The 72,089-nt window shown below is 33.9% G+C and overlaps 2 non-coding genes across 2 annotated transcripts; both read right to left on the bottom strand.

Moving 5' to 3' along the window:
* Positions 1-26,169: 26,169 nt before the first annotated feature.
* On the bottom strand, positions 26,170-26,276 carry LOC139860809 (small nucleolar RNA R71). The gene has a single exon (XR_011763425.1). It is a non-coding gene; the product is annotated as a small nucleolar RNA R71 (small nucleolar RNA).
* A 4,998-nt stretch (positions 26,277-31,274) lies between these two features.
* On the bottom strand, positions 31,275-31,381 carry LOC139860751 (small nucleolar RNA R71). Its single transcript, XR_011763374.1, has one exon. It is a non-coding gene; the product is annotated as a small nucleolar RNA R71 (small nucleolar RNA).
* Positions 31,382-72,089: the final 40,708 nt, after the last annotated feature.

Below are 72,089 nucleotides of genomic sequence, written 5' to 3'. Positions count from 1 at the left end.
AGGTTGAATCTTGAATTAGTTACACTTGCGGTTGAGATAAGGTATAAGATATGCATGTCCTTGGAAAGCTAGTGAAAAAAAAAGATCTTTTCTGTGACGATCGCTCCAAATCCATATGGACGAACACGTCATTCATCGATTTCATTACGAGGTATTTGACCTCTATATGATACGTTTTATAAACATTGCATTCTTTTGAAAAGGCACACCATAAATGAATATTTAAATCAAAGGTTTTCGACATCTGATGATTTCTACATATAGACAGTCACTGTAAATAATAGTTTACAATAGTACTTCTGTTGACAATGCAGTCAAAGTAAGATACATGGTGATGATTTGGTGAATGCAACGTTTCCTTGAAAAATATGCCATGTACGAATCCATGCACATAGCTTGTCTAACATATAAGCAAACAGTGGAAGACTTCTAGGAAACCTGAGAATAAACATGCTAACAAGTGTCAACACAAAGGTTGGTGAGTTCATAGTTTTAGTGGTTCGCATAATCTGTATATAAAAGTGGATCACAAGATTTTAGTTGTTTCATCCAGAAACGTTTATCAAAAGTTTGTCAATAGATTCTACGTAACAGAGCACCCTGGTAACTAAACTTTAACGTTATAATGATAAATACCCCATTCGTTTTAATACACGCAAACCAACGTGTCCTAAACTCAAATAACACACATTCGTTAAAAGGCTAGCGCTCTAGCTCGGACGGGGATATCAAGCACTATGGATCCATATACTGTTATTCGCGCCCACCAGTCCATATCCTATGTACTGGCAGCTACTAGTTATCAAAGCTAAGGGATTTTCGGTTTATACTCAGTGTAGAATTTAGTATGTACTTGTATCCATTGCGTTTAAAATAAAGTGCATGTATTCTCAGCCCAAAAATATAGATTGCAAAAGCAATTAAAAAGGGAGCATATGAAACTCACCTTAGTAGCACATAAAGTTGTTCATCGTAATGTGACCGAAACTTGAAATATCAAATAATCGTAGATCTCAACCTAGAGAACATATGTTGGTCAATAAATGTCTATCAAGCTAGGTCAGGTCATAGTGTATCACAATCCTAATGCTCGATATCGACATACAAAAGTTATCCAATGTTGTTTCAAAAAGTCAATTTTGACAATAGTTCAACAAACGAGACGTACCTTATATAAGGATTCATTTACTCGGTTGATAATATATAAAAGTTCACTTTATCAATCTTGTAAACAAGTTGTTTAAATCTTAATTCCAGATTCAAAAGCAATTTCAATTAACGTCAATCATAATTCGGTTGATCATATCTTTTAATCCGTTCATCGAAACTATTCGATATCTAAATGAAAAGTTATTGATTTTTCGCCAGCTTTCCAAAAACATGTATATCATATACCTTTTACCAGTAATATATGTATTTAATTTGTGATTCATTATAAACTGTTTAACGACGAAATTTAGCATACAAGCATATATAAATATATATACTCGAGCACTAGACATGGATACATAATTAATATATAAAAGATAAGATATGAGTGCTTACGTGTCAGTATTGAGATTCAATATTGTAGGAAAGTACGTAGACGTAACGGAGATAATAAACACTAGGTTTGATTCACAAATATACCACCGAACATTACCCATAACCTCCTTGGCAATAACCCATAATTTCCTTAGCTCTATCCCGCTTGAAAACCATTTTGAAAGTGACACGCTCATAACCTCGTCGTAGTATTTTATGTATAATACTAATTAATAATATTAATAATAATAAGATTAATAATAATATTAATCTTAATAATAATAATAATAATAATAATAATAATAATAATAATAATAATAATAAATAAAATAAATACCGAATAATATTAGAGAAATAAGTGTGAAAACTGAGCAATTTATAGAACCTTTTCTGAAAAAGTACCCCATGTGATCGCATGGGATTTGTGCTTCAAGGCGATGCGATCGCATGGCACCCTGGGACAGCTCACAAATTTTTAACTTATTGTTTGTCGACATAATTTTATATTATATATATAATATATTTAATTTATATAATTAATTATATATTATATTAAATTCACATGCATAGTTGACTTGTAATTTTTGTTCTGATAAGTCGTACATCATCACTCGACTTATGTCCCGGTTCCGGTTTTTCAAATGTCCTTTCGTACGCTGAGAAAACTTGCATTTTACGTTTCGTGTCACGTACCTTTGTCAAAATATAGCCTTAAATTATCCCTAAACTATACCACTCAAAGTATATCTTAAACTTTCGAGTATTTTGGTCATTTACTTTTATAAATCATCGTCTCACTATTTGTTAATATATATATATAATAACAAATCATTTTATGACCAAGTTAATATATATTTTCAACATTCATAAACACGTTTTAAATATACGTCGCAAGTTATTCATATAATTAATATTCCAACTTATCATATATATTCAAATAAATATTTAAACCAATAAGTTTAATGTACGGTATCAAACAATTAATACATTGTTACGTTTTCAAGTTATAGAATATATATATGTGTATCTATATACATATAATTGTTCGCGAATCGTCAAGAATAACCGAAAGGTATTTGAATATATGAAAGTAGTTCAAAAATTTTGAGATTCAGTTTTACAGACTTTGCTTATCGTGTCGGAAATGTTAATCATACAAAGATTAAGTTTAAATTTGGTCAGAAATTTCCGGGTCATCACAGTACCTACCCGTTAAAGAAATTTCGTCCCAAAATTTGAGCGAGGTCGTCATGACTAACAATAAAAATGTTTTCATGACGTATATGTGTTGATAAATAGAGTTTTATCACCGTTGAATAATATGGATAAAACAATCCGATTATTCGAAGCGTATGAGAGAAGTTATCGTAAAAGAGTGAAATGAAGAATAGAGATTCGTCTTAACTCTTGACATATTAACGATTGATTTCCGTAATTTAAGGAATAGAAAATCTTCATAATCTAAATAAGATTTGATTCTTCGGAAATTAAGGAGATTAAGATCTTCTTTAATTAAATGCGTAATCTGCCTCGATTGCTATGTCTGATATTTTACTATAAATTGACCTCTTCTTTTTCATTTATTTTCACCACTTCTATAAGCTTCTTCCTTATTTCATACTTCCTAATAGATTTTGAAAATTCTTAATCCAGTTCTGATTCTTGATATTTTCTTGGCTATCGTATCCTTCATTCTTCTTTTTCATCTGCCACCAGAGGAGGTTATTTTCTTCTACTATTACCTTGGGGTTATAGTGTTTTTCATTCACCCGTGTCTTTATATTGCTATACGCATTGATATACACGGTTTGTAATTTCGGGGTTTTATCGGGCTTTTTATTCTCCATTATATTTCGGAGCATCATGCTTTTATTTTTCCTTCCCGACTTCAAGTCAAGCGAATAATGGTCCAGAATTCGTAGGTATGGAGTTTTGGATGAACATAGTTAATGTTCTAAGAAGGGAATTGTAATGGCACGATCTTGATTTATCAAATTACCAGAATATCCGGAAAAGACCGAATCATCAAGAAATATATTTTCTTGATATATTTAGAGATTATATAGAATGAAAGAGTTATGTAACATGGTTCATGTTGAGGGTGGAATCTGTGAACCTTTATCACGTTCCATTAGCATGACTTACTGTAATATAATCACGTTGATCAAGTGTCATTATATTATACTAATTCATGCTTCAGTTCCCAACACTACTTCAAAACATTCATATTTTAAACTTGAAAGTTTTAGAATTTAGAAACTAAAATAGTTTCTTTTATGATGTAATACAGATAGCGCGAAGAGATGAATGATTTCAGATAAGAATAGTTATGAAGATATCTCCAGAAATATCGAGGATATTTATAATGAAAGATACGATGATATCTTAGAATTTCTAATATCAGAGGATGATGCGGAAAATCTGTCTGTGAAGGTTTAGAATGAGGAGTAAGGTGTTTGCTAACGATTTTAGGAGACACTGAATCATTTGGATCCTTTGAAGGTAGATTTCGTCCTTGTGATTTGTCCACAGCCTCCTTCATGGTCTGTTCAATCCGTTTTCCAGTTCCAAATCTTCTCTTTTTCTCATCTTTACCACCTTACCATTCTTTATCATCAAACTTTTGACTGTTAAGGTCGTTTTTAGTTTTTGCTGCTTCATCAGCATTGTTCTAATTTCAGAGAACTAGTTCATAGTTTAGGGTGTTTTTCAGAAACTTCACATTCGAAGTCTGTAAGTCTAGGAGATAGACATTATATGTTTATATATAACTGTTGGCGTATAATTGCTGCGAAATTCGAAATACTGATTGCTAATTCCCGGTAGTTGGTATGGAAATTATCGTTACAAGATGTGGATGAGTACATGATAGGGTTTCAATGAGTATAAGGATTTTTCGAAAGATCAAGGATAAATGAAGTTGTTGGTAAATTTACTGCTAATGTGGTGGAACATGAAAGGTTCTCCAGTAACAAAAACGTATATGTCAAGGTTATAATAAGGCTAATCTAAAAAGTCGAGGTTGACTGGTTGGAAGTATAGTAAAACTGAATACTTTGAAAAAAGATTGCAAGATTATTTTCGGTAAAAACAACGCTAAAGGATCTTGCACGGTTTTGAAGTCAAAGTATAGTTTTGAAAGATGTAGAGATCTAAGAATGACGTCACCGGTTCAGAGTTATGACTTGGATTCTGATCCGTCAATATCAGAATATGTAATTGAATTTGTATGAAATAATTGTTTATCACTGTGAAGATAATGATTATAGTTAATGATTTTTGAATCAAAGTTGAAGAATGTACAGTGTAACATATTAATTGCGAACTTAAATATTTCCCGGGTATTACCTACCCGTTAAAGATTTCACAATTAATACTTTGTACACAAGAATTTTTATTCTCGTCTTTATGAAAATATATGTAAGTATATTTTCTTCAGATGTAATACAGATTTAAAGAGTTAATATCATATTAAGCCCATTTGATTTTCGGCTTGACTTAGAAATGATTAATCTCTAAAACATTAGAGATTACATAATCTTCGCGGAGTATTTCACTAATGAAATCAATACTTCATTATTTATTGTTGTTGGTACCCCTTGGTATCTATGGTGAGTATGATGTTGATATCCGAGGTACAGATTGTGATGTTGAGGCGTGTGATGGGGATGTTGTTATTGGTGGTGGTAATGATACTGTTGGTGTTGATGATGGTGGTACTGGTTATGCTGCTGGTGCTGCTGCTGGTGTTTGTAATCCTTGCACCATATTCTCCAAAGCCACTACCCAAGGGCGAAGCTCGTTGACTTCTTCTATTATACTGGGATGATTGGTGGTTCGGACAAGCGGATGAATAAGATTTACAATATTGGATATTACGTAGTCGTTGCGAGCTGTTCTGGAAATGAGGGTGAAAATGGTGTTACGAACGGGTTCGCCGGTAAGTGCTTCAGGTTCTTCACCAAGAGGTGAATGTGGTGGATGGAAGGGATCGCCTTCTTCTTGTCTCCAATGATTAAGTAGATTACGAACCCATCCCCAATTCATCCAGAATAGATGATGGCTAATTGGTTGATCCATTCCGGTTACACTGTCTTCGGAATTCAGGTGAATATCCATATCGGAATAGCTGTCAGAGTTTAAGGAATTTGAACTAGATACGGGATCCATCTTGTATAATTAGGGAGATGATTTTTGATATGAATTAGATTATAGAATTTAGTTTGGTATTCTTCAATACATAATTTACATATGTATATATAATACCAAATTCCATAAATCACGGAGAAATTTTTGGAAGATGTCAGGAAAAGTTTACAGTAACAGATACGCTAAGATATGAATTTTGTCTATACACTAATCATGCAATCAATGCAGTAAAACGTGTCTAGACTTAAGAATGATAAGCATGTAATTTCTGACAAGAAATGATAAGCAAAACTTTTAACATGCAGACACGGTCGAAGTCCAGACTTACTAATGCATCTTAACAACTATCAGTTAGACACACTCATGCAAGACCTGGTTCGCTAGGACCAACGCTCTGATACCAACTGTGACGATCGCTCCAAATTCATATGGACGAACACGCCATTCATCGATTTCATTGCGAGGTATTTGACCTCTATATGATACGTTTTGTAAACATTGCATTCTTTTGAAAAGGCACACCATAAATGAATATTCAAATCAAAGGTTTTCGACATCTGATGATTTCTACATATAGACAATCACTGTAAATAATAGTTTACAATAGTACTTCTCCTGAAAATGCAGTCAAAGTAAGATACATGGTGATGATTTGGTGAATGCAACGTTTCCTTGAAAAATATTCCATGTACGACTCCATGCACATAGCTTGTCTAACATATAAGCAAACAGTGGAAGACTTCTAGGAAACCTGAGAATAAACATGCTAACAAGTGTCAACACAAAGGTTGGTGAGTTCATAGTTTTAGTGTTTCGCATAATCTGTATATAAAAGTGGATCACAAGATTTCAGTTGTTTCATCCAGAAACGTTTATCAAAAGTTTGTCAATAGATTCTACGTAACAGAGCACCCTGGTAACTAAACTTTTACGTTATAATGATAAATACCCCATTTGTTTTAATACACGTAAACCAACGTGTCCTAAACTCAAATAACACACGTCCGTTAAAAGGCTAGCGCTCTAGATCGGACGGGGATGTCAAGCCCTATGGATCCATATACTGTTATTCGCGCCCACCAGTCCATATCCTATGTACTGGCAGCTACTAGTTACCAAAGCTAAGGGATTTTCGGTTTTTACTCAGTGTAGAATTTAGTATGTACTTGTATCCATTGCGTTTAAAATAAAGTGCATGTATTCTCAGCCCAAAAATATAGATTGCAAAAGCAATTAAAAAGGGAGCATATGAAACTCACCTTAGCAGCACATAAAGTTGTTCATCGTAATGTGACCGAAACTCGAAATATCAAATAATCGTAGATCTCAACCTAGAGAACATATGTTGGTCAATAAATGTCTATCAAGCTAGGTCAGGTCATAGTGTATCACAATCCTAATGCTCGATATCGACATACAAAAGTTATCCAATGTTGTTTCAAAAAGTCAATTTTGACAATAGTTCAACAAACGAGACGTACCTTATATAAGGATTCATTTACTCGGTTGGTAATATTTAAAAGTTCACTTTATCAATCTCGTAAACAAGTTGTTTAAATCTTAATTGCAGATTCAAAAGCAATTTCAATTAACGTCAATCATAATTCGGTTGATCATATCTTTTAATCCGTTCATCGAAACTATTCGATATCTAAATGAAAAGTTATTGATTTTTCGCCAGCTTTCCAAAAACATGTATATCATATACCTTTTACCAGTAATATATGTATTTAATTAGTGATTCATTATAAACTGTTTAACGACGAAATTTAGTATACAAGCATATATAAATATATATACTCGAGCACTAGACATGGATACATAATTAATATATAAAAGATAAGATATGAGTGCTTACGTGTCAGTATTGAGATTCAATATTGTAGGAAAGTACGTAGACGTAACGGAGATGATAAACACTAGGTTTGATTCACAAATATACCCCCGAACATTACCCATAACCTCCTTGGCAATAACCCATAATTTCCTTAGCTCTATCCCGCTTGAAAACCATTTTGAAAGTGACACGCTCATAACCTCGTCGTAGTATTTTATGTATAATACTAATTAATAATATTAATAATAATAAGATTAATAATAATACTAATCTTAATAATAATAATAATAATAATAATAATAATAATAATAATAATAATAATAATAATAATAATAATAATAATAAATAAATAAATAAAATAAATACCGAATAATATTAGAGAAAGAAGTGTGAAAACTGAGCAATTTATAGAACCTTTTCTGAAAAAGTACCCCATGCGATCGCATGGGATTTGTGCTTCAAGGCCATGCGATCGCATGGCACCCTGGGACAGCTCATAAATTTTTAACTTCTTGTTTGTCGACATAATTTTATATTATATATATAATATATTTAATTTATATAATTAATTATATATTATATTAAATTCACATGCATAGTTGACTTGTAATTTTTGTTCTGATAAGTCGTACGTCATCACTCGACTTATGTCCCGGTTCCGGTTTTTCAAATGTCCTTTCGTAAGCTGAGAAAACTTGCATTTTAAGTTTCGTGTCACGTACCTTTGTCAAAATATAGCCTTAAATTATCCCTAAACTATACCACTCAAAGTATATCTTAAACTTTCGAGTATTTTGGTCATTTACTTTTATAAATCATCGTCTCGCTATTTGTTAATATATATATAATAACAAATCATTTTATGACCAAGTTAATATATATTTTCAACATTCATAAACACGTTTTAAATATACGTCGCAAGTTATTCATATAATTAATATTCCAACTTATCATATATATTCAAATAAATATTTAAACCAATAAGTTTAATGTACGGTATCAAACAATTAATACATTGTTACGTTTTCAAGTTATAGAATATATATATGTATCTATATACATATAATTGTTCGCGAATCGTTAAGAATAACCGAAAGGTATTTGAATATATGAAAGTAGTTCAAAAATTTTGCGATTCAGTTTTACAGACTTTGCTTATCGTGTCGGAAATGTTAATCATACAAAGATTAAGTTTAAATTTGGTCAGAAATTTCCGGGTCATCACATTTTCCTTTAGATATCGAATGGTTTCGATGAACGGATTAGAAGTTATAATCAATTGAATTTTCGATATTTTTATTAAAAATGATTATTATTATCGTCGTTATTATCGTCGTTCTAGTTTTTATCAAATTATTATTATTATTGTTATTATTATTATTATTATCAATAAACAGTATGGTCATTAAAAATTGTTATTTTTATTATTACTATCGTTAAAGTTATAATTAGTATTATTATTATTATTATCATTAAAATAGTTATTTGTAATATCATTATCATAATATTAGTTATTATTAGTATTATTATAATTAAACTAGTAGTAGTAACACTTAATTATTATAATTACTATTATTATCATTAAAATGAACGCGACATAAAAGACGATTTAAAAACTACTAACAAATCAATTAGGAAATAATGAGTATGGGTATCATGATGAAATTTAAAATATCATAAGATGTTGATTTAAATAAAATTATCGTTTTTCATTACTATTATTATCGTTAGTATTAAAACTATCATTTTAACAAAAACCATCATTTTAATAGAAATGTCATTTTTATTATGAAATGTCATTATTATTATCATTTTAAATAAAATTATTATTTTAAAGTTAATATTAAAAAGTATTGTAAATATTAAAGTTATCATAATTAGAATTATCACTTTATCATAATATCATTTTTAAATATAAATATTGTTATTATTATTAATAGAATAATAATGATTATTATTACTGTAACGACCCTGGTTTTTCCAACGTTATTTATTAATAATTATTATTATTAATACGCTTGATTAAAAGAATGTATGTTATTACATTTACATGTTGCTTTAATTGCCCGTACTTGAACTTTAAATGCCCGAAACGTCTTTGTGACACCCGGAACTTGCACGAATAATATTTTCAAGTATTATTTACATTCATGATTAATTTTATTAATCATTTTAATTAACTAAGGCTATTAGTTAGTTACTTGGGCTTTAATTGGTTTAACTTGTGATTTATTTGAACTTGGGCTTTGATTAGTAAATGGACTCTTGAACTTGGGCTTATAAGCCCACCCTACATTTATTAATGAACCTTTAGCCCACTCTTGCAACTTGTAAATACCATTTAACATGCAACTAGTTAGTTTAGGAAGACTTGGAATCTTGTTACACATCATCCCCATGCACTAACACCTTAATATCCAACTTTTGTCATCTTTACAAGCTAGTAACCAATGAACCAACCCATCCCCTCTTTTTTTCTGCTGAATGCCGAGATTTTGATGGCCATATAGTGGTGATTTGATTTTTTTTTTTACACTACATACTCACTTGCATCTCTCATTTCTAACTCACACTCTTACTTGCAACATTTCTTTTCTCTCTTTTCTCTAGTTCTTGTAAGTAATCTTGAAGACTTTTTCTCTTCTTCTTTTCTTCTTTTCTTTGTTGGTAAAAACTGATTTCATAAGCATTCATCATCATCAATCTTTGTTTGTTGTTTGATTCTTGTTACATGTTGTTGTTACTTACTTACTAACTTTCAAGAATCTAACTTCCTAGTTTTGATTCTTCATAATATCTTGTATTTATCAAGAACATCCAAGAACATAATCTATCTAGTTATGTTCTACATATTTTGTTTCAAAAGATTTAAAGTTTATAATCTTTATAATTGTTACTTGTGTTCTTGTTTGTTGTATGTTACTAGAATACCACCTTCATGGTTGGTTTAGGCTTATCATTCATTTTCTTTATTTCTTATTGTTAGTTGCTTACTACACATTTGAACAAGGACATGAAACCAACAAGAGCTTACACTTTGGTGCAAGTATCATGGATCCAACACTTGGTTGTGATCTTTCTTAGTGTTCATGAACTTGTTCCTAAACTTACATGTAACCTTGGTCATGATTACTAGTTAATCTTGATCTTATATTTCTTGGATCTAACTTGTTAGTTCAAGAACAACACTTTAAACTCTCTAACTTGTGTTGATTTGACTTAAGAACTATAGATCTAGACTTTGAGTCTTGAATCTTCAAGACCTAACTAAGAACTATGTTCTACAAGCTAAGATCTTGCTTACTTAAGTTCAATTCAAGTTTGTAACTTATTATTGTTTTAAAAGTTCATGTGTGTGTAGATCTAGGACTTGATGTAACTTTGGTTCATCAAATTCATGTCTTAGACTTGCACTAAGGTTATGATGGACAAATCTTGGTTAAGATGATGTATACACATCCATGAGTGGTGCACTTGAAGCTAGACGCATCAAGGATGAGAACCATGATGAGCATCCAACACCAAGATCACCGGAACCCTTGAAAACCCACTGCATTCTGTCCAAAAGTTTCTGACCTACTGCTTCTGGAACAGACCAGCAGACCTGGGCTGTTCTAACCTTGATTTTTAGATAGAACTTTTTGAGTAGATAACTTTTCATATAGGACTCGTCTTAATCCGAGTTACGGTTTAGGATTTATGGCCCTCCGATCGTTACCATGTCCTTTAACGTTGTGCAGAAATTTCTGACCTACTCGCACTTAGACCGTCGCCACGGTCAAACCAAGACGAGTTTGCTTCTGTAAATTTTACCACACTTAAGGGACTCATAGACGGAGCCATGACCACTGGTCTCACCTTAATTCAGTAAGGGTAGAGGCCGTGGTGACTGACCGAAGTCAGCCTTTGTTTTAAACGACTTTCATAAACGAGTCTTACTTGTTACCTTTTGTTTAATGATGATTGATGATGACCCTTATGACCTTAATTACGTACTTGTAAACCTTTTGAGACGACTTATTGACTTAGTGCTATTTGACTTAGGTTGAGGACGTTTGGACCGTTACTTGCACACCACTTTCCGACTACTACCTTACCATTACTACTAATCATTGTGAGTTATAGCATTCCCTTTTTACTTTAACTTATTTTGGGAACTGAGAATACATGCGGATTTTATGTTTTACATACTAGGCACGAGTACTTAAACTTTATATATGTGTGGGTTATATAACGGCAGAAACATTCCCTTTAGCTCGGTAACGTTTAATCATTGGTTTTTGAACCGTGAACGCGAATCTTAGATATGGATCCATAGGGTTTGACATCCCCACTCGGGCTAGTAGTGCTAGCATTTAACGAGTGTTTAATACTTCGAGGTTATACGCACTTGCCAAGTGCACTTTAAGGGGGTACATTAAACGTTAAGTTAGTTACCGGGTGCCCACGGTTAAGCATATACTTTTACATACTTTTGAAACGCTCGTTGTAGCACTGAAATCTCGTGGCCTACTTACATTACTGTTATACTTAAACTATAGCTCACCAACCTTTGTGTTGACCTTTTTAAGCATGTATTTTCTCAGGTGCTTGAAGTCGCTTCCGCTATCTTACTAGTCGTGCTGTAGAACCCGCTGCCTAGAGTTGTTATCGCATGACTACTTATGTTGCATTCAAACTTTTTACTTATGAACTTATGTTATGTAACGACCATTATGGTCACGTACACTTATTTAATGCTTCTACTCTGTGAAGCATACTTTGATTTGTAAAACAATTGACGTATGTTATGACGTCACTTTTATTAATGAATGCAAACTCTGTTTTGAAAACGCATATAGTACTTAACCTTGTAATGATCCTGTTGATGATGGTCCGTACATGATGATTTAGTACGGGGCGTCACATTTGGTATCAGAGCATTGGTTGTAGGGAATTAGGATGCATTAGTGAGTCTAAGACCGACCCGAGTAGGATTCACTAATAGGGCTAATCTACAACTTGTTAGTTTACTTGTTTCCGCTGAACTTACTGCATGCTGCTGCTTACTGTTACTGCTATATGCCGTATGCTACTACGTGATTTCACTACTGCATGCTATTACTTGCTTTCGATTGCATGCTAGTTTCGTACGATTACTGATATTGCCATGCTACTTATTGTTATACATGATTTAAACTGTTGGCCTATTATTTGCTTGCTTTATGACATACTGACATGGAAAATTTATTTTTCCTTGTTCAGATGTCGGACGTTCCACCTACTGACATCCCGAGCGGCTCAGGCCCCGTTGTTCCACCCACTGCTGCACCTGTTGCTGCTGCTGCTGCTGCCGACATTCCGGCCCCGACACCCACTGGCGACCCCGGCGCCTCTAGTTCTGGAGCTAGCTCTAGTGTGCCTATCCCGGCGTCTTCTTCCAGACCCCTGAGGCAACTGGCTCGCATTGGTGGCATGGAGATCCCCGCGGAGTTCGGGGAAGGACCCTTCCGTAATCACTGGCGCACACCTTGCCGACGCACTGCCGACGGCCGCTTAGCCGTGATTACGCCAGGCCGACACCGACAGATGTTGGCCGCTTTCGGATATGTTGAGCCACCCGCGCCACCACCGCATGATTCAGACGACGGTTCTTCCACCGATGCTTCTTCAGACGACACCTCATCTGACGACTCCAGTGATGAGGAGGATCCCGCTGATCGACCGATTCAGGCACCTTCTACCCCGCCGAAGAAGCGGTATCGCTTCGCTGGCATAATTCCTGGTCGTACTGTCACTGACGCTTATGGTCGGCGTCGTAGGATCACTGCTCGTAAACGGCTGGTGCCGTACCCCGCCGACCCACAGATATTACCGTCTCCACCCAGAGCCGGACCATCCACTTCAGCACCACCGGCTCCACCTGCACCGCCAGCACCACCTGCCCCACCATCTTCCTCTAATGAGGAAATGAGGCGGGAGATTGAGATTCTCCAGACTCGAGTTACTGAGCTCGAGGAGCAGTTGGCTCATGTTTTGGACATCTTGTACCCACCATCGCCGTAGGACTTTGTACTAGATTCTGTATTGTAATCACTTTTGTAATTTCATATTTCACTTATGTAATGCACGAACTTATTGTAATGTATGAACTTATTATCATTAATGAATGGAATCTGTGTTGCTTACTTCTTGCGCAAGTGTTCTATTTACGTTATCATCTCATGGTTTTGGGGTACCTATATCTGCTTGCGTTATTTAATCAACATGTGTTGTGCTGTTTTCATGTTGGTTGTTATATAATGTACTATTATTATTTGCATAATGGATTTTGACTTGAGTCAAAATGTTTGTATAGAACATCATGGCCAACGGGAGATCTATCCCCACCGCAGCACAAATTGAGGAAATGATTAACGAGCGAGTCGCTGCTGCACTAGCTGAAAGACAACCCCAAGTTCCACCACCACCGCCTGTCAATCCACCTGTCGTCCGAGATGGGTGTACTTACAAGGAATTCCCAAAACTGCAAGCCACACTACTTCAGTGGCACTGAGGGACCCGTCGGTCTCACCAGATGGTTCGAAAAGTTGGAATCGGTATTCAGGGTTAGCAATTGTTCTGAGGCTAACAAAACGAAATTTGCATCTTGCACACTTTCTGATGGCGCGCTCACATGGTGGAATACCATGGCCCAAGCGCAAGGAATTGATGAGGCGTATGCTACGCCTTGGGAAGAATTTAAATGTGCTATGATCGAGGAATACTGTCCGAGAACCGAGATTCAAAAGATGGAAATCGAATTTATGCAATTGAAAACTGTAGGGAACGACCTTAACAGCTACAACCGTAGGTTTTTGGAATTGGCTCTTATGTGTCCAACCATGGTCACCCCCGAATTTAAGCGTTTGGAGAAATACTTCTCGGGACTTCCTAAGTCCATCAAGGGTAATGTTACCTCATCCAAACCACCAAGTGTTCCCGAAGCAATGCGCATGGCGCATACTCTCTTGAATCAAATCATCCTGGACGAGCCGGAGAAGGCTAAGTTTGAAACTGTTAGTGGTGAAAAGAGGAAATGGGACAACAACCACAACAACAACAGGGGTAGGAACTATGATCAAAACCCGGCAAAACGACATGAAGGGTTCAGGCAAAACAACAACATGCACAACAACAACACCAACCCCAACAACAACAACCGCACCAATCCGAACTACAAAGGAACCCTACCACAATGCAATAGGTGCTACAAGCACCACACTGGGTATTGCAATGTTATCTGTGAGAAGTGCCAACGATCTGGACATGTTGGCAAGGATTGCAAGGTTACCACTTTGAATGTGAAGCCAAACTACAACAACAATGGGCCTAAGAAGTGTTATGAATGTGGAAAGACGGGCCATTTCAGAAACGAGTGTCCTAACAAGCGTAAGAATGGCGGACCACCACGTGCTAGAGCCTTCAACGTTAATGCAAGGGACGCTCGCGACAACCCCGACTTGGTGACAGGTATATTAACGATCAACAATCTTTTAGCTTCTGTCCTATTTGATACTGGTGCCGATAGAAGCTATGTGTGTAGACATTTTTGTGATAAGTTAGATTGGTCGTTAGTTCCTTTGAAGGAAAGTATGCTTGTCGAGGTCGCCAATGGAAAACTTGAAAAGGTCGACCATATTAGTCGTGGAGCTATTATCAACATAGCTGGTGCAGATTTCGAAATTGATTTGATACCTATCAAACTGGGAAGTTTTGACGCGATCGTCGGTATGGATTGGTTGAGCAAGATAAAGGCCGATGTTATCTGTGGAGATAAAGCACTTCGCATACCACAAGGAGATGGCGAACCACTGGTTATCTATGGAGAGAGATGTACCTCGAAGTTGAACCTCATTAGTTGCGTGAAAGCACAAAAGATTATGAAGAAGGGACGCTTTGCTGTCCTAGCACATGTGAAAGCGGTAGAAACTGAGGTGAAGAACGTGAACGATGTGCGTATTGTGAACGAGTTTTCCGATGTCTTTCCCGAAGAACTGCCTGGATTACCGCCACCGAGGGCAGTAGAGTTTCAGATTGACTTAGTGCCAGGAGCTGCACCTGTAGCTCGCGCACCTTATAGACTCGCACCCTCCGAGATGCAAGAATTACAGAGTCAACTACAAGAGCTATTAGATCGAGGGTTTATCCAACCAAGCTTCTCGCCTTGGGGCGCACCTGTGTTGTTTGTAAAGAAGAAGGATGGATCCTTCCGTATGTGTATCGACTACCGTGAACTCAACAAATTGACTATCAAGAATCGATATCCTCTTCCACGAATTGATGATCTTTTTGATCAACTACAAGGATCGAGCGTTTATTCAAAGATCGATTTGCGATCCGGATATCACCAGCTGAGGGTGAAGGAAAGTGACGTGATGAAAACTGCATTCAGGACCCGTTATGGTCATTATGAGTTCCTCGTGATGCCATTCGGTTTGACAAATGCACCTGCCGTGTTCATGGATCTCATGAATCGTGTCTGCAAGCCTTACTTGGATAAGTTTGTTATCGTCTTCATAGATGATATCCTCATCTACTCTAAGAGCGAAGAAGAACATGAGCAACACCTTCGGCTAGTGCTTGAACTCTTAAGACAAGAGCAACTTTATGCCAAATTCTCCAAGTGCGAATTTTGGTTGAAGGAAGTACAGTTTTTGGGTCATGTTGTGAGCGACCAGGGTATCAAAGTTGATCCCGCCAAGATTGAAGCCATCAGCAAGTGGGAGACCCCCACTACTCCAACGCATATTCGCCAATTTCTAGGTCTCGCCGGTTATTATCGAAGGTTTATCGAAGGATTTTCTCTGATTGCGCGTCCTTTGACCGCACTGACTCACAAGGGCAAGAAGTTCATTTGGGAACCCACACACGAATCAGCATTCCAAATTTTGAAGAAGAAGTTAACCTCCGCACCTATCCTATCACTTCTTGAAGGCAGTGACGACTTTGTTGTTTATTGCGATGCATCGAAGAGTGGTTTTGGTTGTGTACTGATGCAACGATCAAAGGTTATTGCCTATGCCTCCCGCCAATTGAAGATTCACGAGCGGAACTACACTACACATGATCTTGAACTTGGAGCCGTTGTCTTTGCACTCAAATTGTGGAGACATTATTTGTATGGAACTAAGAGCACTATCTTCACCGATCACAAGAGTCTCCAGCACATCTTCGATCAGAAGCAATTGAATATGAGACAGCATCGATGGATCGAGACGCTCAACGACTACGATTGTGAACTCCGTTATCACCCTGGCAAGGCCAATGTTGTAGCTGACGCTTTAAGCCGAAAGGAGAGGACGGCACCTCTCCGTGTTAGGGCTCTGAACATCACCATCCATTCGAACCTCAACAACCAGATCAGAGTAGCCCAAGTTGAGGCTCTCAAAGAGGAGAACATATCTCACGAGCATTTGAACATACTTGTCTCTCGATTCGAGGTTAGAGAGTCTGGACTCCGATGTTATGCCGGAAGAATTTGGGTACCTTACTATGGAGATCTACGAAGCCTGATACTTGATGAAGCACACAAATCGAGATATTCGATTCACCCCGGTGCAGGTAAGATGTACCACGACCTTAAAGAACAGTATTGGTGGCCGAATCTTAAGAAGGACGTTGCGACTTATGTTGGTAAGTGTTTGACTTGCTCGAAGGTTAAAGCCGAGCATCAGAGACCTTCTGGGTTACTTCAACAGCCGGAAATCCCACAATGGAAGTGGGAAAGGATCACAATGGATTTCATTACTAAGCTGCCGAAGACGGTGGGCGGATGCGATACTATTTGGGTTATTGTTGACCGCCTCACCAAATCTGCACACTTCCTAGCGATGAAGGAAACTGATACAATGGAAAGACTTGCTCAGCTGTACATCAAAGAGGTTGTATCTCGTCATGGTGTACCTTTATCAATCATCTCCGATCGCGATCCCCGTTTTGCTTCCAGATTTTGGCGTTCTTTGCAAGAAGCCATGGGAACTCGTCTTGACATGAGTACTGCTTATCATCCTCAGACTGACGGGCAAAGTGAACGAACGATTCAGACCTTGGAGGACATGCTGCGTGCATGTGTCATTGATTTTGGAAAGGCCTGGGAAAGGCATTTGCCACTCGCCGAATTCTCGTACAACAACAGTTATCACTCAAGCATTAATGCTGCACCTTTTGAAGCATTGTATGGTCGTAGGTGCCGATCTCCTATTTGTTGGGCCGAAGTAGGCGAAAAGCAAATCACCGGACCCGAGGTAGTTCACGAAACCACGGAGAAGATTGCTCAGATCCAAGCTAGACTTAAGACTGCCCGTGATCGCCAAAAGAGCTATGCCGATCTTAAACGGAAAGACTTTGAATTTAATGTTGGTGATCGTGTAATGTTGAAGGTTGCACCTTGGAAAGGTGTGATCCGTTTTGGAAAACGTGGAAAGTTAAACCCACGATACATTGGTCCTTTCGAGATCTTGGAACGTGTTGGACCAGTTGCATACCGTTTGGATCTACCAGCACAATTGAGCTCAGTTCATCCTACCTTCCATGTGTCAAACTTGAAGAAGTGTCTTGCTGCACCCGAACTCATCATACCATTGGAAGAACTTACTATTGATGACAAACTCCACTTTGTGGAGGAACCTGTTGAGATTATGGATCGTGAGATCAAAACTTTGAAACGCAACAAGATTCCGATTGTACGAGTACGATGGAATGCCAAACGAGGACCTGAGTTTACTTGGGAACGAGAGGATCAAATGATGCGGAAATATCCTCATCTTTTCCCGACTCCTCCATCTACTTCAGCTTAAATTTCGGGACGAAATTTTCTTTAACAGGTGGGTAATGTAACGATCCTGGTTTTTCCAACGTTATTTATTAATAATTATTATTATTAATACGCTTGATTAAAAGAATGTATGTTATTACATTTACATGTTGCTTTAATTGCCCGTACTTGAACTTTAAATGCCCGAAACGTCTTTGTGACACCCGGAACTTGCACGAATAATATTTTCAAGTATTATTTACATTCATGATTAATTTTATTAATCATTTTAATTAACTAAGGCTATTAGTTAGTTACTTGGGCTTTAATTGGTTTAACTTGTGATTTATTTGAACTTGGGCTTTGATTAGTAAATGGACTCTTGAACTTGGGCTTATAAGCCCACCCTACATTTATTAATGAACCTTTAGCCCACTCTTGCAACTTGTAAATACCATTTAACATGCAACTAGTTAGTTTAGGAAGACTTGGAATCTTGTTACACATCATCCCCATGCACTAACACCTTAATATCCAACTTTTGTCATCTTTACAAGCTAGTAACCAATGAACCAACCCATCCCCTCTTTTTTTCTGCTGAATGCCGAGATTTTGATGGCCATATAGTGGTGATTTGATTTTTTTTTTTACACTACATACTCACTTGCATCTCTCATTTCTAACTCACACTCTTACTTGCAACATTTCTTTTCTCTCTTTTCTCTAGTTCTTGTAAGTAATCTTGAAGACTTTTTCTCTTCTTCTTTTCTTCTTTTCTTTGTTGGTAAAAACTGATTTCATAAGCATTCATCATCATCAATCTTTGTTTGTTGTTTGATTCTTGTTACATGTTGTTGTTACTTACTTACTAACTTTCAAGAATCTAACTTCCTAGTTTTGATTCTTCATAATATCTTGTATTTATCAAGAACATCCAAGAACATAATCTATCTAGTTATGTTCTACATATTTTGTTTCAAAAGATTTAAAGTTTATAATCTTTATAATTGTTACTTGTGTTCTTGTTTGTTGTATGTTACTAGAATACCACCTTCATGGTTGGTTTAGGCTTATCATTCATTTTCTTTATTTCTTATTGTTAGTTGCTTACTACACATTTGAACAAGGACATGAAACCAACAAGAGCTTACACTTTGGTGCAAGTATCATGGATCCAACACTTGGTTGTGATCTTTCTTAGTGTTCATGAACTTGTTCCTAAACTTACATGTAACCTTGGTCATGATTACTAGTTAATCTTGATCTTATATTTCTTGGATCTAACTTGTTAGTTCAAGAACAACACTTTAAACTCTCTAACTTGTGTTGATTTGACTTAAGAACTATAGATCTAGACTTTGAGTCTTGAATCTTCAAGACCTAACTAAGAACTATGTTCTACAAGCTAAGATCTTGCTTACTTAAGTTCAATTCAAGTTTGTAACTTATTATTGTTTTAAAAGTTCATGTGTGTGTAGATCTAGGACTTGATGTAACTTTGGTTCATCAAATTCATGTCTTAGACTTGCACTAAGGTTATGATGGACAAATCTTGGTTAAGATGATGTATACACATCCATGAGTGGTGCACTTGAAGCTAGACGCATCAAGGATGAGAACCATGATGAGCATCCAACACCAAGATCACCGGAACCCTTGAAAACCCACTGCATTCTGTCCAAAAGTTTCTGACCTACTGCTTCTGGAACAGACCAGCAGACCTGGGCTGTTCTAACCTTGATTTTTAGATAGAACTTTTCGAGTAGATAACTTTTCATATAGGACTCGTCTTAATCCGAGTTACGGTTTAGGATTTATGGCCCTCCGATCGTTACCATGTCCTTTAACGTTGTGCAGAAATTTCTGACCTACTCGCACTTAGACCGTCGCCACGGTCAAACCAAGACGAGTTTGCTTCTGTAAATTTTACCACACTTAAGGGACTCATAGACGGATCCATGACCACTGTTCTCACCTTAATTCAGTAAGGGTAGAGGCCGTGGTGACTGACCGAAGTCAGCCTTTGTTTTAAACGACTTTCATAAACGAGTCTTACTTGTTACCTTTTGTTTAATGATGATTGATGATGACCCTTATGACCTTAATTACGTACTTGTAAACCTTTTGAGACGACTTATTGACTTAGTGCTATTTGACTTAGGTTGAGGACGTTTGGACCGTTACTTGCACACCACTTTCCGACTACTACCTTACCATTACTACTAATCATTGTGAGTTATAGCATTCCCTTTTTACTTTAACTTATTTTGGGAACTGAGAATACATGCAGATTTTATGTTTTACATACTAGGCACGAGTACTTAAACTTTATATATGTGTGGGTTATATAACGGCAGAAACATTCCCTTTAGCTCGGTAACGTTTAATCATTGGTTTTTGAACCGTGAACGCGAATCTTAGATATGGATCCATAGGGTTTGACATCCCCACTCGGGCTAGTAGCGCTAGCATTTAACGAGTGTTTAATACTTCGAGGTTATACGCACTTGCCAAGTGCACTTTAAGGGGGTACATTAAACGTTAAGTTAGTTACCGGGTGCCCACGGTTAAGCATATACTTTTACATACTTTTGAAACGCTCGTTGTAGCACTGAAATCTCGTGGCCTACTTACATTACTGTTATACTTAAACTATAGCTCACCAACCTTTGTGTTGACCTTTTTAAGCATGTATTTTCTCAGGTGCTTGAAGTCGCTTCCGCTATCTTACTAGTCGTGCTGTAGAACCCGCTGCCTAGAGTTGTTATCGCATGACTACTTATGTTGCATTCAAACTTTTTACTTATGAACTTATGTTATGTAACGACCATTATGGTCACGTACACTTATTTAATGCTTCTACTCTGTGAAGCATACTTTGATTTGTAAAACAATTGACGTATGTTATGACGTCACTTTTATTAATGAATGCAAACTCTGTTTTGAAAACGCATATAGTACTTAACCTTGTAATGATCCTGTTGATGATGGTCCGTACATGATGATTTAGTACGGGGCGTCACAATTACAAAATACTACAATTTCTTTTTACTTACTATTATTATTATCGATATTATTTTATCAAATAAATATGTAATACAAAGATGTTTTACTACGTGTAACATAATTACATTAATACTACCTATCATATTATTTTTATGACGTTAAATGAACTTTATAAATTTTATTACTTAAGATATATAAAAGTATATTTTATATAAAATTTTATTTATGAATAAATGAAATATATTATTTACTCTAATAGATCTTTTAAAAATATTTAGAAATATACAAAACGACGATATTTAAACTATATATTAATTATGTATAGATTTTGGAAATCTTTTTGAGTCAAATTGACTTTTGTTGACCTTTGCATATTAGTCTCGAGCATTAAGATTGTGATACACTATGACCTGACCTAAATTGTTAGACAATTTTTGACCAAGATATAAATATATATACTTACTTTAGGTTCGTGAATCCGAGGCCAACCTTGCACTTGTTCAATGACGTTATATGTATTTTTACTACGAAATACAGTATGGTGAGTTTCATTTGCCTTTTTACCCTTTATATTTTTGGGCTGAGAATACATGCGCAATTTTTATAAATGTTTTACGAAATAGACACAAGTAATCAAAACTACATTATATGGTTGAATGATCGAAGCCGAATATGCCCCTTTTTTGCTTGGTAACCTAAGAATTAGTAAACCGATCTACTAATTGACGCGAATCCTAAAGATAGATCTATTGGGCCTAACGAACCCCATCCAAAGTACCGGATGCTTTAGTACTTCGAATTCGTTTTTATCATGTTCGAAGGATTTTCCGGAATGATAGGGGATATTCTTATATGCATCTTGTTAATGTCGGTTACCAGGTGTTCAATCCATATGAATGATTTTTGTCTCTATGCATGGGATATATATTTATGAGAACTGGAAATGAAATTCTTGTGGTCTATTAAAATGATGAAAATGAATGATTATGATAAACTAATGAACTCACCAACTTTTTGGTTGACACTTTAAAGCATGTTTATTCTCAGGTGTTAAAGAAATCTTCCACTGTGCATTTGCTCATTTTAAAGATATTACTTGGAGTCTTTCATGGCATATTTCAAAGAACGTTGCATTCGAGTCATTGAGTTCATCAAAGATTATTGTTAAGTCAATTTATAGTTGGATAGTAGATATTATGAAATGGTATGCATGCCTGTCAATTTTCGATGTAAAGAAAGTTGTCTTTTAAAAACGAATGCAATGTTTGTAAAATGTATCATATAGAGGTCAAATACCTCGCGATGTAATCAACTATTGTGAATCGTTTATAATGTATATGAATGGGTCCTTTCAGTTGGTATCAGAGCGGTGGTCTTAGCGAACCAGGTCTGCATTAATGGGTCTAACTGATAAGTCGTTAGGATGCATTAGTGAGTCTGGACTTCGACCGTGTCTGCATGTCAAAAGTTTTGCTTATCATTTCTAGTCGGAAATCATCTGCTTATCATCCTTATGAAATTACCTACTTATCATTATTAGTCTAGACACGTCTTGCTTCATTAATTGCATGAGTAGTGTATAGACAAAATTCATATCTTAGCGTATCTGCTAAATCATATCTTATCGTATCTGTTACTTTAAACTTTGCCTGACATATCCCGCAAATTCCTCCGTAATCTACGAAATCTTTTGATCTATATATATAGATATCCTATGTAAATAGAATATTACCCGATAGCCGGAAAAATCATTTTATATCGAAAAAATCCTTTATCAAATCGTACGAAATGGAATTCGTCGTTAGTTCAAGTCACTCGGATTCCGAAATGGAATCTCACTCAAGCTCCGAAAGCAGTGTGACCGGAATGGATCAACCAATCAGTCATCACCTATTCTGGATGAATTGGGGATGGGTTCGTAGCCTCCTCAATCATTGGAGACAAGAAGAAGGTGATCCTTTCCATCCACCACATTGCCCTCTTGACGAAGAACCTGAAGCACTTGATATTGCTCCAAACGAACATATATTTAGTCACAATATCATTCCAAAATGTAATGTTTTTAATTGTAATTTTCTTATTTTTAGTTGTAATTGTTTAAATAAATAAGTGCGAAGACGAAAGACGAAGATCGCTAAAAAATGAAGATTTAAAGTCGAAAACGAAGATTTAAAAGGCAAAAAAGTCTAAAATGCTCAAACGTACAAGTTACACTCCAAGTGGTTTAAATTATCGAAGAAAAACGTCTAAAGATTGACAAGAACGCAAGTTGCGGAACGCAAATTACACGATATTAAATTGTACGAAAAGACGTTCGAGAAACCAGGACTGAGACATAAACCGGGCGTAAATGTACGAGACATCGGAGCCAAAATTATGAGTCAACTATGCACAAGAATATAATATAATATTTAAATAATTATATAAATTATTTATATATTATATATATTTTTATAATATGTCGACAAGTAAAAATCCAAAAAATTGTGAACTGGATCTGGCGGCCATGCGATCGCATGGGAAATAGGCATAAAACCCATGCGATCGCATGGGTTACTGTAGCAGGCCAAAATTCTATAAATACCAGGCCTGTGCTCGAGCTTCAAACACACTCTTTTATATTTTCAAATTCAGTTTTTAATTTTTATTTTATGTAATTTAGTTTTAGGAGTAGGAGTAGGTTAATTTAGTGGTTACATTTCTACAAGTTTGGGTAGCGTAACGTTTATTTTACGGGTTTTCAAGTCGAATTTCTATCCGTGTACCGCTACGATTTCAATACCACTTTTTACCATTTTAACTCGCTGTAAGTCTCCAATTTCCCAACTTTGTCATTATTATTTTTACTTATCATTATTATCGTTATTATTATTATCGTTGTTATTATTATTATTATTATTATTATTATTGTTATTGTAATATTTATTATTATCGTCGTTATTATCGTTATTTATTAATTATTATTGTTATCATTTATTATTATTATTATTGTTACCATGTCCGTTTTATGTAATTTATATTTTTACGCCGTTATAATGTCCAACTAAATACCCATAGTGGCGACTAAAATGTAGAACCTCTGGACAAATGGATTGAACCATTTATAATTTTATGATGTAACTTTGACTATTTTTAACATTGAGTTTAATCACCGACCCATTATTATATAATTTAATATTTTCACCCCTATCACATAATTTATTAAAATTGATAAACGAAAGTGCATTAAATTTACATAAATTATGCTTCAACACTTCGCTGATCTAGACGGACATATGGACAAATTATTGACAACAATTTAGAAGTGTGATCCGGTGGTTTGGGTAATATTATAGTTTGTATAATCGTGTAATTATAATAAGGTAAGACTGTTATAATTTTGGTTTCAACGAAAGTAAAAACTGGATTAAATCTCAATTTGAATTGTCGGGGTATAATTTAATTCGCTAGAACGAGATCGAAACGAAAGTTAGATTTGATTTTAGCTAGTTAAATCTTTATAAATCGGAAGAAATATAAGGATATATATTAAAACATCGTAAACGGACTTAAAAACAATCCATAATTCAGAGGGGACATATTTTAGTGACCACTACTTTACTTTATTTTACTTTCTATTTTTACTTTTACTGCATGTTAAATGTTATTTACTTTTTACTGTATTACTTTTTACCATATTTTAAATTCTGTTTAGTGTAAAACCTAATCCAAAAACCCCCTTTTAAATAGATTAACTTTTAGCGATTAAAAACTTTGAAAACTCAATTTCCCTGTGGAACGAACCGGATTTACCAACGAACTATTACTATACGGATAGGACAAAGTTGCCTATATGTGTGAAATCAATCCGAAATCATAAGAACACCATATAATCACAACCAATTCGTGTTATAAATTCAATCTAAATCCTAGAAATATAAAAGGACACGATCTTCAAGCACATCAACTTTTTGGCGCCGCTGCCGGGGAAAAAGTTGGTAGTTAAATAAATAGATAATTTTTCTGATTCGTAGTAATAGTTGGATTTGTATGTGGACTGGGTTATTGGAGCCAAACAGTACCCAATTATATTGGGACCAAACGAATCCTGCCCCCCTGCTGCATCTTTTGGCTATTCGAAACGTGGGCAAAATCAGAAGGAAAATCTGTTCGTTTAAAGGTTTTTATCATTGTTTTTATGTTATTCGATCCTTTCGTGAAAATTCATTTTCAAGAAAGTTCAATGTTTATACACTTAGTGAATAAATCCTTTAAGACTACATACAATTTAGTAATTGTATGACCCGTTCAGGAAATCCTAAACTCGTTGCACTTAATCCAGAACCTGAAAGAGGCTTGATCAAAAGATTAAAACAAGAAAAACAAAAAAAAATTAGGTAGTACTAGTCAACCGAAAACACCGAAAAATATCAAAAAACAAGTAGGAAACACTAGTGGTCAACCAGAAATCAAAACTGAACCTGAAACCATCGTCATTAAAGAAGAAATGGCTGAAGTAACACCTGATCTGAATGATCTACCGATGTGGAATACCAGACAAACTGTTCCCCCTCTCGTACTTGCACCTATAAGAAGACCTGAAATTGAGGCTGAAAACTAGGAAGTCAAAGGGCAGTTTATGCACATGGTTCGTGAAAACCAATTCGACGGAAGACTTAATAATAATCCGATAGAACATTTAGAAGCTTTTGAAGATTTATGTGAACTGTACAAAAACAAAGATGTTTCTTCAGATGCATTTAAGTTAAGAACTTTTCCGTACTCGTTAATCGGAGACGCAAAAGCATGGTTGAAAGCATCAAAACCTGATTCTATCACAACTTTTAACGAATTAAGAAAAAAATTCATTACCCGATTTTTTCCACCGGCAAAAGCCGAAAGACTTAGAACTGAAATCACCACTTTTAAACAAAAGTCGGATGAAACTCTTTATGATGCATGGGAAAGATTAAAAAGAATGTTACGAAATTGTCCGCAACACGGATTGCAAAAAGGGCAAATAGTTCAAACTTTTTATCGTGGTATTGATGAACATACTCGTGGTATATTAGATTCCTCCGCTGGAGGAGTATTTATGTACAAATCAACAAATCAAGCGTATGACATGTTAGAAGACATGTCAGTTCATACTTTTGAATGGACACCGTCTAGAGATCAAATACCTAGAAGGACGGTGGCAAGCCTTGAAGAAAATGAAGGCAACAACACAACCATAGCTTCACTGTCGAATCAATTCAAAAAGTTTGGAAGAGAAATAGAGAAACTAAATTCAACAGTTTTAGCATTACAAGTAGGATGTGAAATCTGTGGACAACCACATTTCACAAAAGATTGTGATATCAATGATCGGCCAATAAACTCAGTAGCACAAGTTAATTTTATGGCCAATCAAAGACAAGGAAATTTTCAAGGAGGAAATTCTAATTATCAACCTGCAAACCCAGGATATCAAAACCCGAAGAATTTTGCTTTTCAAAGAAATGGACCACCTGGCTTTTTCAATAGAAACCAACCTCCATTTCCACCTCAACAAAATTTTCAACAACAACCGTTACCTCAATTACCATATCAACAACAAAATCATAACACGCAACCAGTAGAGAAGAAATCTAACTTTGAAGAAGTTATGATGAATTTTGTCAAAAGTCAATCAGAAACGAATGAGCAAGTGAAGAGACAACTTCATCAATCCTAAACGGAAAACGAGCAAGTACAAAGGAATCATCAAGCGTTAATTCAAAACCTTGAAAGAGATATGGGAAGAATATCCCAATTACTAGCTGAAAGGCAATCGGGCACTTTACCATCAAACACGCAACCAAACCCTAAGGGTAAGGAAACTCAAAATTCAAGTAATATTTCACAAGTTAATTCAATCACTACGCGAACTGGGTTAACCATTAACCCAGAAATTCCAAAGCCTCTCACTTCTATTCATGTTTCACAAGAAAACGAACCTGTGGTGGAAGAAAATACGATGCCAACCACAAGTGCACCAAAGACTCAAAATCAACCACCATTGAAGGTATACAAACCTCCAATTCCATATCCGCAACGTTTGAAGAAAGATAAATTACAAGCACAATACAACAAGTTTGCTGACATGATTAAGCAAATTTGTATAAATGTACTGCTTGTAGATGTTCTTGCGGGTATGCTGAATTATGGAAGGTTTATCAAAGATCTTATAGCAGACAAAGGAAAATATGCAGAAGTTTCAACCACATTCCTTAATGAGGAATGCTTGGCAATTTTACAAAAGCAAAATTTGCCACTAAAACTTGGAGATCCTGGAAGTATCATCATTCCTTGTCTGATGGGAGATTCAGTAATGTACGATGCATTAGCTGATTTAGGAGCAAGCATTAATCTTATGCCTCACTCTTTGTACTTAAAATTGAACTTAGGTGATTTAAAACCAACCAGGACGTGTATACGATTAGCTGATAGAACTTACAACTATCCTATTGGCATTGCTGAAAACCTACCGGTTAAAGTAAATCACTTAATCTTTTCTGCTGATTTCGTTGTTCTTGAAATGGAAGAAAATAGTAAGGTTCCCCTAATTCTAGGGCGTTAATAATGCTAAAAATGAACATATATTTCATAGCATTATCCCTCAAGAAAGACAAGCTTTTAGTTGAAGTTGTCCTATTTACAAGTAATATTCGTTTAAATAATAAAAGGTGAAGACAAAAGACAGATTCGACGAATTGAAGACGCAAACGACCAAAAAGCTCAAAAGTACAAAATACAATCAAAGTGGTTCCAATTATTGATAAGAAATGTCTCGAAATTACAAGAGTACAAGATTCAAAACGCAAAGTACAAGATATTAAATTGTACGCAAGGACGTTCGAAAATCCGGAACCGGGATATGAGTCAACTCTCAACGCTCGACGCAACGGACCGAAAGTTACAAATTAATTATGTGTATAAATATAATATAATATATAATTAATTATATAAATTATATATTTATATTATATTTATATTATTAAAATCCGTCGGCAAAGCTAAGATCCAAATTGGAGTGAGTTGGAAATTCAAACTCCGCGACTCGCGGAGTTTGAAGGGTAAATTCACCGCGACTCGCGGAGCACTCAAAACCAAATCTGCCTATAAAAGGAAACGCATTTTGATCGTTTTAAATATCCATATATCATCTCTCTCTATATACGTAAATATATATATATAATTTATATTTTAATTTTAATTTTAATTTTAAATCCTAATAATAAGGGTATGTTAGCGAATGTTGTAAGAGTGTAAGTCGAAATTCTGTCCGTGTAACGCTACGCTATTTTTAATCATTGTAAGTTATGTTCAACCTTTTTACATTAATGTCTCGTAGCTAAATTATTATTATGCTTATTTAAGACGAAGTAATCATGATGTTGGGCTAAAAATATTAAAATTGGGTAATTGGGCTTTGTACCATAATTGGGGTTTGGACAAAAGAACGACACTTGTGGAAATTAGACTATGGGCTATTAATGGGCTTTATATTTGTTTAACTAAATGATAGTTTGTTAATTTTAATATAAAGATTTACAATTGGATGTACCTATAAATAACCATATACACTCGATCGGACACGATGGGCGGGATATTTATATGTACGAATAATCGTTCATTTAACCGGACACGGGAATGAATTAATAGTCACTAGAATTATTAAAACAGGGGTGAAATTATGTACAAGGACACTTGGCATAATTGATAACAAAGTATTAAAACCTTGGGTTACACGCAGTCGATAACCTGGTGTAATTATTAAACAAAGTATTAAAACCTTGTTACAGTTTAAGTCCCAGTTAGTTAGAATATTTAACTTCGGGTATAAGGATAATTTGACGAGGATACTCGCACTTTATATTTATGACTGATGGACTGTTATGGACAAAAACCAGACGGACATATTGAATAATCCAGGACAAAGGACAATTAACCCATGGGCATAAAACTAAAATCAACACGTCAAACATCATGATTACGGAAGTTTAAATAAGCATAATTATTTTATTTCATATTTAATTTCCTTTATTTTATATTTAATTGCACTTCTAATTATCGCACTTTTATTTATTGTTATTGTATTTAATTGCACTTTTAATTATCGTACTTTTTAATTATCTCAATTTTATTTTATCGCACTTTTATTTATCGCAATTTCATTATCGTTATTTACTTTACGCTTTAAATTAAGTTATATTTATTTTTAATATTTTACATTAGGTTTTAACTGCGACTAAGTTTTAAAATCGATAAACCGGTCATTAAACGGTAAAAACCCCCTTTATAATAATAATATTACTTATTTATATTTTTGTATTTTTATAAATTAAAACTAATATAGCGTTAAGCTTTGTTTAAAGATTCCCTGTGGAACGAACCGGACTTACTAAAAACTACACTACTGTACGATTAGGTATACTGCCTATAAGTGTTGTAGCAAGGTTTAGGTATATCCATTCTTTAAATAAATAAATATCTTGTGTAAAATTGTATCGTAATTTAATAGTATTTAGTTGTAAAAATAAATATCTTGTTTCTTTTTAATTATTTAATCGTAATATTTGTATTTTTATTGTTCGTAGTTAGTGTTAAATTTAGTTTTTGCCGTAGCTTATTTTTATTTCAAGATTTTTAGGCCTTGCCGTAAAATCTCTTAAGTGCTTATTCCTTAGACTAAGATTTAGGTACTTTAGACTTTTGCGACGCCGTTCGATGCGCTACTTTCTTATTTTTATTTTTCGACGCCTTTTACCTATGTATCAATTATCACTCCAATTAGTAATCTCAATTTGCAATTTTAATTTTAAGTTAGTAATAATAATAAGGTTGGGTTAGTCGAGTGTTTTAAAGTTTTATAGTCACTCTTTTTCTTTCTTATTTTTCGACGCCTTTTATTTTTCAACCCTTTTCTTTTTTCCACCTTTTTCGACGCGCTCTTTTTCTTTCTCATTTCTCGCCATTCTAGTTTTTAGGACTTAGAATTTTCTCTATTTCTTATCTAAATTTTTTTAAATTACGAAAATTTATTTTAAGTGGTTAAATTGATAGACATCAAAATTTTCTGGTTCGTAGTAATAGTTGGATTTGTACGTGGACCGGGTTATTGGAGCCAAACAGTACTCAATTATATTGAGACCAAACGAATCCTGCCCCTCTGCTGCATCTTTTGGCTATTCGAAACGTGGGCAAAATCATAAAAGTCTATTAATTGGATAACTTATATAATTTTTCTTTCCTTTTAAAAACTAATAGGATATTCAGTGAATGCACCGAGCAAGACGTTCATCACCTTTTGTACGTTCACCACCTGTAACAAGATCAAGACATCTAGCAAATATTGTCGCCGTTGATTTTTCTTTAGAATCGTCATCCAGTCGACCAAGTACTCCAGTTCAAATTTCCGATAATCCATTTTTTGAACCCGACCTCACAATTGAGAATCCGGAAAATATTCAGGGACGATTAATAGATCCTGAACCATTAATTTTTCCTCCGGAACCACCAATCATTCAAACAGAGATTGTTGAGGAATGAACCATTAAATCAGAATCCTCTAGTGATTCAGATTCAACAAATTCAATCATGGAAAATCTGGAACCTTTAAGTATGGAAGACCGAATGAGAGCTAAACGCACTGGTCAAGGTCACGCAATTACTCATCCAGACATTAATGCGCCAGATTATGAAATCAAAGGACAAATCCTACACATGGTGACTAATCAATGCCAATTTAGTGGTGCGCCGAAGGAAGATCCAAATGAACATCTTCGTACCTTTAATAGGATCTGCACACTATTTAAAATCCGAGAAGTTGAGGATGAACAGATATATCTCATGTTATTTCCCTGGACTTTAAAGGGAGAAGCCAAAGATTGGTTGGAATTGTTACCTGAAGGGGCGATCGATACATGGGACATTTTAGTTGAAAAATTTCTTAAACAATTCTTTCCGGCATCTAAAGCCATGAGACTTCAAGGAGAAATTGTTACGTTCACACAGAAGCCGAATGAAACTCTATATGAGGCATGGACCAGATTTGAAAAGTTATTGAGAGGATGTCCGCAACATGGTTTAGACACTTGTCAAATAGTACAAATATTCTACCAAGGATGCGACATCACTACAAGGAAAGACATCGATATAGCAGCTGGTGGTTCTATTATGAAGAAAACCGAAACTGATGCTTACAAAATTATTGATAACACTGCTTCCCACTCACATGAGTGGCACCAAGAAAAAGATATCGTTAGATCATCTAAAGCAGCTAGAGTCGATTCTAGCCATGACTTAGATTCCATTTCCGCAAAGATAGATGCTGTCGAGAGACGAATGGAAAAGATGACTAAGGATATACACTCAATACGAATTAGTTGTGAGCAGTGTGGAGGACCACATTTGACAAAAGATTGTCTCAGTATTGAGCTAACAATGGAATAAAGAGAGAATGTTTCATATCTAAACCAAAGGCCTGGAAATAATTATCAGAATAATTATCAACCGCCAAGACCGATTTACAATCAAAACTAGAATTATAACCGAAATGTTCCATACAACAACCAACAAGGTCCTAGTAATCAACAAGTATCCAATAATACTTACAACCAGCAAAGACCTAATTTTCAAAACAAACCACCACAAACCGATGATAAAAAGCCAAATTTAGAAGATATGATGACGAAGCTAGTTGAATCTCAAACACAGTTTTTCACATCTCAGAAACAAACCAATGAACAAAATGCTCAAACATTTAGAAATCAACAAGCTTCTATTCAAAATCTGGAACAAGAAGTAAGTAACCTGGCAAGGTTAATAAGTGAAAGAAAATCGGGAAGTTTACCTAGTGATACAAATGCTAACCCCCGGAATGAAACAGCTAAAGCCATTACCACAAGAAGTGGTACAACACTTAAACCACCTGAAATACCTGTAATTTCTGATGAAGCTATTCCTACTCCACAAGAACCACAACCTGAGCAAGATAAGGAAACAGAACCGGTAGTTGAAAAGGTTAATGAAGATAACACAGTTAAAGCTAAACCTTATGTTAAACCATACCAACCACCACTTCCTTACCTGAGTAAAATGAAAAAAGAGAGACTTGAAGCCGAGCAATCCAAATTCTTGGATATGTTTAAACAGATAAATGTAAATCTTCCTTTCATTGATGTGATTTTAGGAATGCCTAGATATGCTAAATTTCTGAAAGATCTAATCACAAATAGAAAGAAAATGGAAGAACTCTCGGCCGTTACTATGAATGCTAATTGTTCTGCAGTGCTGTTGAATAAGATACCAGAAAAATTATCTGATCCAGGAAGTTTCACAATTTCATATTTTCTGGGTAGTCTTAGTTCAATAGAAGCATTGGCAGACTTAGGTGCTAGTATAAATTTAATGCCATATTCACTATACACTAAACTAGACCTTGGAGAATTAAAACCAACAAGAATAAGCATACAACTAGCCGATCGATCAATAAAATATCCTAGAGAGATAATGGAGAACATGCTAGTTAAAGTTGGTACTTTAGTATTTCCAGTAGATTTTGTTGTTCTGGACATGGAAGAAGATTCTCAAGTTCCTCTCATATTAGGAAGACCATTCTTAAACACGGCTAAAGCAATGATAGACGTGTTCGGTAAGAAACTGACCCTAAGTATAGAGGACGAGAGTGTTACCTTTTCAGTTGATAGAGCTATGCAACAACCACAATCTGCAGATGATACATGTTATTATATTCAAACTATAGATTCACATGCAGAATTGTTAGAAGAATTTCCAGAATTACAAGGAACAGGAGAATGTTCTTTAGGAGAAGAAACTGAACCAATTGATGAAACTGAAATGTTAGCTACACTAATAGCTAATGGATATGAACCAACAACAGAAGAGATTCAAATGCTAAAAGAAGAAGACAGATATCGATATAAATCATCGATAGAAGAACCACCGACATTAGAGTTAAAGCCACTTCCAAACCATTTGGAATACGCTTATTTACATGGTGAATCTAAATTACCTGTAATAATATCGTCTTCTCTTACTGAAAAAATGAAAAATCTCAACTCATTTCTGTGTTGAAAGCTCATAAACCAGCTATTGCATGGAAAATTCATGATATTAAAGGAATAAGTCCTTCGTATTGCACACATAAAAGCCTTATGGAAGAAGGTCATAAAACGTATGTGCAACGCCAACGAAGACTAAATCCTAATATGCAAGATGTTGTTAAAAAAGAAATTATTAAACTGCTTGATGCAGGTTTAATTTATCCAATTTCTGATAGTCCATGGGTAAGCCCAGTTCAATGCGTGCCTAAGAAGGGTGGCATGACTGTCATTACAAATGAGAAAAATGAGCTTATTCCTACTAGGACTGTAACAGGATGGCGTGTTTGTATTGATTATAGAAAATTAACTGACGCCACCAGAAAAGATCACTTTCCCTTACCTTTCATTGATCAAATGTTGGAAAGATTAGCCGGAAATAGTTACTATTATTTTCTTGATGGTTTTTCCGGATATTTTCAGATTCCAATAGCACCCGAAGACCAAGAGAAAACCACATTCACGTGCCCTTATGGTACTTTTGCTTACAAACGCATGCCATTTGGACTTTGCAACGCCCCTGCAACCTTTCAAAGGTGCATGATGGCGATTTTTCACGACATGATAGAAGAATGCATGGAAGTTTTCATGGATGACTTTTCAGTCTTCGGTGATACTTTTAAAACATGTCTAGCTAATCTTGAACGAATGCTGATTAGATGCGAACAATCAAATCTAGTTCTTAATTGGGAGAAATGCCATTTCATGGTTAAAGAAGGCATCGTTCTTGGTCATAAAATTTCAAAGGAAGGAATTGAAGTGGATAGAGCTAAAGTAGATGTAATTGCTAAACTTCCACATCCCACCAATGTTAGAGGAGTTAGGAGTTTTCTAGGGCATGCCGATTTTTACCGACGTTTCATAAAAGATTTTTCTAAAATTGCCACTCCTATGAATAAACTCCTAGAAAAGGATGCTCCATTCATCTTTTCAGATGAATGTATCAAATCTTTTAATATTCTTAAAGAGGAACTCACTAATGCGCCGATCATGATAACACCAAATTGGAATCTACCATTTGAACTAATGTGCGATGAAAGTGATTTTGCAATGGGAGCCGTTTTAGGATAAAGGATTGAAAAACGATTTCAACCTATATATTATGCTAGTAAGACATTACAAGGAGCACAAACAAATTACACAACTACTGAAAAAGAACTCCTTGCTATTGTCTTTGCTTTTGATAAATTTAGTTCATATCTCGTTCTAGCAAAAACAGTGGTCTATACCGACCATTCTGTTCTTAGATACCTATTTTCGAAACAAGATGCTAAACCAAGATTAATCCGTTGGATCTTACTCTTACAAGAGTTCGATATTGAAATCCGAGATAAAAGAGGAGCAGAAAATCTCGACGCTGATCATCTTTCTCGTCTTGAAAATCCTGAATTAGAAGTTCTAAATGAATCGGCCATACACGACAACTTTCCTGATGAATATCTATTGAAGATAGATTATAATGAAATTCCATGGTTTGCAGACTATGAAAACTACTTAGTATGTGGATTCCTTGAAAAAGGATTATCGTACCAAAAACGAAAGAAATTCTTCAGTGATATAAAACACTATTTCTGGGAAGATCCACATTTGTTTAAAAGTTGTCCCGATGGAATAATACGCCGATGTGTATTCAGAGATGAAGCTAGTAAAATCTTAAACCATTGTCACACAGGACCAACAGGAGGGCATTAAGGGCCTCAACTAACAGCAAGAAAAGTTTATGATACTGGATTCTATTGGCCTACAATTTACAAAGACGCACACCTTCTTTGCAAATCCTGTGATGCATGTCAAAGGGCCGGAAAAATAAGTCAACGTGATGAAATGCCACAAAATATCATTCAAGTATGTGAAGTATTTGACGTTTGGGGTATTGAATTTATGGGTCCATTTCCAAAATCTCATAATAATCTCTACATTCTCGTTGCCATTGATAATGTATCTAAATGGGCGGAAGCACAAGCTCTCCCAACTAACGATGCACGAGTTGTAGTCAACTTTTTAAAACGTCTTTTTGCAAGGTTTGGAACACCGAAAGCTTTAATAAGTGATCGGGGTACTCATTTCTGTAATAATCAACTTGAGAAAGTTCTTAAAAGATATGGAGTAACTCATAAAATCTCCACCGCATATCATCCACAAACAAGTGGACAAGTTGAGAATACCAACCGAGCTTTAAAACGTATTTTAGAGAAAACCGTAGGATCAAATCCGAAGGAATGGTCCATTAAATTAGAGGATGCACTCTGGGCTTTTAGAACAGCCTACAAAACTCCAATTGGAACCACACCTTTTAAACTCGTTTACGGAAAAGCATGTCATCTTCCAGTAGAAATTGAACACAAAGCATTTTGGGCTTTGAAGACATGTAATCTTGATTTACATGAAGCTGGACGTCTACGATTAAGTCAATTAAACGAATTAGAAGAATTAAGACATGAAGCATTCGAAAATTCGTTAATCTATAAAGAAAGAACGAATAAATGGCATGATAAAAGAATCAGAAGTTCAAAAGAATTTAAAGAAGGAGACAGAGTTCTTCTTTTCAATTCACGATTCAAGCTATTTCCTGGAAAATTGAAATCAAGATGGTCTGGACCATTCATAGTCAAAAGAGTTTTCCCATACGGAACGATAGAATTAATAAATTCAAATGGGATTGAATTTAAGGTTAATGGTCACAGAGTTAAACATTACATAGATAGTCCAATGGAAGTTGACAACGAAGTTAATCACAATTTCGATACCACAGCTAACTAAGTGTGGGGAGAATCAAGTCTTTGAAGGATAATATGTATTTCTGTTAGAGTTAGATTTTCTGTTTTCGTGTAGTTCTCGAAAATGGAACCCGAATGGTCTTTCCCTAGCAGACCCTAAAGAACTAGTCTTCTCCCCCCATTCTGAATTTTTATTTTTTTTAGGTTTTTCGAAATGAAGACTTCCTGTGAATTAAACTATGGTCTAATGCTACACGCTTTGATCACTAAACGTAATAATGACACACTTCCAAGTGAATTGGTATCATTAATAAGAGGTAAATTGGACGGAGTAAGAAAAGAATCCAGATGCGAAGATAATAAGTTACAATTTGGTAAAGGAAAATCAAAATCCGCAGCGAAAAGAAGAGCACGGCACCTTGAAAGATGTCACAAATGCGGAAAATGGTCACACGAAGGCAAATGTTCAAATAATCAAACCTATTCAAACGCCGAATTTGTTATTTTATGCAGAGATGGACCGTTCATATGTTTAGAAGAAAAAACATTGAATGCTCGAGGTTACGCCTATGTAGCCATGGAAAATCAATTAGTCCGACTATCTTATGAGTGGGCTAGAGCATATCACTAAGAAATCTATTTCACAGGTAAGTTTGTACAGTTTTTATTTTTATTTTTATTTTTAACCTTTTGATAATAAACGCTAATTTGTTCGCTATAAAGTATTAAATTGGTATTCAATAAAATTAGGTCTTGCGATCGAAATTATTGATATCATACAAAAATTTATTACATCACTGCGAAATTTAACGTTTATTCTTAAGGTATAAATATCTTTAATCAATCAACTCAAAAAATTTCAAAAATTTGTCATGAGTTAAATTAGGTCATGGAACCGAAATTACTTTACCGAAAAGTGGGGCGTATATTTTTGATAATATTTGATTGATTAAAGTGGGATAAAAGCCAAAAAGATTTTTAATTTTATTTTTAAAAAAATTAATAAATTAATATTAAAATAATATTGTAAAACTTTTTAAATCAATATATTTAAAATTGTAAATATTTGGAAAATTAATATTTTTAATATAAGTTTGTATGTATAAAAACAAAAATATAATTTAAGTTTGGTGTGAATTTTTAAAATATGAATTTTTAATTTTATGCATTTTAAATTTAAGTTTGGTGTGAATTTAAAAATAAAAATTTACTTTATTTTGCTAAGTTAAAAATATGATTTTTAAAAAATTCATCGTAAGTTGAAGACTAGGTCGTTGAACCGAAATTGCTTTACCCGAGGGAGGGACGAGAACTTTTATTATCATTATTTTTAATCTTATTGAATTAAAGTATGCCAAAAACATTAAAAAAAACCCCAAAAAAATCTTTGCTTTTAAAACCGCGCATTAAATTGACAAATTTTAAAATTTTGTCGAGGGACGGACTAGGACATCGTTCCGAAACGACCTCGTCCTAAATAACAAGGGAAACGAAATTTTAAAATTAATTAAATAATTGTTTTAATTAGTATAAGATTTTTATAATAATATATATATATATATATATATATATATATATATATATATATATATATATATATATATATATATATATATATATATATATATATATATAAATACCGCGACTCGCGGAGTTTGAAGGGAAACACCACAGCGACTCGCGGAGCGTTTAAAATCCAGAAAAAATAAAAGGGATCGATCAGACAGTCCCCAACACACAAACATTCCAAAAACAGCGAAAAACACACACAAAAACACTCTCAAATTCGTAATTTTTGGCCGTTTTTCATCAAATCTTTCACAAAATCATGTTGAGAAGAATGCTATCAAGGAATTACTCAAGGAAAACGGTAAATTTCTACATCAAAACACCCTTTAATCCGAATATTTAGTGTTCTTGAGCAATTTTATACCCAATTCGATTTTGATGCTTTTTAGTGTAATTATGCTTAAATTGCTTATATATTATGCTTGTATAACCTAGATTGATGCTATTTAACATGATTAGAAGCCTTAAACTTCAAATTTTGAGTAATCTAGGGTTTGTGTTCTTGAGCAATTTGGGGCTTTTTGATATAAACAGGTTATGGCCGATTTTTGTCATTAATTATTGCTAAATTAAGTAATGTAACATGTTTAGGTAGTTAAAAGATCCAAACTTTGAGCCTAAACATGATTTTTGAGAATTAAAGTGGACTTTTTCAAGTCTAAAATTCATGAACTTGATTTTTGAGAGATAATGCCATTTGAAACTTGTTTAATTGCTAATAATGATTATTTTGACATGTTATTTGAGTTGAATGCTTATGAACTTGGCAAACATTTTCGTATATGCTTATTTGAAAAAGTGTAGATTTGATAAAAATATAAAAATGAGCATAAGTTTGATATAAATTGAACATGTCATTGTAATTATTTTGATTGATGATTTTGCTGACACTAATGCATATTTGGATGCACAAAAATTGTGTTTGATGTATTTTGCAGACTGAAAGGGGTGAATCTTCATCCCAAGCTCGCATTGCTCCTCCTGAGAATGCAGAACAACAGGATATTGATAACTATTACAAACAAGATATACCTCATCCAGTTATGACATTTTCAGATATGCACGTGGAAGATTTGCACCCGAACTTGTGATTAGACAGACGTTGGATAGATTATCCAAAATATCAAAGGAGCTTGCACACTCTTCATTCTAAAGCTGTTGAAGTACCTAGGGTAATAGAATAGGAACCGTTAGAAGTCGTAGAATTGGGCGAACGAATTAGAGAATTACTTACACAGAGGTATGGTAATTCTACTTTGAACGATTGGGTACGATTATTCAACATGCGTAGACCTGTATATAAAGTATGGTGTGAAGAATTATTGTGTAGTATAGAAATAAATGATCGGGTAGCTACTTTAACCGATCGAACTTTTATTAGATTTTTGTTAGGAGGTTCGATGCGCCACATGTCTCTACTAGACATGGCTCAGGCCTTACGTATATATACGCCTGAGGAGCTAGCATCTGCCGATTGTCAAGGGTTGATATTAAATGGTAGGAAGATTGATGAAAATTTTGATACGCATGGTGTATGGAGTCAAATGACTAGCCATCACCGATTTAAAGGGGGAAATTACTCTTATCTTGATATTGATAGAGCTAAGTTAAGAGTAATTCACAGGTTTCTAGCGAACTCGATTACACAGCGAGGTAAAAATAAGGAAAAGGTAAATGAGCAAGATTTATTTTACCACATGTGTATTCGAGACCCACAAAGCGCTGTAAGTATACCTTATTGTGTGGGTTATTATTTATCGGCTATGGTTAGGGGGATGAGACCGCACAGTATAATAGGAGGTGGTATATTTATTACATTAATTGCTGAGTATCTCGATGTGGATATAAGTCGGGGGGATTATTAATCGAAGAACCAGAACCCCACGATACAATTGGTTTAAATGTATATCATGGTGCTAAGGTTTTGAAGAGGCGAAATAATGCCGCAGTACAATATAATGGAAGACATCTGATAATGCTAAAAACGAACATATATTTCATAGCATTATTTCTCAAGAAAGACAAGCTTTTAGTTGCAATTGTTCTATTTAAAAGTGATATTCGTTTAAATAATAAAAGGTGAAGACAAAAGACAGATTCGACGAATTGAAGACGCAAACGACCAAAAAGCTCAAAAGTACAAAATACAATCAAAGAGGTTCCAATTATTGATAAGAAACGTCTCGAAATTACAAGAGTACAAGATTCAAAACGCAAAGTACAAAATATAAAATTGTACGCAAGGACGTTCGAAAATCCGGAACCGGGACATGAGTCAACTCTCAACGCTCGACGCAACGGACTAAAAATTACAAGTCAACTATGCCCATAAATATAATATAATATTTAAATAATTCTTATAATTATTTATATATTATATATAAATAATAAAAATTCGTCGGTAAGAAAGACTCCAAAGTTGGTGAGCTGTATTTTCAAACTCCGCGACTCGCGGAGTTTGAAGGCAAAAGTTACCGCGAGTCGCGGAGTACCCCTGAACTCAATTCCCTATAAAGCCAACCGAATTCTGATCATTTTCATCATCCATAATCTATCTCTCTCTCAATATATACGTAAATATATATATATATATATATATATATATATATATATATATATATATATATATATATATATATATATATATATATATATATATATATATATATATATAATTTATATTTTAATTTTAATTTTAATTTTAAATCCTAATAATAAGGGTATGTTAGCAAATGTTGTAAGGGTGTAAGTCGAAATTCTGTCCGTGTAACGCTACGCTATTTTTAATCATTGTAAGTTATGTTCAACCTTTTTAATTTAATGTCTCGTAGCTAAGTTATTATTATGCTTATTTAATCTGAAGTAATCATGATGTTGGGCTAATTACTAAAATTGGGTAATTGGACTTTGTACCATAATTGGGGTTTGGACAAAAGAACGACACTTGTGGAAATTAGACTATGGGCTATTAATGGGCTTTATATTTGTTTAACTAAATGATAGTTTGTTAATATTAATATAAAGATTTACAATTGGGCGTCCCTATAAATTACCATATACACTCGATCGGACACGATGGGCGGGGTATTTATATGTACGAATAATCGTTCATTTAACCGGACACGGGAATGGATTAATAGCCACTAGAATAATTAAAACATGGGTGAAATTATGTACAAGGACACTTGGTATAATTGATAACAAAATATTAAAACCTTGGATTACACTCAGTAGACATCCTGGTGTAATTATTAAACAAAGTATTAAAATCTTGTTACAGTTTAAGTCCCCAATTAGTTGGAATATTTAACTTCGGGTATAAGGATAATTTGACGAGGACACTCGCACTTTATATTTATGACTGATGGACTGTTATGGACAAAAACTAGACGGACATATTAAATAATCCAGGACAAAGGACAATTAACCCATGGGCATAAAACTAAAATTAACACGTCAAACATCATGATTACGGAAGTTTAAATAAGCATAATTCTTTTATTTCTTATTTAATTTCCTTTATTTTATATTTAATTGCACTTCTAATTATCGCATTTTTATCGTTATTGTATTTAATTGCATTTTTAATTATCGTACTTTTTAATTATCGCAAATTTATTTTATCGCACTTTTATTATTCGCAATTTCATTATCGTTATTTACTTTACGCTTTAAATTAAGTCTTGTATTTATTTATTATTTTACATTTGGTTTTAACTGCGACTAAAGTTTTAAAATCGACAAACCGGTCATTAAACGGTAAAAACCCCCCTTTATAATAATAATATTACCTATATATATATATTTGTATTTTTATAAAAGTAAACTAATATAGCGTTAAGCTTTGTTTAAAGATTATCCCTGTAGAACGAACCGGACTTATTAAAAACTACACTACTGTACGATTAGGTACACTGCCTATAAGTGTTGTAGCAAGGTTTAAGTATATCCATTCTCTAAATAAATAAATATCTTGTGTAAAATTGTATCGTATTTAATAGTATTTTCCTGCTAAAAATTAATAGTATTTTATACCCCTCCGCTACCACATCAAGTTATTTTTGGCGCCGCTGCCGGGGAACAATCTAGCTTAAAAGCCGGAAGCGCAACGCTAATTAAAAAAAAAGTATTTTTAGTTTACTTTTATTAAAATACGCTTTTGTAAAAATACGTTTTAAATATTCAAAAATATTAAAAGAAAAACAAAAATATAAATATTTTTAAGAGTTTGATAAATATTTAAGTTTTATAAAGTTTCTTTAGTTTGTAAAAATATAAGTTTTATTTAATTTATTTTATAAATATATTTTACCGAAAAAAAAAAATTTTATATATATAAATCTATTTCTAAGATATTTTTTAAAATTATAAAGTAGTTCTATTTTTTATTCTAGTTTTTAAAATATAAGTTTTTATTATATAAATATTTTTATTTAAACAAAAAAAAAAACGTCGAATTTCAAAACTGTACCAGAGTTGAATTTTGGAACCCCGCGACTCGCGGAGTTTGCAGCCTCGACTACCGCAACTCGCGGAGCTACCCTGACACCGACAGAAACCCTAATCTGCATTTAATTACGGGTAATTATTCATTATTATTATTATTAACCCTAATTAATTATTATTATTATAATTAGTTTTACTTTTTATTTAATTTATATTTTAGTTAAATTAGTTTAATTAAATTGTAAAATTAATAGTTTTAATAAATAAATAATATAAAAATAATATTTTTATAAAAATTGTATTTTTTACAACTTTTTGTATATTTTTATATTTTGTCCCTTTTTAATCGTTTTAGCGTAATATTTGTATTTTTAGCTCATATTTAGTTTTAAACTTAGTTTTTACCATAGTTATTTTTACTTATAGATTTTTAGGCTTTGCCGTAGAATTCCTTAAGTGCTTTTTCTTTAGACTAAGATTTAGGTACTTTAGAATTTTGCGACGCCTTTTTAAGTTTTAGTTTCTTTTTAAGTTATTTCCATTTGGGATTTAGTTTTCCCTGTAAGCTTTAATATTTTTTTTTAGACGACTTTTACCTATGTATCAATTATCATTCCAATTAGTAATCTCAATTTGCGATTATAATTTTAAGTTAGTTGTGGTAATAAGGTTAGGTTAGTCAAGTGTTTTTAAGTGTTATAAGTTTCTTTTATTTTTCCGTCACCTTGTATTTTTCAACCATTTTTCTTTTTCGATCTTTTTCGACAAACTCTTTTTCTTTCTTATTTCTCGCTATTCTAGTTTTAGGACATAGATTTTTATTTTACTTCTTATCTAAATTTCTTAAAATTACGAAAATTTATTTTAAGTGGTTAAATTGATAGACATCAAAATTTTCTGGTTCGTAGTAATAGTTGGATTTGTACGTGGACCGGGTTATTGGAGCCAAACAGTCCTCAATTATATTGAGACCAAACGAATCCTGCCCCTCTGCTGCATCTTTTGGCTATTCGAAACGTGGGCAAAATCAGAAAAGTCTATTGATTGGATAACTTATTATAATTTTTCTTTCCTTTTAAAAACTAATAGGATATTCAGTGAATGCACCGAGCAAGACGTTCACCACCTTTTGTACGTTCACCACCTGTAACTAGATCAAGACATTTAGCAAATATTACTGCCGTTGATTTTTCTTTAGAATCGTCATCCAGTCGACCAAGTACTCCAGTTCAAATTTCCGATAATCCATTTTTTGAACCCGACCTCACAATTGAGAATCCGGAGAATATTCAGGGACGATTCGTAGATCCTGAACCACTAAATTTTCCTCCAGAACCACCAATCATTCAAACAGAGATTGTTGAGGAACGAACCATTAAATCAGAATCCTCTAGTGATTCCGAATCAACAAATTCAATTATGTAGAATCTGGAACCTTTAAGTATGGAAGACCGAATGAGAGCTAAACGCACTGGCCAAGGTCACGCAATTACTCATCCAGACATTAATGTGCCAGATTATGAAATCAAAGGACAAATTCTACACATGGTGACTAAGCAATGCCAATTTAGTGGTGCGCCGAAGGAAGATCCAAATGAACATCTACGTACCTTTAATAGGATCTGCACACTATTTAAAATAAGAGAAGTGGAGGATGAACAGATATATCTCATGTTATTTCCCTGGACTTTAAAGTGAGAAGCCAAAGATTGGTTGGAATTGTTACCTGAAGGGGCGATTGATACATGGGACATTTTAGTTGAAAAATTTCTTAAACAATTCTTTCCTGCATCTAAAGCCGTAAGACTTCAAGGAGAAATTGTTACGTTCACACAGAAGCCGAATGAAACTCTATATGAGGCGTGGACAAGATTTGGAAAGTTGTTAAGAGGATGTCCGCAACATGGTTTAGACACCTGTCAAATAGTACAAATATTCTACCAAGGATGCGACATCACTACAAGGAAAGACATAGATATAGCAGCTGGTGGTTCTATTATGAAGAAAACCGAAACTGATGCTTACAAAATTATTGATAACACTGCTTCCCACTCACATGAGTGGCACCAAGAAAAGGATATCGTTAGATCATCTAAAGCAGCTAGAGCCGATTCTAGCCATGACTTAGATTCCATTTCTGCAAAGATAGATGCTGTCGAGAGACGAATGGAAAAGATGACTAAAGATATTCACTCAATACGAATTAGTTGTGAGCAGTGTGGAGGACCACATTTGACAAAAGATTGTCTCAGTATTGAATTAACAATGGAACAAAGAGAGAATATTTCATACATAAACCAAAGGCCTGGAAATAATTATCAGAATAATTATCAATCGCCAAGACCGATTTACAATCAAAACTCGAATTATAACCGAAATATTCCATACAACAACCAACAAGGTCCTAGCAATCAAAAAGTATCCAACAATACTTACAACCAGCAAAGACCTAATTTTCAAAACAAACCACCACAACAAACCGATGATAAAAAGCCGAATTTAGAAGATATGATGACGAAGCTAGTTGAAACTCAAACGCAGTTTTTCACATCTCAGAAATAAACTAATGAACAAAATGCTCAAGCATTTAGAAATCAACAAGCTTCTATTCAAAATCTGGAACAAGAAGTAAGTAACCTAGCAAGGTTAATAGTAGAAAGAAAACCGGGAATTCTACCTAGTGATACAAATGCTAACCCCCAGAATGAAACAGCTAAAGCCATTACCACAAGAAGTAGTACAACACTTAAACCACCTGAAATACTTGTAACTTCTAATGAAGCTATTACTACTCCACAAGAACCACAACCTGATCAAGATAAGGAAAAAGAACCGGTAGTTGAGAAGGTTAATGAAGATAACACAGTTAAGGCTAAACCTTATGTTAAACCATACCAACCACCACTTCCTTACCCGAGTAAAATGAAAAAAGAGAAACTTGAAGCCGAGCAATCCAAATTCTTGGATATGTTTAAACAGATAAATGTAAATCTTCCTTTCATTGATGTGATTTCAGGAATGCCTAGGTATGCTAAATTCTTGAAAGACCTAATCTCAAATAGAAAGAAACTGGAAGAACTCTCGGCTGTTGCTATGAATGCTAATTGTTCAGCAGTACTGTTGAATAAGATACCAGAAAAACTATCTGATCCAGGAAGTTTCACAATTCCATGTTTTCTGGGTAGTCTTAGTTCAATAGAAGCATTGGCAGATTTAGGTGCTAGTATAAATCTAATGCCGTATTCACTATACGCTAAACTAGACCTTGGAGAATTGAAACCAACCAGAATAAGCATACAACTAGCCGATAGATCAATAAAATATCCTAGAGGGATAATGGAGAACATGCTAGTTAAAGTTGGTACTTTAGTATTTCCAGTAGATTTTGTTGTTCTGGACATGGAAGAAGATTCTCAAGTTCCTCTCATATTAGGAAGACCATTCTTAAACACCGCTAAAGCAATGATAGACGTGTTCGGTAAGAAATTGACCCTAAGTATAGAGGATGAGAGTGTTACCTTTTCATTTGATAGAGCAATGCAACAACCACAATCTGCAGATGATACATGTTATTATATTCAAACTATAGATGCACATGCAGAATTATTAGAAGAATTTCCAGAATTACAAGGAACAGGGGAATGTTCTTTAGGAGAAGGTAATGAACCAATTGATGAAGTTGAAATGTTAGCTACACTTATAGCTAATGGATATGAAGCAACAACAGAAGAAATCCAAATGCTAAAAGAAGAAGACAGATATCGATATAAATCATCGATAGAAGAACCTTCGAAATTAGAGTTAAAGCCACTTCCAAACCATTTGGAATACGCTTATTTACATGGTGAATCTGAATTACCTGTAATAATATCGTCTTCTCTTACTGAAAATGAGAAATCACAACTCATTTCTGTGTTGAAAGCTCATAAACCAGCCATTGCATGGAAGATTCATGATATTAAAGGAATAAGTCCTTCGTATTGCACACATAAAATCCTTATGGAAGAAGGTCATAAAACGTATGTGCAACGCCAACGAAGACTAAATCCTAATATGCAAGCTGTAGTTAAAAAAGAAATTATTAAACTGCTAGATGCAGGTTTGATATATCCAATCTCTGATAGTCCATGGGTAAGCCCAGTTCAATGCGTGCCTAAGAAGGGTGGCATGACTGTCATTACAAATGAGAAAAATGAGCTTATTCCTACTAGGACTGTAACAGGATGGCGTGTATATATTAATTATAGAAAATTAAATGACGCCACCAGAAAAGATCACTTTCCCTTACCTTTCATAGATCAAATGTTGGAAAGATTAGCCGGAAATAGTTACTATTGTTTTCTAGATGGATTTTCCGGATATTTTCAAATTCCAATAGCACCCGAGGATCAAGAGAAAACCACATTCACGTGCCCTTATGGTACTTTTGCTTACAAACGCATGCCATTTGAACTTTGTAACGCCCCTGCAACCTTTCAAAGGTGTATGATGGCGATTTTTCATGACATGATAGAAGAATGCATGGAAGTTTTCATGGATGACTTTTCAGTCTTCGGTGATACATTTGAATCATGTCTAGCTAATCTTGAACGAATGCTTATTAGATGCTAACAATCAAATCTAGTTCTTAATTGGGAGAAATGCCATTTTATGGTTAAAGAAGGCATCGTTCTTGGTCATAAAATTTCAAAAGAAGGAATTGAAGTGGATAAAGCTAAAGTAGATGTAATTGCTAAACTTCCACATCCCACCAATGTTAGAGGAGTTAGGATTTTTCTAGGGCATGCCGGTTTTTACCGACGTTTCATAAAAGATTTTTCTAAAATTGCCACTCCTATGAATAAACTCCTAGAAAAAGATGCTCCATTCATCTTTTCAAATGAGTGTATCAAATCTTTTAATATTCTTAAAGAGAAACTCACTAATGCGCCGATCATGATAACACCAAATTGGAATCTACCATTTGAACTAATGTGCGATGCAAGTGATTTTGCAATGGGAGCCGTTTTAGGACAAAGGATTGAAAAACAATTTCAACCTATATATTATGCTAGTAAGACGTTACAAGGAGCACAAACGAACTATACAACTACTGAAAAAGAACTCCTTGCTATTGTCTTTGCTTTTGACAAATTTCGATCATATCTCGTTCTAGCAAAAACGGTGGTCTATACCGACCATTCTGCTCTTAGATACCTATTTTCAAAACAAGATGCTAAACCAAGATTAATCCGTTGGATCTTACTCTTACAAGAGTTTGATATTGAAATCCGAGATAAAAGAGGAGCAGAAAATCTCGCCGCTGATCATCTTTCTCGTCTTGAAAATCCTGAGTTAGAAGTTCTAAATGAATAGGCCATACAAGACAACTTTCCTGATGAATATCTATTGAAGATAGATCATAAAGAAATTCCATGGTTTGCAGACTATGCAAACTACTTAGTTTGTGGATTCCTTGAAAAAGGATTATCGTACCAAAAATGAAAGAAATTCTTCAGTGATATAAAACACTATTTTTGGGAAGATCCACATTTGTTTAAAAGTTGTCCCGATGGAATAATACGCCGATGTGTATTTGGAGATGAAGCTAGTAAAATATTAAACCATTGTCACACAGGACCAACAGGAGGGCATTATGGGCCTCAACTAACAGCAAGAAATGTTTATGATGCTGGATTCTATTGGCCTACAATTTACAAAGACGCACACCTTCTTTGCAAATCCTGTGATGCTTGTCAAAGGGCCGGAAAAATAAGTCAACGTGATGAAATGCCACAAAATGTCATCCAAGTATGTGAAGTATTTGACATTTGGGGTATTGACTTTATGGGTCCATTTCCAAAATCTCATAATAATCTATATATACTCGTAGTCATTGATTATGTATCTAAATGGGCGGAAGCACAAGCTCTCCCAACTAACGATGCACGAGTTGTAGTCAACTTTTTAAAACGTCTTTTTGCAAGGTTTGGAACACCAAAAGCTTTAATAAGTGATCGGGGTACTCATTTCTGTAATAATCAACTTGAGAAAGTTCTTAAAAGATATGGAGTAACTCATAAAATCTTCACCGCATATCATCCACAAACAAGTGGACAAGTTGAAAATACCAATCGAGCTTTAAAACGAATTCTAGAGAAAACCGTAGGATCAAATCCGAAGGAATGGTCCATTAAATTGGAGGATGCACTCTGGGCTTTTAGAACAGCCTACAAAACTCCAATTGGAACCACACCTTTTAGACTTGTTTATGGAAAAGCATGTCATCTTCCAGTAGAAATTGAACACAAAGCATTTTGGGCTTTGAAGACATGTAATCTTGATTTACATGAAGCCGGACGTCTACGATTAAGTCAACTAAACGAATTAGAAGAATTAAGACATGAAGCATACGAAAATTCGTTAATCTATAAAGAAAGAACGAAGAAATGGCATGATAAAAGAATCAGAAGTTCAAAAGAATTTAAGGAAGGAGACAGAGTTCTTCTTTTCAATTCATGATTCAAGCTATTTCCTGGAAAATTGAAATCAAGATGGTCTGGACCATTCATAGTCAAAAGAGTTTTCCCATACGGAACGATATAATTAATAAATTCAAATGGGATTGAATTTAAAGTTAATGGTCACAGAGTTAAACATTACATACATGGTCCGATGGAAGTCGACAACGAAGTTAATCACAATTTCGACACCACAGCTAACTAAGTGTGGGGAGAATCAAGTCTTTAAAGGATAATATGTATTTCTGTTAGAGTTAGATTGTCTGTTTTCATGTAGTTCTCGAAAATGGAACCCGAACTGTCTTTCCCTAGCAGACCCTAAAGAACTAGTCTTCTCCCCCCATTCTGAATTTTTATTTTTTTAGGTTTTTACAAAATGAAGACTGCCTGTGAACTAAACCATGGTCTAATGCTATACGCTTTGATCACTAAACGTAATAATGACACACTACCAAGTGAAATAGTATCAGTAATCAGAGAAAGATTGGACGGAGTTAGAAAAGAATCCAGATGCGAAGATAATAAGTTACAATTTGGTAAAGGAAAATCAAAATCCGCAGCGAAAAGAAGAGCACGACACCTAGAAAGATGTCACAAATGCGGAAAATGGTCACATGGAGGTAAATGTTCAAATAATCAAACCTATTCAAATACCGAATTTGTTACTTTATGCAGAGACGGACCGTTCATATGTTTAGAAGAAAAGACACTGAATGCTCGAGGTTACGCCTATGTAGCCATGGAAAACCAATTAAACTGACTATCTTATGAATGGGATAGATCATATAACTAAGAAATCTATTTCACAGGTATGTTTGTACAGTTTTTATTTTTTTTTATTTTTAACCTTTTAATAATAAACGCTAATTTGTTCGCTATAAAGTATTAAATTGGTATTGAATAAAATTAGGTTTGGCGACCGAAATTATTGATGTCATTCAAAAATTTATTATATCACTGCAAAATTTAACGTTTATTCTTAAGGTATAAATATCTTTAATCAATCAACCCAAAATATTTCAAAAATTCGTCATGAGTTAAATTAGGTCTTGGAACCGAAATTACTTTACCCAAAAGAGGGGCGCATATTTTTGATAATATTTGATTGATTAAAGTGGGATAAAAAGCCAAAAAGATTTTTAATTTTATTTTTACCATGTTTTTAAAATTAATATATAAATCTTAAATTAATATTGTAAACTTTGTAAAAACAATATATTTAAAATTGTAAATATTTGAAAAAATTTATATAAGTTTGGTGTGAATTTATAATATGAATTTTTAAATTAAGTTTGGTGTGAATTTTTAATTTTTAAAAATATGAATTTTAATTTTATGCATTTCAAATTTTAAAGTTTGGTGTGAATTTTTAATATTAATTTTGAATTTTATATTTAAATTGTGTGAATTTAAAAACAAAAATTTACTTTATCTCATTAAGTTAAAAATATGATTTTTAAAATTCGTCGTAAGTTGAAGACTAGGTCGTTGAACCGAAATTGCTTTACCCGAGGGAGGGACGAGAACTTTTATTATCATTATTTTTAATCTTATTGAATTAAAGTATGCCAAAAACATTAAAAAAAACCCAAAAATCTTAGCTTTTAAAACAATCGCTACAAATAGACAAATTTTAAAATTTTGTCGAAGGACGGACTAGGACATCGATCCGAAACGACCTCGTCCTAAATAACAAGGGAAACAAAATTTTAAAATTAATTACTTAATTGTTTTAACTAGTATACGATATAAAAAAAAAAATTATACAAACTTCGCGACTCGCGGAGTTTGAAGGTTTAAACCCCGCGACTCGCGGGAGGACCAAAATACAGAAAAAAATAAAATCGAGCTGAACTGATCAGTCCACACACAACTCAAAAATACTGCGAAAATAATACCCGAAAAAAACCCGAAAAACACCCCCAAAATCACAATTTTTAACCGTTAATCATCAAATCTTTTACTAAGTTTGATATAAATTGATCATGTCATTGTAATTATTTTGATTGATGATTTTGCTGACACTATTGCATATTTGGATGCACAAAAATTGTGTTTGATGTGTTTTGTAGACTGAAAGGGGTGAATCTTCATCCCAAGCTCGCAATGCTCCTGCTGAGAATACGGAACAACAGGAGGTGGATAACTACTACAAGCAAGATATACCTCATCCAGTCATGACATTTTCTGATATGCACTTGGAAGATTTGCACCCGAACCTGAGATTTGACAGACTTTGGATAGATTATCCAAAATACCAAAGGGGTTTGCATACTCTTCATTCTAAAGTTGTTGAGGTACCTAGGGTCATAGAATGGGGACCATTAGAAGCTGTAGAATTGGCCGGGCCAATTAGGGAATTACTTGCACAGAGGTATGGTAATTCTACTTTTAACGACTGGGTACGTTTATTCACCATGCGTAGACCTGTATATAAAGTATGGTGTGAAGAATTGTTGTGTAGTATAGAATTAAATGATCGGGTAGCTAGTTTAACCGATCGATCTTTTATTAGATTTTTGTTAGGAGGTTCGATGCGCCACATGTCTTTACTAGACATGGCTCAGGCTTTACGTATATATACGCCTGAGGAGTTAGCATCTGCCGATTGTAGAGGGTTGATACTAAATGGTAGAAAGATAGATGAAAATTTTGATACACTTGGTGTATGGAGTCAAATGACAAGCCATCACCGATTCAAAGGGGGAAATTACTCTTATTTGGATATAGATAGAGCTGAATTAAGAGTGATTCATAGGTTTTTAGCTAATTCGATTACACAAAGAGGTAAGAACAAGGAAAAGGTAAATGAACAGGATTTGTTTTACCATATGTGTATTCGAGACCCACAAAGCGCTGTAAGTATACCTTATTGTGTGGGTTATTATTTATCAGCTATGGTTAGGGGGATGAGACCGCATAGCATAATAGGAGGTGGTATTTTTATTACTTTGATTGCTGAATATCTCGGTGTGGATATAAGTCAGGGGGGATTATTAGTCGAAGAACCAGAACCCCGCGATACAATAGGTTTAAATGTATACCATGGTGCGAAAGTTTTGAAGAGGCGCAATAACGCCGCAGTACAATACCATGGTAGACATCCACATGTTGAGAGAAACCAACAGCAAGGTAATGTAGGAGGGGGAAATGAAATGCAAGAAATGCAAAGGTTTATAGCTTCACAGGAGTACGAAAATGCTAGACAGAGAGCATTTGAAGATTGGCAAGTTCATCAAAACCAAATCATATCTCATTGCCAACATATAGGTAGAAACTATATTCCTACTCCAAAGCCCATTTTCCCTCCCTGGTCTATAGAGATTCAACCACCGTATCCTACGTATAACCCAGCCGAAGCATTTTATAGCACCTATGGTTATGCGTGGAACCCCTATTGGTATCAGTATTATCCCTAGTCTACTTAGTTTTATTTATTTTGTAATTTGTAATGTTGATACGTTTAATACTTATTTAATATTGTAATAGTTTTTATAATTTTCTAACTTTTATTCTTAGATTTTAATAATTTTTGAATGTGGGGTAATATACCAAACTTCAAAAATATGTATATATGTTTGCAGTTTATCTTATGTACACAACAGGGTAAAACAACGCATTTTCAAAGACTGGCATTAAGTTCAGCAAAAGCAACTAATTTTGACGACATGATGCAAAATATATGTGAAATAACAACAAGACGGAATGAACAAATGATGTGTACCATTTATCATTCAGCAAACAAAAGCCAATATGTTTGGAAACTTTGGTAAAATTTAATCATTTTCACACAAATCACCCTCAATAATTTAAATTGTTACTGATTTCTTGCAAATGAGGGCAATGCAAGATCTTAAGTGTGGGAAGGGGTTAAATTCTTTCGGATTTTAAAATTTTTACTTTTACACTTGGTTACCATTAGAAATACTAGTAAAGTAGTAGTTGTATTAGAATCTAGTGCTCTCTGATGATAAAGAACAGCCCTAGTCTTATATACTGACTACTCAATTCTAGTAAAAAATTTCAAAATTTTCAATTAAATGAACTCAAAATCATGTTTATACATATTTATGAACGATAAAACTAGGTGTTAACACCGAAATTATTGTTACCTCAGAAAGGACATAAATTGAGAAACAAACCAAAATATTAAAATTCATTTAAAATGGAATAGAGGACAATAAAAAGGAAAATAAAAGCCAAGTGTGGGAAAATTCTCCAAGTTATTCAAAACATATGTCACATATTTTTGTACAAATAACTGAAAATACTTTTGCTTTGGACTAAACTAAACTGTTTTACCCAATGAAAGAAAAGAAGAGATGGATCTACACGATGAATCAATTCCATCATTAAAATGAAGTAAAGTCTTCCGAAAAAGAAACGCGCTTCTTGATTTAGGTCAGGAAGTTGTCGTCCAGACCAGCTGTAGGTTGACGAAAAATCTAGAAAAGTCATCACTAAAATCAGCAGGAAATCCACGAACCTCAGCATTAAACAGGGTCGCCAAGTGGTCAGATTTATCCTAACCATGAGAAGGATTTATCTCGTACAATGGGGGGCACCATGCAAATTAGCTGGATAAGACTAATGAATCAGATCCCCAGAAAGGATAATCTCCTTAAAAGATCAAAAATCAGCTTTTAAGCCTGATATTACTCAATCCTTGAGATTGACCTTAAAGATTGAGAATTACAAACTCATGGAATTCAATGATATCTAAACTCGAGCCTGAACGAGAAAATATTTTGATCAAAATTATAAACCGATTTGTTTCCTAAAAACCCATTTTCAATGCGTTCATTACCATTGAACGTAAAATCCTAGAAATTCACCTGGAATTCATTAGGTCACCTGAACCAAATCGGGTGTTAACCGTAAGAACGGTGGTTGCATAGCATGGTCAAAGACAGGACCTTGTGCCAAACCTACAAATTATAAGGGTGAGCTTTACTATTGCTCCTACAAAGGATAGTAATTGCGTCCGACACGTTATAGACCATAATTAAAAGCATGTCAGGGGACATTGCCTTAACAGTTGCTTGTTCAACGCTTTCCTTTACAACCGGACGGTAGTTTACCGAAAGGTAATATATGGGACAAGTAAACTGGACGTGTTGCTTTCCAAATACAAGGTTAGCAAGTGGGTGACACAAAACCGCAAGTTTTGAGCTAAAATTTTCAAATCTGAAACCCACCAAACCCACAAAAATATTTTGCAAACACCGGTGAAGGGTTATTCCGGAAAACTTATCTAGGGTAAAAACTAGATTTAATTTTCAAAAGATCAAATGTTTTCATAAAGATCCAATTTCCTTAATGGATCTAAATTTTTATAGTCATGTGGGACTGTAAACCATATCGTTACTACCATTGTTTATACCGCCGTATAGAAATCACTGATGTACAAAGTTTGAAGAATAAAGAAGTGATTCTAGTATTTCAAGACGATATTGCTTGAGGACAAGCAACGCTCAAGTGTGGGAATATTTGATAATGCTAAAAACGAACATATATTTCATAGCATTATTTCTCAAGAAAGACAAGCTTTTAGTTGCAATTGTTCTATTTAAAAGTGATATTCTTTTAAATAATAAAAGGTGGAGACAAAAGACAGATTCGACGAATTGAAGACGCAAACGACCAAAAAGCTCAAAAGTACAAAATACAATCAAAGTGGTTCCAATTATTGATAAGAAATGTCTCGAAATTATAAGAGTACAAGATTCAAAACGCAAAGTACAAAATATAAAATTGTACGCAAGGACGTTCGAAAATCCGGAACCGGGACATGAGTCAACTCTCAACGCTCGACGCAACGGACTAAAAATTACAAGTCAACTATGCACATAAATATAATATAATATTTAAATAATTCTTATAATTATTTATATATTATATATAAATAATAAAAATCCGTCGGCAAGAAAGACTCCAAAGTTGGTGAGCTGTATTTTCAAACTCCGCGACTCGCGGAGTTTGAAGGCAAAAGTTGCCGCGAGTCGCGGAGTACCCCTGAACTCAATTCCCTATAAAGCCAACCGAATTTTGATCATTTTCATCATCCATAATCTATCTCTCTCTCAATATATACGTAAATATATATATATAATTTATATTTTAATTTTAATTTTAATTTTAAATCCTAATAATAAGGGTATGTTAGCAAATGTTGTAAGGGTGTAAGTCGAAATTCTGTCTGTGTAACGCTACGCTATTTTTAATCATTGTAAGTTATGTTCAACCTTTTTAATTTAATGTCTTGTAGCTAAGTTATTAATATGCTTATTTAATCCGAAGTAATCATGATGTTGGGCTAATTACTAAAATTGGGTAATTGGACTTTGTACCATAATTGGAGTTTGGACAAAAGAACGACACTTGTGGAAATTAGACTATGGGCTATTAATGGGCTTTATATTTGTTTAACTAAATGATAGTTTGTTAATATTAATATAAAGATTTACAATTGGGCGTCCCTATAAATTACCATATACACTCGATCGGACACGATGGGCGGGGTATTTATATGTACGAATAATCGTTCATTTAACCGGACACGGGAATGGATTAATAGCCACTAGAATAATTAAAACATGGGTGAAATTATGTACAAGGACACTTGGTATAATTGATAACAAAATATTAAAACCTTGGGTTACACTCAGTCGACATCCTGGTGTAATTATTAAACAAAGTATTAAAATCTTGTTACAGTTTAAGTCCCCAATTAGTTGGAATATTTAACTTCGGGTATAAGGATAATTTGACGAGGACACTCGCACTTTATATTTATGACTGGTGGACTGTTATGGACAAAAACCAGAAGGACATATTAAATAATCCAGGACAAAGGACAATTAACCCATGGGCATAAAACTAAAATTAACACGTCAAACATCATGATTACGGAAGTTTAAATAAGCATAATTCTTTTATTTCATATTTAATTTCCTTTATTTTATATTTAATTGCACTTCTAATTATCACATTTTTATCGTTATTGTATTTAATTGCATTTTTAAGTATCGTACTTATTAATTATCGCAAGTTTATTTTATCGCACTTTTATTATTCGCAATTTCATTATCGTTATTTACTTTACGCTTTAAATTAAGTCTTGTATTTATTTATTATTTTACATTTGGTTTTAACTGCGACTAAAGTTTTAAAATCGACAAACCGGTCATTAAACGGTAAAAACCCCCATTTATAATAATAATATTACCTATATATATATATATATATATTTGTATTTTTATAAAAGTAAACTAACATAGCGTTAAGCTTTGTTTAAAGATTATCCCTGTGGAACGAACCGGACTTACTAAAAACTACACTACTGTACGATTAGGTACACTGCCTATAAGTGTTGTAGCAAGGTTTAAGTATATCCATTCTCTAAATAAATAAATATCTTGTGTAAAATTGTATCGTATTTAATAGTATTTTCCTGCTAAAAATTAATAGTATTTTATACCCCTCCGCTACCACATCAACATCCACAGGTTGAAAGAAATCAACAGCCAGGTAATGTGGGAGGGGGAAATGAAATGACAGAAATGCAAAGGTTTATAGCTTCACAAGAGTATGAAAATTCTAGACATCGAGCATTTGAAGATTGGCAAGTTCATCAAAACCACATCATAGCTCATTGCCAACATATAGGTAGAAACTATATTCCTACTCCAAAGCCCGTATTTCCTCCCTGGTCTATAGAAATCCAACCACCGTATCCCACTTATAACCCAGCTGAAGCATTTTATAACACATACGGTTATGCATGGAACCCCTACTGGTATCAGTATCAACCCTAGTTTATTTAGTTTTATTTATTTTATTTTTGTAATGTTACTACATTTAGCACTTATGTTGATATTGTAATAGTTTTTATAATTTTCTAACTTTTATTATTAGATTTTAATAATTTTTGAATGTGGGGTAATATACCAAACTTCAAAAATATGTATATATGTTTGCAGTTTATTTTATGTACACAACAGGGTAAAACAACGCATTTTCAAAGACTGGCATTAAGTTCAGCAAAAGCAACCAATTTTGACGACAAGATGCAAAATATATGTGAAATAACAATAAGACGGAATGAACAAATGATGTGCACCATTTATCATTCAATAAAACAACAATATGTTGGAAACTTTGGTAAAATTTAATTATTTTTCTACGCTAATCACCGTCAATAATTTACATTGTTACTGATTTCTTGCAAATGAGGGCATTGCAAGATCTTAAGTGTGGGAAGGGGTTAAATTCTTTCGGATTTTAAAAATTTTTTTGACTTAAACACTTGGTTACTATTAAAAATACTAGTAACGCAGTAGTTGTATTAGAATCTAGTGCTCTATGATAATAAAGAACAGACCTAGTCTTATATACTGACAATCCAATTCTAGTAAAATTTTTCAAAATTTTCAATTAAATGAACTCAAAATCATGTTTATATATATATTTATGAACGATAAAACTAGGTGTTAACACCGAAATTATTGTTACCTTGGAAAGGACATAAATTGAGAAACAAACCAAAATGTTAAAATTCATTTAAAATGGAATAGAGGACAATAAAAAAGAAAATAAAAGCCAAGTGTGGGAAAAATTTTACCAAGTTATTCAAAACATATATCACATATTTTTGTACAAATAACTGAAAATACTTTTGCTTTGGACTAAACTAAAAAGTTTTACCTGATTTACTGTAAGAAAGATGGATCTACACGATGAATCAATTCTATCATTAAAAGAAAGTAAAGTCTTCCGAAAAAGACACGCGCTTCTTGATTTAGGTCAGGAAGTTGTCGTCCAGACCAGCTGTAGGTTGACGAAAAATCTAGAAAAGTCATCACTAAAATCAGCAGGAAATCCACGGACCTCAGCATCAAACAGGGTCGCCAAGTGGTCAGATTTATCCTAACCATGAGAAGGATTTATCTCGTACAATGGGGGGCACCGTGCAAATTAGCTTGATAAGACTAATGAATCAGATCCCCAGAAAGGATAATCTTCTTAAAAGATCAAAAATCAGCTTTTAAGACTGATATTACTCAATCCTTGAGATTTAACTTAAAGTTTGAGAATTCAAACTCATAGAATTCAATGATATCTAAACTCGAGCTTGAACGAGAAAATATTTTGATCCAAATTACAAATCGATTTGTTTTCTGAAAACCCATTTTCAATGCGTTCATTACCTTTGAACGTAAAATCCTAGGAATTCACCTGGAATTCATTAGGTCGCCTGAACCAATTCGGGTGTCAACCGTAAGAACGGTGGTTGCATAGCATGGTCAAGGACAGGACCTTGTGCCAGACCGAAAAATTATAAGGGTGAGCTTTACTATTGCTCCTACCAAGGATAGTAATTGCATCCGACATGTTATAGACCATAATTAAAAGCATGTCAGGGGACATTGCCTTAACAGTTGCTTGTTCAATGCTTTCCTTTACAACCGGACGGTAGTTTATCGAAAGGTAATATACGGAGCAAGTATACTGGACGTGTTGCTTTCCCAATACAAGGTTAGCAAGTGGGTGACACAAAACCGCAAGTTTTGAGCTAAAAATTTCAAATATGAAACCCACCAAACCCACAAAAAGAATTTGCAAACACCGGTGAAGGGTTATTCTGGAAAACTTATCTAGGGTAAAAGATAGATTTAATTTTCAAAAGATCAAATGTTTTCATAAAGATCCAATTTCCTTAATGGATTTAAATTTTTATAGTCATGTGAGACTGTAAACCATAACGTTACTACCATTGTTTATACCACCGTATAGAAATCACTGATGTACAAAGTGTAAAGAATAAAGAAGTGATTCTAGTATTTCAAGACTATATTGCTTGAGGACAAGCAACGCTCAAGTGTGGGAATATTTGATAATGCTAAAAATGAACATATATTTCATAGCATTATCCCTCAAGAAAGACAAGCTTTTAGTTGAAGTTGTCCTATTTACAAGTAATATTCGTTTAAATAATAAAAGGTGAAGATAAAAGACAGATTCGACGAATTGAAGATGCAAACGACCAAAAAGCTCAAAAGTACAAAATACAATCAAAGTGGTTCCAATTATTGATAAGAAACGTCTCGAAATTACAAGAGTACAAGATTCAAAACGCAAAGTACAAGATATTAAATTGTACGCAAGGACGTTCGAAAATTTTGAACCGGGACATGAGTCAACTCTCAACGCTCGACGCAACGGACCGAAAGTTACAAATTAATTATGTATATAAATATAATATAATATATAATTAATTATATAAATTATATATTTATATTATTAAAATCCGTCGGCAAAGCTAAGATCCAAATTGGAGTGAGCTGGATATTCAAACTCCGCGACTCGCGGAGTTTGAAGGGTAAATTCACCGCGACTCGCGGAGCACTCAAAACCAAATCTGCCTATAAAAGGAAACGCATTTTGATCATTTTAAATATCCATATATCATCTCTCTCTATATACATAAATATATATATATATAATTTATATTTTAATTTTAATTTTAATTTTAATTTTAAATCCTAATAATAAGGGTATGTTAGCGAATGTTGTAAGGGTGTAAGTCGAAATTCTGTCCGTGTAACGCTACGCTATTTTTAATCATTGTAAGTTATGTTCAACCTTTTTACATTAATGTCTCGTAGCTAAATTATTATTATTCTTATTTAAGACGAAGTAATCATGATGTTGGGCTAAAAATATTAAAATTGGGTAATTGGGCTTTGTACCATAATTGGGGTTTGGACAAAAGAACGACACTTGTGGAAATTAGACTATGGGATATTAATGGGCTTTATATTTGTTTAACTAAATGATAGTTTGATAATTTTAATATAAAGATTTACAATTGGATGTACCTATAAATAACCATATACACTCGATCGGACACGATGGGCGGGATATTTATATGTACGAATAATCGTTCATTTAACCGGACACGGGAATGGATTAATAGTCACTAGAATTATTAAAACAGGGGTGAAATTATGTACAAGGACACTTGGCATAATTGATAACAAAGTATTAAAACCTTGGGTTACATGCAGTCGATAACCTGGTGTAATTATTAAACAAAGTATTAAAATCTTGTTACAGTTTAAGTCCCCAATTAGTTGGAATATTTAACTTCGGGTATAAGGATAATTTGACGAGGATACTCGCACTTTATATTTATGACTGATGGACTGTTATGGACAAAAACCAGACGGACATATTGAATAATCCAGGACAAAGGACAATTAACCCATGGGCATAAAACTAAAATCAACACGTCAAACATCATGATTATGGAAGTTTAAATAAGCATAATTATTTTATTTCATATTTAATTTCCTTTATTTTATATTTAATTGCACTTCTAATTATCTCACTTTTATTTATTGTTATTGTATTTAATTGCACTTTTAATTATCGTACTTTTTAATTATCGCAATTTTATTTTATCGCACTTTTATTTATCGCAATTTCATTATCGTTATTTACTTTACGCTTTAAATTAAGTTATATTTATTTTTAATATTTTACATTAGGTTTTAACTGCGACTAATTTTTAAAATCGATAAACCGGTTATTAAACGGTAAAAACCCCCCTTTATAATAATAATATTACTTATTTATATATTTGTATTTTTATAAATTAAAACTAATATAGCGTTAAGCTTTGTTTAAAGATTCCCTGTGGAACGAACCGGACTTACTAAAAACTACACTACTGTACGATTAGGTACACTGCCTATAAGTGTTGTAGCAAGGTTTAGGTATATCCATTCTTTAAATAAATAAATATCTTGTGTAAAATTGTATCGTATTTTAATAGTATTTAGTTGTAAAAATAAAGCTATTTCATATACACCTCGCATAACATCAGGCGTCCCTTTCTAAATACTGCGGACGCAATTGTGCGCATAAAAGAGAAAAATCTCAGCTTAGGTATGGGGGAGGATAGAATTATATTGAACATAGATAAGGCTATGAAACACCCTATGTCTCCTGATGACGAATGTTTCCAAATAGACATTGTTGATTGTTGTATTGATGAAGAACTACAAGAACTATTAAATGTCGACACCTCAGATTTCACCCCGATGGGTGAAGGTGAAGATTTTGATGTCGATATAGAGTTAGACAAGCTGTTTATGTTAGTCACTGATGAAGAATACGTAGGAGAAGAAATTCCCGGGGAAGATGAACCTTTTGAAGAAATTATCGATGGTAATAGGTTCCGGATAAAATCTTCCTTGGAAGAACCACCCACCTTGGAACTTAAAGAACTCCCTGAACATTTGGAGTATGCTTATCTCCAAGGAACGTCACAATTACCCGTAATAATTTCATCAAAACTTTCCGATGACGAAAAGGGTAGGTTAATGTCTATTTTAAAAACCCACAAAAAGGCAATTGCTTGGAAAATAACTGATATTCCAGGGATTAACCCTGCTTATTGTACTCACAAAATTATAATGGAAGAAGATTTTAAACCCGTGGTACAAAGGCAACGGAGGTTAAATCCTAACATGAAAGAAGTTGTCAAAAAGGAGGTTATCAAATTACTTGATGCCGGGTTAATTTACCCTATATCCGATAGCCCGTGGGTAAGTCCTGTACAAGTAGTACCCAAGAAAGGGGGTACGACTGTTATTCTAAATGATAAGAACGAACTCGTTCCTACAAGAACAGTGACTAGGTGGAGAGTCTGTATAGACTATCGTCGTCTAAACGACGCTACAAGGAAAGATCATTTCCCGCTACCATTTATCGACCAAATGCTAGAACGTTTGGAGGGAAAAGATTATTACTGTTTCCTTGATAGATTCTCCGGTTATTTTCAAATTCCAATTGATCCAAAAGACCAAGACAAGACCACTTTTACTTGTCCATTTGGTACTTTTGCGTACCGACGAATGCCATTCGGATTATGTAATTCACCAGGCACCTTCCAAAGGTGTATGATAGCAATTTTTCATGACATGATTGAAGAAAGTATAGAAGTCTTTATGGACGATTTCTATGTTTTTGGAGACTCCTTCAACACATGTCTCTCAAACCTTGAACGAATGCTAATTCGTTGTGAAGAATCAAATCTTGTTTTAAACTGGGAGAAATGCCACTTCATGGTGAAGGAAGGCATTGTTTTAGGACACAAGATTTCTCGAGCTGGAATGGAAGTAGACAAAGCTAACATAGACGTCATTTCAAAACTTCCTCCTCCAACCAATGTCAAGGGAATTCGTAGTTTCCTTGGTCATGCGGGATTCTATCGGTGATTCATAAAGGACTTTTCCAAAATCGCTCGACCCATGACTAAACTTCTTGAGAAAGACAGTACATTCGATTTCAACGATGAATGTCTAAATGATTTCTCCATTCTGAAAGAGAAACTTACGAATGCACCTATTATGGTATCACCCGACTGGTCCAAACCTTTCGAGCTAATGTGTGATGCTAGTGATTTCGCGCGGGGAGCTGTTTTAGGTCAATGTCAAGATAACAAATTTCAACCAATCTACTATGCAAGTAAAATACTTACAAGAGCTCAGTTGAATTACACAACTACTGAGAAGGAGCTTCTTGCAGTAGTTTTTACTTTCGATAAGTTCAGATCTTACCTAGTGTTATCTAAAACAATTATTTATACTGATCATTCAGCACTAAAGTACTTAATCAAGAAGCAAGATGCTAAGCCTAGACTAATTCGTTGGATTCTTCTCCCACAAGAATTCGACATTGAAATCAAGGATAAAAAGGGTGCTGAAAATCTCGCTGCAGATCACTTGTCCCGTCTTGAAAATCCTAACTTAGAAACACTCGACGAATCTACTATTCACGATAGTCTTCCAGACGAGTTCTTTATGAAAATTAAAATGGAAGAAGAAATTCCATGGTTTGCGGACTTTGCCAATTATCTTGCCGCAGGAATTCTTGTTAAGAATCAAACTTATCAGTAAAAGAAGAAATTTTTCGCTGATCTAAAGTTTTACTTCTGGGAAAGCCCTAATCTCTTTCGTATAGGAGCAGATCAAGTTATTCGTCGATGTGTATACGGCAAAAAAAACCACCAATTTCTGGAGCACTGTCATCAAGGACCGGCTGGTGGACATTTCGGACCAAGCTATACAGCTAAGAAGGACTTTGACTCAGGTTTTTACTGGCCTACAATTTTCAAAGATGCACATAATATGGTAAAAACCTGTGATGCTTGTCAAAGATCTGGAAATATCTCCAAGAGAGACGAAATGCCACAACAAAGCATCCTAGTATGCGAAGTATTTGACATTTGGGGTATTGACTTCATGGGTCCATTCCCCGCCTCTAACAAATGCAAATACATTCTCGTAGCAGTCGATTATGTTTCTAAATGGGCTGAAGCAAAAGCTCTACCTACTAACGATGCTCGAGTTGTTATCAGCTTTCTCAAAAACCTTTTCTCACGATTCGGACTTCCAAAAGCATTAATCAGTGATCGTGGAACACATTTTACAAATCAATTACTCGAGAAAGTACTTAAAAAGTATGGAGTTAATCATCGTTTCTCAAGTTCTTACCACCCTCAAACGAGTGGCCAAGTTGAAAACACAAATCGAGGTCTTAAACGAATTTTAGAAAGAACAGTTAAGAATAATCCAAAAATCTGTCATCGAAAGCTAGATGATGCGCTGTGGGCATTTAGAACCGCATTCAAAACGCTCATTGGTTCCACTCCTTTCCGATTAATATATGGTAAGGCATGTCATCTACCTGTCGAGGTTGAACACAAGGCGTATTGGGCACTAAAAGAATGTAATACAGACCTTGTGGAAGCCGGAGAAAATCGATTCTTACAATTGCATGAATTAGACGAGCTAAGACTTCAAGTATATGAAAACTCGAGATCTTACAAAGAGAAAACTAAGAAATGGCACGATGCTCGCTTAAAAGAGAAGAAAGCATTTGAACCGGGAGACAAAGTTCTAGTTTTTCAATCACGTTTTAAGTTTTCACCTGGGAAACTTAAGTCCCGATGGAGGGGACCGTATGAAGTAAAACAAGCATTTCCATCCGGATACGTAGAGTTATATGACAAGAATGGTGGTATTTTCAATGTGAATGGTCACAGACTTAAATTCTACTATGAAGGGTTCAACAACACTGAAAGAGATGACATCACATTCTACCCTAAGGACAAATGAATTCAGGGTAATTTTAGCTAACCACTCGCCTTCTTAAAATGTTTCAAATTATTTCAAGAGTGGAGCCCGATTGGTCTTTTCCGCTAGTAGACACTAAAGAACTAGTCTTCTCCCTCCATTCTGAATTTTTTTAGTTTTGTATGAAATTAATATGCTTTTTAAATTTAAGTTTTGTGTGATTTTAAAAACAAAATTTACTTTATTTCATTAAGTTTAAAAAAAATTGATTTCTAAAATTCGTCGTGAGTTGAACACTAGGTCATAGAACCGAAATTGCTTTACCCAAGGACGGGGCGAAAAATTTTGTTATCATTATTTTTAATATTATTGATCTAAAGTATGCCAAAAATATTATATGAATGTGGGGTAATATACCAAACTTCAAAAATATGTATATATGTTTGTAGTTTATTTTATGTACTAATAAGGGTAAAAGACGCATTTTCAAAGACTGAAATTCAGTTTAGCAAAAGCAACCAATTTTTGGCGAAACATATGAAAAGATGACGGAAAATTTTGAATGACGGACAAATCAACATCAACAGATTAAATAAATCCCGCAAGTTACGGCTTTTTAGCTAAAGAGGTTTTAACTCCCTTTCTATTCTAATTGCCCTCGTGAATTTAATTTAGTCTGATTTCATTGCAAATGAGGGCATTTCATGATCTCAAGTGTAGGGAGGGGTTATAAATTCTCTCGGGTTTACACTAGGCTTATTTTCTAAATTTTGTGAAAATTTTAAAAATTTTTTAACTAAATGAATTTAAATCTTGTTTAATATGTTTATGAACGATAAAACTAGGTGTGGGTACCGAAATTATTGTTACCCTAAAATAAGGACATAAATTGAGAAACAACCAAAACACTTGAATTTATTTATTAGAAATAAAAAGACATGAAAAAAGCCAAGTGTGGGGAGATTTGTCAATATATATGAACTGTTATCACATGTTTGTACGAAGTTTATTGCAGGTACTTTTGCTTTGGGCTGTATAAATTTGTTTTTCCCATTAAATTGTGAAAATGGAAGAAAATATGGATCTACACGATGAATCAATTCCATCATTAAAATGAAGTAAAGTCTTCAGAAAAAGACACGCGCTTCTTGATTTAGGTCAGGAAGTTGTCGTCCAGACCAGTTGTAGAGTCTACAAAAAACCTTGAAAAGTTTTCTCGAAAATCAGCTGGAAATCCACGGAACTCAGCATCAAACAGGATCGCCAAGTGGTCAGACTTATCCTATCCATGAGAGGATTTGTCTCGTAAAATGGGGAGGTCGCCGTGCAAATTAGCTTGATAAGACTAATGAATCAGACCCCCAGTAAGGATAATCTCCTTAAAGATTAAAAATCAGCTTTTAAGCCTGATATTACTCAATCCTTGAGATTGACATTAAAGATTGAGAATTACAAACTCATGGAATTCAATGATATCTAAACTCGAGCTTGAACGAGAAAATATTTTGATCAAATTAAAACCGATTTTTTTTCTTCTGAAAACCTATTTTCTACGCGTTCATTACCATTGAACGTAAAATCCTAAGAATTCATCAGAATTTATTAGGTCACCTGAACCAAATCGGGTGTCAACCGTAAGAACGGTGGTTGCATAGCATGGTCAAAGACAGGACCTTGTGCCAGACCGAAAAATTATAGGGTGATCTTTGCTATTTCTCCTACAAAGGATAGTAATTGCATCCGACACGTTTTTGGACCATAATCAAATGCATGTCATTAGACATTGCCTTAACAGTTGCTTGTTCATCGCTTTCATTTACAACCGGACGGTAGTTTACTGAAAGGTAATATACGGGACAAGTATATTGGATGTGTTGCTTTCCTAATACAAGGTTAGCTAGTGGGTGACACAAAACCGCAAGTTTTGAACTAAAATTTTAAAATCTGAAACCCACAACACCCACAAAAACAATTTGCAACACCGATAAAGGGTTTAATCGGAAAACTTATCTAGGGTAAAAGCTAGCTTGAATTTTCAAAAGATCAAAAGTTTTCATAAAGATCCAATTTTCTTAAGGATCTAAATTTTTATAGTCACGTGGGACTTTAAACCGCCTTTCAAATGTGCACTTTGCTTTGGAAACCGAAAGTAAATCGGCTATTTGATTGAAAGTGTCGTTGACCTGAACCCGAGGCAACTGTGGATGGCACACCCACCTTTAACCATGGTTCTATCGTTACTATCATTGTTTATACCACCGTATTAAAATCACTGATGTATAAAGTGTGAAGAATAAAGAAGTGATTAGTGTGAAGTTTGTTTTATTTCAAGTTCTATATTGCTTGAGGACAAGCAACGTTCAAGTATAGGGATAATTGATATTGCTCTAAACGAACATATATTTAGTCACAATATCGTTCCAAAATGTAATGTTTTTAATTGTAATTTCCTTATTTTTAGTTGTAATTGTTTAAATAAATAAGTGCGAAGACGAAAGACGAAGATCGCTCAAAAATGAAGATTTAAAGTCGAAAACGAAGATTTAAAAGGCAAAAATGTCCAAAATGCTCAAACGTACAAGTTACACTCCAAGTGGTTTAAATTATCGAAGAAAAACGTCTAAAGATTGACAAGAACGCAAGTTGCGGAATGCAAATTACACGATATTAAATTGTACGAAAAGACGTTCGAGAAACCGGGACTGAGACATAAACCGGGCGTAAATGTACGAGACATCGGAGCCAAAATTATGAGTCAACTATGCACAAGAATATAATATAATATTTAAATAATTATATAAATTATTTATATATTATATATATTTTTATAATATGTCGACAAGTAAAAATCCAAAAAATTGTGAGCTGGATCTGGCGGCCATGCGATCGCATGGGAAACAGGCATAAAACCCATGCGATCGCATGGGTTACTGTAGCAGGCCAAAATTCTATAAATACCAGGCCTGTGCTCGAGCTTCAAACACACTCTTTTATATTTTCAAATTCAGCTTTTAATTTTTATTTTATGTAATTTAGTTTTAGGAGTAGGAGTAGGAGTAGGTTAATTTAGTGGTTACATTTCTACAAGTTTGGGTAGCATAATGTTTATTTTACGGGTTTTCAAGTCGAATTTCTGTCCGTGTACCGCTACGATTTCAATACCACTTTTTACCATTTCAACTCGCTGTAAGTCTCTAATTTCCCAACTTTGTCATTATTATTTTTACTTATCATTATTATCGTTATTATTTTTATCGTTGTTATTATTACTATTATTATTTTTTTATTGTTATCGTAATATTTATTATTATCGTTGTTATTATTGTTATTTATTATTTATTATTGTTATCATTTATTATTATTATTATTATTATTGTTACCATGTCCGTTTTATGTAATTTATATTTTTACGCCGTTATAATGTCCAACTAAATACCCATAGTGGCGACTAAAATGTAGAACCTCTGGACAAATGGATTGAACCATTTATAATTTTATGATGTAACTTTGACTATTTTTAACATTGAGTTTAATCACCGACCCATTATTATATAATTTAATATTTTCACCCTTATCACATAATTTATTAAAATTGATAAACGAAAGTGCATTAAATTTACATAAATTATGCTTCAACACTTCGCTGATCTAGACGGACATATGGACAAATTATTGACAACAATTTAGAAGTGTGATCCGGTGGTTTGGGTAATATTATAGTTTATATAATCGTGTAATTATAATAAGGTAAGACTGTTATAATTTTGGTTTCAACGAAAGTAAAAACTGGATTAAATCTCAATTTGAATAGTCGGGGTATAATTTAATTCGCTAGAACGAGATCGAAACGAAAGTTAGATTTGATTTTAGCTAGTTAAATCTTTATAATTCGGAAGAAATATAAGGATATATATTAAAACATCGTAAACGGACTTAAAAACAATCCATAATTCAGAGGGAACATATTTTAGTGACCACTACTTTACTTTATTTTACTTTCTATTTTTACTTTTACTGCATGTTAACTGTTATTTACTTTTTACTGTATTACTTTTTACCATATTTTAAATTCTGTTTAGTGTAAAGCCTAATCCAAAAAACCCCTTTTAAATAGATTAACTTTTAGCGATTAAAAACTTTGAAAACTCAATTTCCCTGTGGAACGAACCGGATTTACCAACGAACTATTACTATACGGATAGGACAAAGTTGCCTATATGTGTGAAATCAATCCGAAATCATAAGAACACCATATAATCAAAACCAATTCGTGTAATAAATTCAATCTAAATCCGAGAAATATAAAAGGACACGATCTTCACGTCATCAGCACTTACCGGCGAACCTGTCCGAAACACCATTTTCTCTCTCATTTCCAGAGTATCTCGTCATGATTATATATTACATCAAATTTTAGATTTTATTTATCCGCTCGTCCGAACCGACAATCACCCCGATGTAATAGAAGAAGTCAACGAGCTTCGCGCTCGGATAGTGGCTTTGGAGAATATGGTGCAAAGGTTACAAACACCAGCAGCAGCACCAGCAGCATAACCAGTACCACCATCATCAATGCCAAAAGTACCATTACCACCCCAACCACAACCGCGTCGTAAACCTCAACCTCACAATCTGTCCCACGAGCATCAACGTCATACGCACCATAGATAACAAGGAGTACCAACAACAATAACTGACGAAGTATTAATTCATAACTTCATTGGAGAGACATTCCGCGGCGATTATGTAATCTCTAAAGTCTTAGAGATTATATAATCTAGCCCTAACCATAAATCAGTTAAGCGAACTAAAATGATAGAAGGAAGAGTAAAAACCCTGATAAAAATGGTGTGTGATTAACAAGCTAAACTTGTTTTACCAACAGCATCAACAGTACCGTCAGCGTCACCAACATCGTTAGTACAGTCAACATCAGAATCAACAACACCTATAACATCACAAACTCCATAAGTTCAAGAATCACTGTGGACATCATTACGAATCAATAACGTGTATATTGTATCAACGAGTTATGAAGAATTAACTTATTCCCTCTGAAGAAATTATATGTATATTTTATATATATATATATATATATATATATATATATATATATATATATATATTGAAATAAAAATAAATCTTTCCGTGCTAAGCTATTGTGTGTGAATCTTAACTACTCGGTTAATTCATATTACAAATATACAATAATGTACGTCCCTCGCCCGCGACTTAACCATCGTTAACTACAATCTCTGTCTCAATTCAACAAAATTCCAATTCCTAATAAATCGAGTATATATTTGATTTTACACTTCATCATTGATGTAACAGAAACTTTTCAGATAACATCATTCGTACTTTGCGAAGTTCACAAGAATTTAACGAAAACTAACATCACATCTCAACAAATAACGAAGTATTGATTCATAATTTCAATATTATTGAAGAAATACTTATTTAATCTCTAAAGCCTTCAATGGATTATTCAATTCTGGTTTCAACCATAAATCGAATGAGTTTAATATTGACTCATTGAAATCTATGTTACATCTGAAGAGAATATATACATATATATTTTCATAAAGACTGTAATAAAATTCTTATGTACAAAATATTAATTGTGAAATTTTTTGTAACGGGTAGGTAATACCCGAGATATATATATATATATATATATATATATATATATATATATATATATATATATATATATATATATATATATATATATATATATATATATATATATATATATATATATATATATATATTCACAATTGATATGTTACATTCTTCAAATCAGATTAAGCAAATTATCAACTATACTTCCTACTTTCACAATAATATACATTCTTTCATAGAAATCAAAACAACCATACTCATTCAAACCCAATTACATATTTTGATTTTGAAACCTTAGAATTCAATTCGAGATATAACCGATACCATCACTTTTTGATTCCTACATCTTTCGAAGCTATACTTTGACTTCAAAACTGTGTTAGAACATCAAATGTATATTAACGATTACAATCTGTTTTCAAACCATTCGAAAATTTTTGAAGACACTTCAAATAATGAGCAATCGAGATGATGATCCAACCACGTATTACCCACAGTTATGTACTTAAAAAGCTCTCGAAACCAAAGTCATAATTCAACACAGATCTGTGTCAGATCCTTTGACATTTATTAGCAAAAATAACTTTGCAATTCCTTTTCAAAGTAGCAAATGTTATCACAGCTCCAGTAAGACAACTTCGTTTTTTCATTCGGAGTAGCCTTATCATAATCTTGATATATATGATTACCCTTTTGTTACCGGAGAACCTTTCATGTTTCACCAAATTAGCAATAAACTTAATCACAACTTCACTAATCTTTAACCTTTCGAAGAATCATTATATTTAAACCCCATCATTTATTCATCTGCACCTTGTAACGAGAATTTCCATACGAATTATCGGGAATTAGCAATCAATATTTTGAAATCTCGCAGCATGTCTACGCCAATAGTTATATGTGTACATATAACGAACTTACATACTTCGGATGTGAAGTTTCTGAAAAACATCCTGAACTGCGGAATAGTTCTCGAAATATTGATAAAGCAGCAAAAACTATAAAACGACTTTAACAGTAAAAAGTTTGATGATAAAGAATAGTATGGTGGTAAAGCTGAGAAAAAGAGAAGGTTTGAAACTGGAAAACGGATTGAGCAGACCATGAAGAAGGCTGTGGACAAATCACAAAGACTAAATCTGCCTTCAAAGAATCCAAATGATTTAGTGCCTGCTAAAGTCATTAACGAATATCTTACTCCTTATTCTAAACCTTTACAGACAAATCTTCATCATCATCCATCCATATTAGAAATTCTAAGATATCAGCGTATCTTTCATTATAAATATCTTCGATATTCCTGAAGATATATTCCCAACTAATCTTATCTGAAATCATTTATCTCTTTGCGCTATCAGTGATTACATCATATAAGAAACTGTTAGTTTCTATATTCTGTAAACTTTCGAGTTTAAACTATGAATGTTTTGAAGTAGTGTTGGGAACTGATGCATGAGTTAGTATAATATAATGACACTTGATCAACGTGATTATATTACAGTAATTCATGCTGAGTTTCTAAATAGAACGTGATGATTCACAGATCATAACATCATCATGTGCCATGTTATACGACTCTTGTATTCTATTTAACCTCTAAAATATCAAAAAAAATATTTCTTGATGATTCGGCCTTTTCCAAGGTATTCTGGTAATTTGACAAGTCAAGATCGTGCCATCACAATTTCCTTCCTAGAACATTAACAATGTTCATTCCGAAATTCATATCTGTGAATTCTGGACCATTACAAGCGGTGCTTAATCGCAAGAAGAAGAAACGAAAGGACAAAACTTCGAAATAGAAATTGGGGTATAAATTGCAGTAAATAAAAGAGAGCATTAACTGTGAATGACAATGATTATAGAAGACAGAAGCAGAGACTTTGAAATATAAGGGAAGATATAAAGCCCAACGACAAACTAGAAATTATAAACCATATATATCGATGCATATAACAATATAAAAACACGAGAGAACTAGAAACACTATAAACCCAAGAGTATAGTAGAAGTAAATAGATTTTTCCGGTGGTAGATGAAAAAGAAGAATGACCGATATGAAAGTTAGAAGTATATCGAGAATCAGAACTGGATGGAGCCAGTGTTGTAAATCTCATTATTTCTCCCCAAGATCTCCCCGAGATCTTGTTTTTAAAAAGCAACCGAGATGAGATGTCCATCTCCCGAGATTTTTCAGTCAAAATTGGTCAAAGCCACGATATCTTGGAGTGTTATGCTCATTTCTCATATTTTCTTTTAAACTCTTGTAATTTCTCATATTTTCTCACTTATTTCTCGGACTTTCTTGTAAAATCTCGTAAAAATATATATAAATATACATATATTTATTCATATATATAAATTCATGCACAAAAAAATCAAAAATTCAATGTAAGTCAACGCCCGAGATCTCCCCGAGATTTTTTCGAGATGCCGAGATCTCCTAAAAAATGTCCAAACGAGATCTCTCCGAGATCCGAGTTCTCCAACCTTGGATGGAGCATATTGATGAATACTTTAAAATATGAGTTGAGGGGGAAAGAATAGAAGGTGATGAAACATGACTAGGAACTTAGAAATCAACAGATTTAACTCACACAATGGCGAAATAAGTGAATCAAACCCTCTAGTGAATAGGTTAAGCTTTTTTGGATTAATTTAGTAAAACCAC

Source organism: Rutidosis leptorrhynchoides, chromosome 7 (assembly GCF_046630445.1).
Source record: "Rutidosis leptorrhynchoides isolate AG116_Rl617_1_P2 chromosome 7, CSIRO_AGI_Rlap_v1, whole genome shotgun sequence".
NCBI classification, from domain to species: domain Eukaryota; kingdom Viridiplantae; phylum Streptophyta; class Magnoliopsida; order Asterales; family Asteraceae; genus Rutidosis; species Rutidosis leptorrhynchoides.
This window is presented reverse-complemented; position numbering and strand designations above follow the sequence as displayed.